This window comes from Pipistrellus hanaki (assembly GCF_964339955.1).
Source record: "Pipistrellus hanaki genome assembly, chromosome: 11".
Classification (NCBI taxonomy): Eukaryota; Metazoa; Chordata; class Mammalia; order Chiroptera; family Vespertilionidae; genus Pipistrellus; species Pipistrellus hanaki.
In genome coordinates, this window is record NC_140513.1 from 59,361,602 (window position 1) to 59,433,690 (window position 72,089).

Genomic DNA, 72,089 nt, shown 5'->3' on the forward strand with positions numbered 1-72,089 from the left:
CTTTAATAAATTAAATAATAAAATAAAATATCAAGTGACCTATTTTAACATTCTCTGAAGCTTTCTTCTGTGAGCTCAAATTTGTTGTTTAGGCCCTCTAAATAATTTCTAACATTACTATTATGCTTTTAAACTCTGTAATTTCTAATTGCTTCTCTTTTTAAAAGGGTACAATTTTTAAAAACATATATTCTATTGATTGTTTATAGAGAGAAAGGGAGAGGGATAGAGAGTTAGAAATATCGATGAGAGAGAAACATTGATCAGCTGCTTCCTTCACATTCCCTATTGGGGATGTGCCTGCAACCAAGGTACATGCCCTTGATGGGAATCGAACCTGGGAATCTTCAGTCCTCAGGCAAACACTATATCCAGTGAGCCAAACTGGCTAGGGGCTAAAAGGATGTAATTTTTATTCTCTATTTGGTGAGACACCATTTTCATGTTTTGCTTTATTTTAAAAATATTTTATTTATTAATTTGAGAGAGAGAAACATCAATGTACTTATGCATTCATTGTTGCCTCTTATATGTGCCCTGATAAGGGATCAAGCCTGCAACCTCAGTGTACTGGGACAAAGCTCTAACCAACTGAGCAATCATCCAGTTTTTTCCCTTGAGAGATTATTTTCTTTAGTACTAGTACATATTTTGAATAGTTGACTCAAAGTCTTTGTTAGTAAACCTAACAAAGGCTTACTAACATCTGAGCTACCTCATGGACAGTTTTTATGGTCTGCTTTTCTTTCTGTACATGAGGCATACTTTCCTGTTTTTGTATATGTCTCATAATTTTGTTGAAAACGGGATATTTAAAATATGTATGTTTAAAGCTAAATTCTCTTAGTAGGGTGCCTGGTATTTCTTGCAAGGATCAATGTGTAAATGAATACTTCCTGAGTGATTTTTGAGATTTCTTCAGCTCCCTCTATGTCCTCTGCACTTCTTCTTATTCTATACTTCTGAACCTGACACCATAATTTCTTTTGAACCAGCCCAACGCTGAATTAAAGTGAGAGTTTTTCTAGAAAAGGAACATTGCTCAGCCAGAGGTCACACAGTCCAAGTTCTAGCCTGGCATCTGTCCTCCTCTGCCTCATGACACTGGAAAGTCACTTTCAGGTCTCTGAGTCTCTTTTTCTCATTTTTGTAAAATCAATTGGCAAATAATTCTTCGGTCCCATAATTGAAGTAAGGCTAAAAAAAAATATGGGTAAACACTTAGTCAAATAAAAAGTGAACACAATAATGGGTGCTACTGAGCTTTCTCAGATACTCCTACCATTCTCTCCATCGTTGAGCTAATATAAGGAAGACCCAAATTCACTGTGTATAATATCTATTACTCACAGGTACCCATTTATAAGAGGTTCCCAGTTGAGAGTGCAGAAATGAACAAGACATAGTCACTGTCCTCTCATTATGTTTTAGCTAATACTTGGGGGGGGGGGGGGGGGACCAAAGATGCTACTAATTTTCAGTTCCTGATAAAATTTTGATGATTCATCACAAGAAGTAACTGTTAAGATACCTACTGACTTCTGTGAACAGGTAACCAGGACATTTTCACATTGTACTACTGGCAAATTAAATTTGATACAGATAATGCTGATATTCATGAAGAATTTAGGCTTGCTAAAGTGTGCTGTTATATAAAATAAAATTGCATTAATAAAATTATTGCTGTGCTTTAATCTTCAAAAGAAGCTCCTACGGGAATTTCTTTGTTCTGTACAATTGAAAGAAAATTGACTGTGATAGCTCATCACAACCACAAAGAAAAGCTATATCCAGTAAAATAAAAAATGCTTGCAGTGTGCAAACTGGAAGTGTAACTTTTTTTCAAAAATATAAGTCACAGTAGCTGAAATTTATTTGAGTTATACTGGTCATACAAAGCATTTCAAACACGTGTCTATTTTCCTATGGATTTTAAAAATAAATTTGTTAATTGTGAGGTTAATCCCGATGGATTAATGAGACACTTTTATTAGGTTATATTTTTAAAATCATGATTCTTTTTGAGGTTTTATAGCCCTCAGTCCTTATATGAATTTTTCTTGTATTTTATTCTTTTAACCATGGAATTCTTATACACCGCTACTGTCATCTAAGCTACTATACGGGAGGCCACAATGCACTATGGATCCAGTATTCACAGATGTCCATTGCTAAGGGATTCACAGTTGAAAATGCAGAATTGAACAAGATATAGTCTCTGTCCTCTCAGCATGTTGCAGCTAAAACCTATGAAACATTATTATAAGGGTTGTGAGAGGTGCTGTCACACTATGATGGAGATTGGTTTAAAATACTGATGATCCACAGAAAATAGAGTGACTAACTTGTTCTGTGGTCCTTGGTGTCTTCAGAGGAGAAGAAAGATTGATTTTAAAGCTTGTATACAATTTCACCAAGAAAAAGAGATTCACCCTCCATGTGGAAAAACTAGTTGGTTCAAAGACACAGATGGGATAAACCAGAAAGTAAGGAAGTGTTCCAAAACAAGAGGATGAAGCCATATCAAAAGAACACTGTAAATATTATAAGAGAGAAAGAGAGAGAGAGAGAGCCAGAGAGAGAGAGAGAGACAGAGAGAGAGAGAGAGAGAGAGAGAGAGAGAGAGGGAGAGGAGATTAATTATCTAAACTATAATGGATATATAGTTAAAAGATTTTTAGATTGGATTTTAAAAATCCAACTATGTGTTTCTTACAAATGGTAAAATCCATGTTTGATGGTACCTGGAGGTTAAAAAGTTTTTGTCTTTCTTTAAGAAAATGAGTACCTATATATATATAAAAGCCTAAGTGACTTTCAAACCTTTGAATGGTCGCTATGATGTGAACTGACTACCAGAGTCAGACACTTAATGCACAGGCATGGAAACATGGAACAGACTGAAGAATCTCAGAGGGAAGGGAAGAGGGCGAAAGATATTGACCAAAGATTTTATATGCATACTAGAGGCCCAGTGCATGGATTTGTGCTTCAGTGGGGTCCCTCAACCTGGCCTGCAGGGATTGGGCTGAAACTGGTAGTCTGACATCCCCCGAGGGGTCCTGGATTGCAAGAGGGTGCAGGCCAGGCTGAGGTACACGACCAGTGCATAAATCAGTGCACCAGGTTTCTAGTATCATTATAAGCACAATGTCATACAGCTTTGGAAGGTTTCTGAAACTTGTATTTTATTAGTTTAATGTTATAGCTCCCTCCAGTCACAAGGACATAAAACAAAATAAGTAGGAAAGCCAAAAGTAGAGATTACCCAAGGCAAACCTAAACAAAAAGAATAAAACTAACAGACAAATAAAATTTAACATATAAATAATTAACAAATAATAGAGGGTTAACTTGTACTTACAAATTTGCTCCCAAAGCATAAAATCATGGGTAGCTTTGTACTGAATGAGACAACATATATTTGGAATGCAATTGGAATAAAAATTTTGGGAGAAAAAAATATATAAATAAAAACTTGAATGACAATTTCATTTACTTATACTATTTTAAAATGTTGAGTATAATATTAAGTACATATAAGTCCAACATATTATAGTAACAAAATTTAGAATTTTAAGAAACACTATATTTCTGTTTATAGAATATTTATTGTACATGACCCATTGCTAGGTTATGCTTTAGAGGAAATGCAAGTTGAAAACTCATTGAAAGACTTTCATAAGAACTTACTCATTCTATAAAATATGTAAAGAGCCCAGATTTTACTTAAGGTAGTGGTTACCTGGTTTATATTTGTCCTTTTATTTATTTTTCTGTTAAACTTTAGTTTCTTTGAAATTTACATATTTCTATGTTCTTTTGTCATGGATTAAAAATTATTTCTCCCCCTTTTCAATTTTAGACCACAACAAATTGCCCATTGCTGTACTTAAATGGTTATTTGGTAGAAATCTGCCAACATGTGGCCTTGGGTGAGACGTATTTGTAAATTGAATGCAATAGTACCCATTTACAACAACCTTAGAAGGTTAAATTATGAGAGTGCGAGAATTTTACCATTCCAAAAATAACTATTGCAGGAAATGGGCCCCTGTGATCCATCTGCAGTAGGGTTGGCTTTTGCTGGAAATGGTTGCTGAATGTCCCCAGGGAAAACAGAATGTAGGGAGGAGGGAAGAGGATATAGGAAAGGAGATCTGTGCATGGGGACCAGCATCATGGTGGAAACCCCTGAGGCTCCTGCTTCAGCTAGATTGGGGAAATGGAGGCAACTAGAAAAGGCCTCAGTGTAATTTTTTTTAAATGGTCCATTGGGAGAGAGCAAGATCTAGGCAATGTCTGAGGAAACAGGTGACCCCATAGCACTCAGCCAATGAGGAACGGAGGAGGGACTGAATAAATGGGTAGTGTTTGCTGCCCCAGGTGTATCTGTACAATGGGACAGATATCCACTCTCAAGAATCTGTTAAAAGTCATTTTTGCCATGCTTCTGTTAATTGAATTTGGACAGGTGAGCATTTCTCACACTATTTCAACATGAGCCTATGACTGAAATTGCTCCTATTTTCTTCATTGCTATTACATTCATCTGGAAGACATTGAAAGCAAGGAATCCTTTCTTTTCTGATTTATCCATAGGAGTGTGCATTTCTAACTGGTATATCTCATGTCACTGCTTGATGTATAAATGAGGTTTCATCTCATTTTGAAATTTAAATAGTTGCTTAAACACTCAAACTCAGTTGTTTAGACACTCAAAATCTCTCAGTCTCATCTATTCACCAAAAATTGACCTGGAATCTGAGAATTATGCATTATCAAAAGGCATACTAGTTTCCAAATACCTCGTTGTTGAAAAAATACTAAAATAACTCTAATGGTTTAAATGAGAAATCCACATTTTCTGCTATGGTTAACTTCAATCTCTGCCTCTAAAAAACAGACACAGTAAGAGGTATCCTTGACTGCTGAGATGATTCCAGTATGGTCTAGATTTCCACAAAGGCACTGGGGCAGTTATTTTAAGAGCTAATGATCCCATTCCTTTTGAGTTACACTTCTAGGCTTTGCAATTGTTCTTATCTTCTCATCCTCCAGAGACCAGCACAGAAAACTGTTTGATGTTGAGAAGGATGACCCTCTTCAATACACAGAAAAGGCAAAGATTGATATATTTAACAAAATTAGCATAAAAACCTTTATAATGAAGATATCAAAAATAAGGTAACTGACCAGTCTCAGCAGTAGAAAGAAGACATGTCATCTATTTGTCCTTAGATCTGAGAAGGCTTGTAAAGTTGTCAGGTATGAGAAGCCTGTAAAGCCATTTCATGTCCATCAGGGGTGTCAGCCTTGCACTAATGATGGAAACATGAGTTCTGATGGTGTTGCTGAGCTACTGATTTCAAAAATTTTGGAGACTCACCATCATGGATTCAGCTAAGTGACATCATAGCTTCTAATGGCTAACCAAGTACCACTGAGTTAGTGGTTTAACACAACGAAAGTTTATCTTCCTGTTCTGGAGGTTAGAAATATAAAATAGGTCTAAAGCAAGTATTGACAAGGCTATATTTATTCTGAAAATTCTAGGGCTAAGTCATTTTTTTTCAACCTCTCATTTCCAGAGACTGTCATACTCTTTGCTTGTATCCCCTTTTTACCTTTAAAGTCAACAATCATCTTTCCAACTCTGGCTTCCCAGCTCACTTCTCTTTCACTTATCTCCTATTTCTTTTATTCAACTTAAAAGACCCTGTAATAAAATTGGGCCCACTTGCATAGTCCAGAATAATTTCATGTCAAAGCCAGCCAATTGCCAACCTCAATTCCTTGTACAACCTTAATTCCCTTCAGCCATGTAAGTGGCTTATCTACAGATCCCTCCATAGAACAAAGACATCTGTGAGGAACCTTTAAATTGCCTACCTCAAGTTATAATATATTTCTCTATTGTTTAAGCTAGATAGTTAAGAATTTTTGTTTTGTGTATTTAAGACATCTTGACACATTACTCTTTAATTGCTTATAGCTGCTATACTAATTGATGTGACTTATTGAGTTTTTGTGGAAATAAGCAGTTGAACTCATGTAACCCATTCTATTCTTTTAACAACCTCATTGGTTAGACATTAACATCTTCCATTTACAGTTGGAAAAACTGAAGGATAGCCAAATGAGGCAACTTGTTGGAGAACCACAGAATTTGAAGGTTTAACCATTACGCTGTACTGCTTTCTAGTATGTTTGAAATTTACATAAAGAAACAGAAAAAGAAATGAAATAATAAGTAAAAATACATTTAAAAGTACAACCTCACTTATATGAATCAAATATCATTTAATAATGCGGCCTTAATTTATCATCATGGGAAGTCCATATATAGTGTTGGAGTTCCATAGTGAAAAATACCGGCCACGAGATTCTCTTTGTTTTATTTCTTCATTGTTAGAATAGACTCCACTTAATTGCCAGTGAACTTGAGAAGAGTTCTTGTTTGACAATCTCATCCCTTCACATTTCAGTGTGCTGCCCTGGTTCTGCCTGTCTGGCCTTCCTGATGGATGTGTTATATTCTGCATTTAGTCAACAATATTTTTATTTCCCGGGTGTTGACTTTAGTTCCTTAGACAAACCTTTTCTTCCCCTCCCCCCCCCCTCAACTGGCATGCTTTACAATCTCTTTTCTTATTCCTTTATTTTAGGGTTTTTTTTTTTAAATATAATTATTTAGGCATCAATTATTTAAATAATGACTAATAAGAGGTAAATTATAATTGGGTGTCTCCTGACTATTAACAGATGTCATGAAAAATTGTAAATTATGATTCAACATTGGAAAAGGTGACTAAATATACCAGGCTTTTAAATTTACACAACAACATGTCACTGGGATTCAATTTATATTAAACATTATATTAATGTGTTTTGCATCTTAGAAATAATAAACAAAATTACCCTACACTTATTTAAAACTTGTCTTTTAAGCAAATGGTATCCCTTTCATCTCTTTGAGTTGAGTGTAGAGAGATGAAAGGGCTACTAAGTACATGCAATGATTCAACTAAACAAATATTTACTATTTGCAGAGCACTATGATTTACTCTGGTTAATTGAAAATTTAACCCAAACCTGTTTCTAACTCTCAAGGGGCACAGTTTTATAGTGGAGTTAGACTTGACACATAAAAAGTGTATTTTAAAGTAGAATATTAAAAGTATTCTGGTTTGGCTGGTTTGGCTCAGTGGATAGGTTTGATTCTGGCCAAGAGCACATGCCTGGGTTGTGGGATAGATTCCCCCCCCTCCCAGTAGGGGGCATGCAGGAGGCAGCCAGTCAATGATTCTCATTATTGATGTTTCTATTTCCCTACCTCTCACTCTTCTTTTCTGAAATCAATTTAAAAAAAATATATTGTCTTTAAAAAAAAAAAAAAAAAAAAAAGTATACTGAAAATGACAAAAAATTATTAAAGAGAATGTTTAAATGTTTCTCACTGACATTTACAGATTTCACTCAATTTACTTTTTCCTTAAAGTGGTCACAAAACTCATCTGGAGGGCTTGTTAAAAATACACAATCCATGTCTTTTCTTGGATGTTCTGATTTGATGCTTTCAGAAGGACTTAAGAATTTCTTTTTTAACAAGAAACCCAGTCAAGTAAGGACATTACTCTATAGAAAATAACTTTGCACTAACCTTGAAAGATGAGCAGTTATTCAAAGAAGTTGTTGAGGGGAAAAGCATTTCAAGCACAAAACCTCTTGAACAAATGAGGCCAAACTAGCATGATGGCTTCAAGTAATATTCATTCATCTATCAATATCTACCCATTCATTCATCAAGCAATGCAGTATAGAAAGAATACAAATATCTCTAAGAATCCTTTGTAAAGACTGAGGGATTGATATATCAATAAATAGTTATGCAAATATTCTTTCTATGAAAGAGCTAAATGATCCCTTAGTTCTAGAGAATGAGGAACTAAGTGATTGATAAAGTTTTCTTCATGAACTTCAAAGCAATACCTATCTTGCAGAGTGTCAGCAATGCATATCTTGCAAAGAAGAGCTGCGAGTGTCAGTGAAATGGTAGCTCAAAAGAACCAACTGTTAAATTTTCTGTCTGTGATGACAATTTAAAAATACACATCTCACTACCCTTGCTGTACCATCCGGCAGAAATATTGGAATATAAACATAGCTGTAGGCCAGAGAAGAAGGAAAAGAGAAATGTAAAAGCTCATGCAATCTTTTCTCTCATTCTCTATGGCTGCATTGGGGCAAGGAGCTTTAATTGCTGGGTAAATAGAATCATGGCAACTGGTATTAGTAGAGGAAATACATTTACATTTTTTAGAAACTTGCTTTGAAAAACCCTTTGGATATGAACAGCAAATTAGGCCTGTTCTGGAATGAGATGTTTAAGACAAAGAAAAAGTTACACAAATGATGTACACAGATGGAGGTGATGTGACTGAGGTCTTGGTATCTGAAAGTTGGTTTTCAGACAAGGCCTTATTGTTGGGAATTCACAGTATGTGGGCCCTTTAACAAACCTGAGCCCTCTATAATTCAGTTTCCTCATCTAGCAGAAATGAAGAATATTACCAGTTGCAGTATCAGTGTATAGAGTTAATGAGAGAATTAAATGAAATATACTCTATTTAAAAAGTTGACTAAAGTCCACATGAAAAACCTACGTAAGCTATGTAGAGCCACAGATAGCTTTATTTTCTTTATTCAAAATTAACAGATTAAAACATTAACATGGAAATTAATAAATGATTCTGCAAGATAAAATAAGGAAGTGACCACAGTAATGCAAGAGCCGATGAAGAATATATCTGAATAAAAACCTGGCTGTGGAAAACGGAAGTAAATGTTAGGCATTGTGCTTAGCACTTAAAGAAATTTAGGGGGGTGGGGTGAAAATTAAAAAATAAAATAAAATAAAATAAAAACAAAACCAAGATAGCATGTGATAATGAGTAAGACAGAATGGTAAGGCAACTGGCTCACCAAAGGAAGTAAGCAATTGAAAGGAGGAATGTGAGAGAACAAGGGGCAAACAGTAATAAAATCCCTTTAGGAACAAACACAACAAAAATGGTGGTGAAGGGCGTGGCCTTGAAAGCTTAAGGGAAAACCATAAGAATTAGACAACAATGAAGTTCAATGCTACTGTCCTGCCCTGCTGATGGATTTTCTTATTACAAAAATGGTGATAGGTTTAGCAGGATAACTGCAAGGTTGTGTGTTATAAAACAAAGAAAATTAAAAGGCAAATAAACTGGGAACATGATCTCAGCCAGCACAAGGACGAGATTTCTTGGCAGGCTCCCAAAGGTTCTAGACTAGGGGTGTCGAACTCAATCAGAGAAGGGGCCAAAATCTAAAATCCAGCCTAAATCGCGGGCCGAATGGTTTACTGAACAGTCATAAACTGACAATGTCATAAACTGACAGCGGAGTGCAGTGATGACAGCGCGGTGCGGGCCACATTGCAAGGCCTGGCGGGCTGGATTTGGCCCGCAGGCCTTGTGTTTGACACATGTGTTCTAGACGAATTCAGTCATGACAAAGAAGTTACAACGGTATTGGTTTCTGCAGATTCATTTCATTGTGTAGTGGGTCACATGAAAATATAAGTTGTTTATCAGGTACGTATATTAGTTTCTTGGATTGCCATAATAAGTTAGCACATATTTGGTAGCTTATCAAAAATAGAGTTTTATTCTCAAATGGTTTTGGAGACCAGAAGTCTAAAATCAAGGTGTCATGGAGACCACACTCCCTCTGAAGTGGGGAGAATTCTTTTGTGACTTTTCTAGTTCCTGGTGACTCCGGGCATTCATTGGCCTGTGACAATATACCTCCAACCCATTCCTCCTCTTTCTTCCCAGGGCCTTCTCCTCTTTCCCCTGTGATTTTTTTTCTCTGTGTGTCTCTTAGGAGAACATTTGCCATTAGATTTAGTGCTTATCCAAGCAATGCAGAATCCTCTCAGCTACAAATCTTTAAGTCAATAGCATCTGAAAATATGTTTTTGAAGATGAGGTGACATTCATAGGTTCTGGGGCTATGGACATACTAGTACCTTTTAACAGTTACCATGCAAACCACTATACCAGAATGATGATTTATTCAACTAGAGGTAGTTTTTCCATTACGGTAGATTATACTAGTCCAGGGAACGTGTGTTTTTGGATCCTAAGCTTTGAGTATTCTACTTCTTTTCTCTCTTCTCTATGTAACTAAATTCTTTCCAGAGTGTGTATTTATGAGTGTGTGTGTGTGTGTGTGTGTGTGTGTGTGTGTGTGAAAGAGGGGGTAGGTACTACCAGTTTTAACTACTGTATTTTAAAATTCAACATTAGTTTCAAGGTAGAAGAGTTGCTTACTTTTGGGCTCTGATATTTATATAACTCTACTAGTTTCCTTGTGCACTGACATTTTTAATAAGGCACTGCTGCATTACTGTGTTTACAGCAGAACATTTAACATCATAATGTATTGGTCAGAATTTGTTTTATAAAGTTTCACTCCCAAATACTTCCTTGGTCTGAGGATCACACTGTCTCTCTCCTATACCTCATATCTGTATCTGGCAGTCAGGCCCTGATGCCACCAACAACAGAGTCTGACCTCAACTGTGCTGGAAAAACATACATGTTCAGTAAGTAGTTACTGAGTGAGTGACAAATGAGTGTCTGAATGCTTTATTATAGGTTTGTGTAAATATTGGAACAAGTCCTAGTAAGGAGAGCTTCTAAAAATCCCCAAATAACCCACACCCAGAGGAGATCTGAAGCAGTGTCTTGTGTCGACCTTCAAGAGCCTATAAACCCTGATGGGGCCGAGATTGTAAGGAAGAAAAGTGCAAGGTGGTGGGTCAGAGCTGCACTGTGGCAAGAGTCCTGTGGTGAGCTATAAAGTCATTGCAGAAGCTGGCAGTTGCCATGCACATTCACGTAACCCTTGGGTACTACAAACATCTCTCCCCATTTCCCCTCTCCAATTCTATCCTTTCTACCCTTAACAGCCTTGTGACAAACACAAAGCATTTATTATATCACATATCTCCCCGGAAGAAGTCCATTTTATCTAGAAGAGGGGAAAAAACACAAATTAAGTCATTTCATCAAGATCCCACAGCATGCCTGCCACTGAATTAGGCCCCAAAACTTTTAAGTTTTCTGATAAGCTTAATGGAAAGTCATAGTGAAATGAACTATACGTGCAATGTGAAGGTGAAATATATAACTCCTGCTTTTTTGAATATTCCCTTTCTCTGGCGGTGTGCAGCATTGGTGAATATACAGTTGAGACCACAGAATATATTGCAGCCAGCCATTCATGAAACGTAGCAGATTCAAGTAAAGACCGAGTTTAAGTCTACAAGAGGCTGAGGTTCTGGAAAATGCATGCATCTGAATTCGGATGGTGCTCAAATGTTTCAGGGCCTTATTAATCTGTTCAGCCGACTCTGTCTTTGAGACTGTGGCACAGGAGAAATATGATTGATGGTGCTGCAGGATATGTGCTTTTTGCATTTCCGTTAACTATAAAACAAGCACCATTTTAATTAAACTGCTTCCAAGCAATTCAGGTGCTCTATAAAAATATAATGAAGCAATTAAGATGTGTTACAAGTGACTGAGATATCCTTTTCATTTGAAAATGGGAAAGTGGAAGTCAAGTAGATTTTCATTTTTTCCAAATCTTCCCTGACCCTCAAAGCAGGGAGGCCATTTGTTCTCAAGAAAATGCACAGTCTATGAAACCAGTTTGGCTCAGTGGATAGAACATTGGCCTGCGGACTGAAAGGTCCCAGGTTCGATTCTGGTCAAGGATATCCCCAGTTGGGCGTGTGCAAGAGTCGGCTGATTGATGATTCTCTCTCATCGATGTTTCTAACTATCCTTCTTTCTTCCTCTCTGTAAAAAAATCAATAAAAGAAAAAAAAAGAAAAAGAAAGAAAATGTACAGTGGATTTAAGTGAACTATAGGTTGATTTAATATGCATGGTGTCCCCCCCAAAAAAAAAAAATTCATACAAACAGCTGATAGCTCAATTTTGAAGATGAAATGTGTTTTAATAAGCACTGCCTTTATAATTATTCAAAATTGTGTATATACAGTTTTGGGACATTCTATCTAATAAAGAGGTAATATGCTAATTGACCCTCACAACATCACAAAAATGGCAGTTCCCACAGTCAATAGGAAGGGAATATACTAATTGACTGACCCTCCCTCAAAGTTGGAGGCGTCCACAGCCACAAGATGGCAGCACCAAGTCCCCTCCGCCCCCCAGGCCTCCAGGGCTAGCCCTAGGTGCAGGCAAGCCTCAGATGTCGACTGCCCATTCACCCAGGGCCACCCCAGGCTCAGGTAATCAGGGCCAGCCAAGACTTGCACTGCCGGCAGGGGCAGCAGTAAATGTGTGATAGGGTGTTGCTTTTCCCTGAGGGCTCTTGGACTGTGAGAGGGCCAGGCCGGGATGAGGAAACACTCCCCACCCCTCCTCCAGTACATGAATTTTCATGCACCGGGCTTCTAGACCAATATATAACTAACTTTTCCTGAACTGAGTAGACAACCAAATACACATAAGTTATTTTTACTGTCATTGAGGTTTGAAGACATGTATAGATATTGCAAGTTATATTCAGTTTATAAAATTTGCTTTATATTATTCACAAAGAAATGTTAATTATGTAACCTAAATAGAGCTCCATGAATTTTTCTAAATCTAATGTAAGAGTTAAATTGAGACAATGATCTAGAAATTATATTTACTTGAATACTTAAAAGTTTAAGTGACACAGAAGAGTAGGGACCTTTCTTATCTGGCACATTCATCTTATTTTGGGGGCATCAGAACAACCTATATGCAGAATAATGTATTGTTTACTTTCATGAAAACCAAAAAACTTTCTGTTTCCATCATGGTATTACCATTTATGAGATTCTGTCCTTCATTCATTCAGTTAACCAGCAGTTATTGTACCAGGCAAGATGTTATTTTCCAGGGATATAAAGGCATTCATTACACTCTTAAATCGCCATGCAGATCTTCATAGTCTAGTACAAACCTCAACACCAGCTCTAGGATGTCTCTCTGAGAAGGGTAGGCATCTCTGAGAGGCTGAAATAATATAGTCCTGAAGGCAATATCTTTGTTGAAAGGTTTGAAGAAATGGCAGGAAAAATTGATATTTAGAATGACAGGCTATAAAGGAACCAATAAAAATGCATACCACATAAAAAGAGAATAATCCTTACTTCACTTTGAAAGTTTCACTATTATATTATATACTTGTTTCCCTAGCCTAAATGTCTTCTGCTATAGATTTAGGCTATTTCCATCTCAATGGAAAGAGATAATGTGCATGAATTCCAATGTACTGGTATGCCATTTTTATTAAAGTCAGATGAAATGGAAACAAATACTGAGAACAATAGAAAGTGGGAAATTAGCAACATTACCTGAGGCATTCAGACAGACATCATCTTTGCAGAAAGGGATATAAATTGGAGAGTTTAAATCAGAGGTTCCCAAACTTGTTTGTGCCGTAGACCCCTTGCCATGTTTTTCGGTTTGGGGTAGACCCCCTACTTACCTGATATTGATTTTTTTTGTAAATTTCTAACTGTAGTGAAGTTTAGTGTTAAAATTTAATAAAAAATAATGTACCTACTTTTCTCCGGCATTCTCAAACAAAATAACACTGATTCATTATAATTTGTATGATAAACTACCAGTTTATATTTTTTAAAATATTTTCTCAGCACTTTCCTATTCAAGATTCAGGAAACGAATGAACGTATTTTTCTCACATTCATATTTATATAGTGACAAATTGAACAAGTCGGTGCAAGTTCGTGAAGCTTTGAGACAAAAATTGGCAAGAATGTTTACTGCGCGTATGCTTGTAACAAGATGATACTGGTATATCATTATGTGCAGGTTTTTATCCTACAACTTACACAATTTTATAAACATATATAATAAATTATTTACTTCATAGGTACTTTTATAAATAATTTATATGTTTTTATATTATAAGATAATATGATGTAAGTAAATAGGTACTATCAGTGTATGTTGAGATCCACTATCGTGGACCCCCATTTTCATTTCATGGACCCCCAAATTTTTTTTTCGCTGACATAGACCCCTTGCAGGTTGTCATAGACCCCTGGGGGTCGATATAGACCACTTTGGGAATCACTGGTTTAAATTAACTGGATTTTAAGGTAGATAGGTGCAGAATCAGGATTAAGAAACAAAACAAAATGAAACACAAAATATTCCTGAAGTATTCTTAACTACAGATTTTGGGGAGGTAAGTAAATAGGCAGGAAGATAGAGGATAGGTAGATAATAAATAGATAGGATAGATAGATATGATAGGGTAGATAATAGATAGATGATAGATAGATGGGTGGATAGATAGATTAGATAGATAGATAGATAGATAGATAGATAGATAGATAGATAGATAGATAGATAGATAGAGTGGTCATATTATCTTCTCCCTTTCTGATTTTTTTTCTTTATTCATAGCCCAGCATGAATGATAGTGAAGCAGAATTTTTGGACTAGAACAAATGGTGTTCCCCCTGGGCAGGATGTCCCAGATTCTTTGTCCCCCAGAGTCCAAGAATGAATCCACAGACAGAAGGTGGTATAATAAAGGTGGGAATTTATTAAATAACAACTACAGACTCCCACATGGTTTTGGAAAGGGAAATATTCTCACAGCACAGGTTCCCAAGTGGGCACTGAGGGGAAAGAGTCCCACAGAACAGACTCCCCTGTGGGAGGGGGAGAGGGTCCCACTGAGTTCCTTTTTCCCATGGCTTATCAAGGCTGCAGATCTTGGTGCCTTGATATCCCCTCTGATTGGTCACTATATATTCCCTTGGACTGGGACCTGTGAGGTTCTTCTCCCCACTCCTTCCTTATCATTTTCCTATTCCCTTTTGGGTTTTCATCTCCTTCTGGATGAAGGGCTTAGTTCTCTTTATTTTGTAAATTTAGACCTTTTGCTCTTCCCAGCTCTCTCATTCTATGGAAATGTACCTCTTACAACTTTTCAGCTCCCCTATTCTATGGAGATACACCTTCTGCTGCTCTGCAGCCCTGTGCTTCTTCCATGGTCCCCTTAATTTCTAAAATTTCCTAAACCTGTATTTTCACCCCTAAAAAATGCAATAGTACTAAAAATATAGTTTGAGCTGTTAATTGCTGTTGTTCTGTTGTGCTTTATTTATAGTTAATGTGCTAATTCTTCAGTTTATTCCCTGGGGCATTTTCATCATCGGATGCAATTTTAAAGCAACTAAAGAAGTAAGTAAATGTTACAGCCACATTGTAGCTAGCCAGCTGATGCTAATGGAATTGAATATCATATTCCTGAGGAACTTCTACCTGCTGAATGGCAAGAACCTATGTAAACCCAAATGGAGTTTTAGCAATTCCATTTTAAGAATTATCTAAAGGACCATTAGCTGCAAAGATATTCAGGTCTGGGGGACTGCCAGTGGAAAGCAGCAAGGTGGGTAATCTCCTGGAGAGGTAAAATGCTGGGACTCATAAGACCTGAGCTTCTGAACCTGGGTTAATGAAAGCTCTGAAGAATGGACTGTTGACATGGACACTGGGAATTGTGGAGGAGTAAGCTCATGCTCTACTTTTCAAACTCTACTGCCACAGGTTTTCTCCTTGTACTTCGATCATTGTTAGCTATTGGCTGAGAAGAGGCTGAGGAGAGAAAAATAGTTGAAAAGAATGGTGTGAGTGTGTGTGTGTGTGTGTGTGTGTGTGTGTGTGTGTGTTGAGAAGAGGCTTCGTGAATAATAATGGGACACAGATTAATTTATGGTGCTCCACTTTATTAGTACTAACCTGAAAAACTGAGATTTTCCCATTTGGGTTGTGCTTTCCCACCTTTTTATACTCTACCCTGTCTTGCTGGCCTATTGCATACCATTGAGTGTTGATTGTACACATGGAACTATGATACTAAGTGTGAATCCGTATATATAATTCAGGTACTAAACCTAAAAAGTGTCAATGTTTTTAAACTTTAAGAAATGTTGATAACTGATTGTTAAATTGCTGATAGCTTGAACATGGCCAGGGAGAATTATTTAGATTACTAAAATAGATAAACACAGCAAATCACTGCTTTTCTTTCTTTTTTTTTTTTCCTTTTTTGGTGGGGGAGGGGCAGTTTACTAGAACACCACTGGTGTGCACATTTATGTGAGGGTGAGTGTGTGGTAAGTAGGGAAGAGCACACTTATTCCCCTTGCCCTTGGAGATTTAGGGTTCAGGAGGTGAACAAAGTGGACAAGAGGGAAAATGTCAATATAGGACATTGTGAGGTCACTTCCATTAGAGGCAAAGTGGTTATAAGTGTGCAGTATATGGAGAATGCAGTCAGCTGGTAATGAGATATCAAGGAATAGTTTGTACTTAAGCTTAGTTATTAAGGCTAGTAGGACTTCAGGGTGTGGAGGAAGGTGGGGTGGGGCAGAGGAAGGTGGGGTGGGGCAGAGGAAAGGCAAGTAAACAGAGTCTCTGGGGCAGAGACATTCTCACATACTCTCATTGGCTGCAGCATGCCTGGTCCCTGGGTGATTTCTAAGAGGATAGAGAAGTAGGTGGAGGACTTACTCATACTAACCAGGTACCAAGGTGATAATTTTATTAGCTAAATCATTGTTTCTTAAAAATATCATTTATCCTACAAAAAGTGAAGTGGAGATCCATGACACTAGATGGCTAACTGACCCTGCTCACATTTGTTCAACTTTCTGAAAGCAGTTTCTTCAATGGCAAACTATCAATTACAGTACATGCCTTGTAGTGTTTCTAAAGTAGTGCTACAAATAAACATCATATTTTTAGTATGAAAACCCAACAACTTGCAAGCTTTAAGTGCCATGATATATAAATGGCTATGGCATTTATTTAAGGTGATCAGATTTTAATATTGTTAAAGTGGGATACCATTGTGGGGAGAGGAAGTTTTCTTGATTAAAAATTTGGTCTATATGGAGCAACAAAAATTTTCATAGAACGCAAAAATAGTATTGTAATATATTTTTTTAAATTTCAACATAAGTACAATTTACAAATATAATAAATTAAAAATTATGTATAGTATTAGTTTATTCTTTAGCATATTTCTCATTTGAGTGAATTTTTTTTTAGTAAATTGCTGTCGTTGTTTAAAAGGTCATGAAAATTTTCACAAGAATTTGTTAAATTATATTTCACACATAAATGGCTTTCAAAGTCTCAACACTTAATTGTAACGTAAGTCGTAAGTGTCACTTTCAAGGCCAGTGCTAGACTTTTTGCCGCCACTATAAAATATAAATAATACGAATACTGTCTGCTAAATTCAAGAAAATTTATGTATTAATGAAATAAATAAATAAATTACTTACCGAAATTATCTGAATAGCTGATTTGTAATGTCATCACTTGTTTAACTAACTTACTACCCTGTTTCCCCGAAAATAAGACAGTGTCTTATACTAATTTTTGCTCCCAAAGATGCACTAGGTCTTATTTTCAGGGGATGTCTTATTTTTCCATGAAGAAGAATACAGTACACATTTATTGTTAAATGAAAATAAAAGAAATTTATTACCTGTATATGGTATGGTAGTATGGTAGTTGTCAACACAAACCAGACAAACTGTGAATCCTACAGTATCAAAAATTTACTAATTTATTCAATGACAATCATGTCATCATCTTCTGGAACATCATCATAGCAATCCAAGTCCTGAATTTCCTGGTGAATTTCTTGTGACTCCATTTCTTTCAGAATCAGTGGACCAAATCTCTCATATTTAGCCTAGGGGGGCCTTATTTTCGGGGGATGCATTATACTTCACTCAGAAGGAAACCTGTAAGTAGGTCTTATTTTCGGAGGATGTCTTATTTTTCTGGGAAACACGGTAGCACGCAGTAAGATGCATATCTTCTGAGAGAAGGTTACAAAATGTTTTCGTCATTGCGAACTTTGATAAACAGTTCTCAATAATCAGTTCTCAACAATTAGTTGTTATTATTAAAGTTTAACATTATAAAATTAACAAAAAATAATATAAAACTCATATCTGTAAGGTTTGAGGCGCAGGAAACTGACCACCAAGGAGTTTTAAAGTAAAGTTTATTCCCCAGTAATGAGCGGGACTCATTATGAAGGTAGAGAAATCAGAATTGAAGGAGTTGGGAGTGGGGATGGACCCAGCCAGACTGCCACCTGGACATAGAGGATCAGTAGCACTTGGCTGGTCTGCGGGTCTTTTTAAGGGGAGGAACAAGAGAGGGTTGGACCCAGATGGAACAGGAAGGGGTGGGCTCCAGGACACTTTGGCAGGAGCTGATTGATGGCTCAATGTCTTGGAGATGTCTCTGTGACAGATGCCAGTAATGTCATAACTCCGCCCACCAGTTGGGAGGAGGGAGAACCTTATAATATCCTGGTTAAATAACCACATGGCCGCTGAAAACCATATATTTCCTTCCCGTTCTCCAGCCGTTCCCTAGCTTGTCATGCATTCTTTCCAAAATTTGGGACTTTTTTAAAATGCAGCGGGACACGCACAGATTGTTAAAAATCAGGACTGTCCCTCCAAAAGCAGGAAGTCTGGTCACCTTACATTTATTGATCACTGCCTGGGTTCCTCTAACTCTCAATAAAGAACCATGTGCAAATGTCAACACTATAAAGAATACCTGTTTTCTAACCTCAGGAGAGTATAGGGATGTTGAGTTTAGATCCCTATCCCATCCAAAATAAAACAACATGCGTGTGAGAGAGTGTGTGTATATAGTTTCTTTTAGAGTATAGGTTATCTGTATGGTGTTATTGAAAAACTTAGCAGGAAAGAAATACATTCCTTCAGTAGGATCTCCATGATTTTGTGTAAGTGTGGTGTTTTTGTCCTGATGTAAGATTTCGTGGATTTATAGACACATAGCCCAATTAGATCAAGAGATACATGGACTGGTCAATGTTGTTAAATGAGAGAAGGTTCAGTGGATTTTAGCTATAAGTAATGAAACAGGAATTTGGGGGGGGGGGGGCACAGGCAGGCTTAGGGACTTTTTAGAATTGGGGTCCATGGAGAAGCATGGGGCTGCAGACTGAGAGAAATTACATTTCCATAACACAAGGAAGCCAACTGTAGTTACATCTCCATAAGACAAGGAGGCAGCCACAGGTATATTTCCATAAGACAAGGGAACTGGAAGTAGCTAAGAAAGGTCACATTTACAAAATAAAGAGAAGGAAGCCCTTCTTTCAGAAAGAAGGCCAGGACTTATGAGGTCTTTTGAGCCCATGAGTTACTATAGTAACCAACTCCAAGGAGAATAGTGACCAATCAGAGGGGATATCAAACACCAGTATCTGCAGCCTTTATAAGCCAAGGGGAAGAAAAACCCAGTGGGACCCTCTCCCTCTCCCCAAGTGAGAGTCTGTACTTGTTCTTCAATAAATTACCATCTTTGCTATACTTTCTGTCCCTGGACTCATTCTTTGATTCCGATGGACAAAGAATCAGTTCTATTATAGTTCAAAAATTCGATATTACTAATGGAGCTTGGAAGACAGAATGTGAGAAGAATTAACTGTTGATAAAACCAGAAATGTGGGGATGATATTACCTCAAGTGAAGTTGTTAGCTCTCAAATTGGTTTTATAAAGGAGTTGAAATTTCTTTATACATATATTCATATATATATTCATATATATATTCATATATATATATATATTCATATATATATATATATATATATATATATATATATATATATATATCTGTATGGTAACAGCAGAGTGTATTCAAAATGCCCCCATAATGTTAAAAGATCACAAATTAAGCTTAATGTCCGATGTCTTTATGGTGGATAAATTCACATGAGCTTCCTGAGTACAGAACAACGGGACAATGATCAAAGAACAGATTTGGAGATAGTCTCCCTGCCTCCAAGACATGGTTGGCCACTATTAGTTCCAGGACCTTGAAAAAAATGACTAAACAAATTTGTTATTCATTCTCCTCGTCTGGAATAAGGAGAAATAAGTGTATCTACCTGCTAGGGACTTTTTAAGGGTCAAGTGAGAATACATACGTGAAGCACAGAGTAGGCCCTATTTTACAATGTGTCAGTTCCTAATATGTCTTATGCATATTTTAGGCACTTGGGATACATATATGATTAAAAAAGACCTCTGACATAGTAGGTATTAGGGCTTAGGGCAGGCCACCCTAAATTATCTCATGATGACATATTGATTACTGTATTGAATTAAGGTCGCTTAAGAAACTTTTCATGCAAGAAGAAAACCCTGACCTCTCTGTCCCCCAAAAGGCAGGAGATGTATAACTCATGTGATAGGTGCCCTGTCTGCACCTAAGGGCTGAGAGACAACTATAAGAGTTAAAAGAACTTAGAGTGCTTCTTCTGTTAATGTAGGCTTTGATCAATTTTATTATTTTTGAAAGATGAAATAGAGGGGGCCGGAGAGCAGGTTGCCAGGACACAGACGTTATTGAAGATAAGAGTACCACTGCCAGGTGCTTTCAGAGAAAGAGAGGAAGAGGGCAAGGGCCAGGCTACAAGCACCTTTTAAGGGAAGGAAAGAGAGGGGACGGGGTTTAGGGCACTCAGCACACGCTGATTGGTGGTTTCATGTAAGGCAGATGATTAGGAACTTAGGGACATAGGAATGGGGCCTTAGGGTATTTGGCAGGTGCTGATTGGTGGTTCAGTGCTCAGAAATGTCTGGCTGCAGGTGGAGTTTACATATGTCCATCAGTTGGAGGAATGGAGGATCTATCAATTTTATTATTAGGCTAGCAGTAAGACCTAAAGAAGGATGGGGCAACTTTCTCCTCCCTGGCATAGGCCTTGTATGTTATCTCATGTTAGCTAACATTATAATTATTTCCATTGCTATTTTTGTTTTTAGTAAACCACAGTGGCTGACTAGTTAGTGCTCAAAAAATGTTGCTAACTATTGCTAAACTGAAGATGTGTTTAGGGCAAATAAACAGTGCATGTAGCTGAAAAGAATAAAGAAAAGTATTTAGAAAAATTAGGAAACTCTAGGAAAGACACTGAATGCAGAGCAGAACTGAATTCTTGATTGTGAAATATACCAGAAAAACTTGGAAACCTGTTGTTAGAATGAAAATTACAGTTGTCTAAATCAGGAAATCCAACTTTGAACTTTTCTTTTTCTAAGGGCAAAATACATGTGTGCATGCGTGTGTGTGTGTGTGTGTGTGTGTGTAAGGACAATTTTACATTATCTATGAATATTATAGAAATGTGTTGTTTTAGCTTTATTGATTTTTGAAATCTATCCAGACTATTAGAGAGTTAGAGATAATAATTCAAGTGTCTGTTGGAGTGACAAATGAGACAGTGGTTTACTTTGAACTCAGTCACAACTCCTAGAAATAGCTAAATAGATAAAACCCTTAAATTTAAAATATATTGGTGTTAGTCATCTCAAAGGAGATATTTCAGGATGTATTAAAGAATTATAGCTCATAGAATTAAGTATGTCTAATACTATTAGGTGCAAGAGAGAAGCACTGCTTAATGGATCAATTCCATTAGGGAGAGGGGGGAAAAAAGCAAAAATTGTAAGTGGCTTCACTTTAGAAAGATGGCTATAAAAACCAGTTCCCTGCCTGCTGAAACTCTTCTCCTCAAGTGCTCTTTCTGTTCTGTCAGCATTGCTGGTATATGTGGCTACTGTGCTGTGGAGAATAATTATATTATATGGCAGATAAAACAAGGGGGTATGCATCAGATTATAAATAACTTAATTTTGCAAAGGAATTTTACATCTCAATCTGCTGGACTATCACTTTCACTTAGGCTCTGAAACCAAATTATGTTATTGTGTTCTGTGATATAATTTAATAACTCACCCATAAGGAAATGTCAGGTCGCATTTGCAACAATCCAGGGGCCATTAAGCCAGATGGAAGGTCATTCTGTTTGAGGATTGTAAATGAACCTGTCCAACAAAGTTTTGGTTAGGGACAGCCAAGGACTCATTATGTAGTCAATTTACCCAACTGCTTGCAAGAACCATGCCAATGCCAAGGCTGTGCTGTCCTTTGAAGTTCGAAATAGATTTGTAGATTTGAACATACAAGGATTTTTACTTTCATCAGGCCAAAAAGAAAATTGCCTTTGCAAAAAGCAGTCATTTCCGTATATTGCTGAGAACATTAGAATAAAAATAAAATGTACTATTGAAATGTATTGAGGAGTTTTTGCTTTTTTCTTATTCATTTCCCTCCTTCTCTTCTAAATTCTACCTTTCTTAGTGGAACACATACACACACACACTCACACACACAAACACAATCCACCCAGACAACATATTGTGAATGTACAAAGAAATCTATGCTCCTGAAAGTAAAAATATTCCATTAAAATAATTACAATATATTTCTTCATTTACTTTTTAAAAATTCTGTAAGCATATTCTTTTATTTGGAGGTAACTGCAGAATCTTGCTTAGAATTATACATTTAGGTTGTTTAAATACCCACACAAATTCTCATTTATGCCAACTAGCTGGTTTACATTTCTTTCTGCTCTCAAGAAGGGAAAATAAGCATTTTGGAATTCATAGAAAAAGAAACAAAGAAAAATGTTTGAAGAAGTCTAAGAAAATACTGACTTTTCAAAGATCAAGAATTTCTAGACTCTTCCAGTTAACATTGGTTCATTCTTATTGAGATATAAATTTGTTATTAAGCAGGTAGTTCTTTTTATTTAAAAGGCAACTAATTATTTTGGAGTCTTCATTTCCTTTTGATTTCCATTTGTGTAACATGAAGTTAACATATTTTGATTCTCCACAGTATGCTATTTAATGTGCATTCTCCAAAAATGGATAGCTCAGTAACAGATTTTTATTAGATTTTTTTTTTCCAGAAAATATGTCTTTGTTGATTTTAGAGAGGGAAGAGTGGACAGAAGGAGAGAGAAATATCAATGGGCTACAAGAACCTGACCTCCTGGTGCATGGGAAGATGCTCAACCAACCAAGTCACACTGGCCAGGACTATTTAAATTTTTAAAAGGACATTTTAAAAAATCTGGATGCCTCTGATGACATTTAAGTTATTTTAGAGCAAAAAATACATAATGTATTATACTAAAAAAATGTATATGTATTTCCATTTTATAAAATGAAGGGCAAATAGCTAACATATCCTATATAATAAAGAGCTAATATGCTAATTACACCAGACTGCAGGATGACCTTTTGAAATGATCTTCCAGAATGACCAGTGGATGAGGGGTCAGGGCTGTGAGGCAGCCAGACCTGCAAAAGCCTATTCTTGTAGGAATCCCATGCATTGGGATTCTAGTTTATCTATAATCCTATATCTATGAAAAATGTCAAAAGATTCATGTGTGTTAGATAATACAGAGCATATTTTCCTGACTTAGTCATGTAAGCATGGATTTACTGGTATGTTTACTGATCACATATAGACTTAATCCTCATTATTTGTGGATTCTGTATTTGTGAGTTTACCTACTTGCTAAAGTCTAGTATTGGTAGTGTTTCTGAAATCATTTGTGACCATGTGCAGAGTGGTGAAACATTTGAATTAGCCATCATGACTATAAGTATCCTATATAATAAAAGGCTACAAATCATCCCTTGACTGGGAGTTGGACTAGGGGACAGGGCTAGCCCACCAACCACCTGGGGCCCTTCCCCCTGGTCAGCTCCACCCCTAGTGGACCCCTCCCATCCATATTAGGAGCAGGGCCAGCAGGCCAACCTCCCGTATCCCCTTTCTCATTACTGCCTGGCCCCATTAGGGTGGGCCAGCCATATCCCACCCATGCATGAGTGCACCAGGCCTCTAGTGTAAATGTAATATGTTTACTATTTTAAAAATATTTTCTGAGTTAATATTTAAAAATGGTATCTCATGGTTATATTCTCACTCCTTTGGTTATTAGTGAGGTTGATATTCTGTTGTTATTTTTGTTTTATGTCCTTGTATGTTCAAATCTACAAATCTATTTATTTTTGTATCCTTTGCTTATGGTTCTTATTTTTAATCTATTTGTGTGAAACAATACAGTGGGAGTATTAACTTCTTGTCAAATGTTTTATATACAGATTTTTGCTTTTGTTTCATGATATTTGTTGATTTATAGAGTTTTAAGTTTCTATAAATTCAAATCCAAAATTTTATTTTTTCTTTTGATGAGATCACAGGGCTTTTATTATGAAATTTAAGTAACTATCCACAATAGGTGAAAAGTAAGAAACAGAAAAAACCAGAAATGAATGACTCAGAAACAACTATTATTAATAATTTGACATATATTCTTGAATACACTTTCAAGTGACATATTTAAAATAATTTATTTATAATTTTGTATCGTATTTTATTCACAAAATATCATCATCATCCTCTAGGTCTTTAAGAACTTATTGACTTCTTTGTTTCTATCATGAGAAGATAGTATAAATTATAAATAAACTAGAGGCCCATTGCAAGAAGATTCCTTCCCCTGGCTGCTAGTACCAGTTTTCCTCTGGCACCCAGAATCCAAGTCTTCAGTCCAGCCACAGTGGAGAAGTCAAGCCTCTTCAGTCTTCAGTCTTAAGTCATGTTCAGACTTCAGTCCTTAGTCTTTGCTTGGTCCAGAGCCCTCAGTCTTCACTTTGTGCCTGTATATGCAAATTAACCTGTCCTCTTTGTTGAGTTAATTTGCATACTCACTCCTGATTGGTTGGTGGACATAATGGAGGCACAATCAATTTGCATATTTCTCGTTAATTCGTGTAGATCATCTTTCAAAGTTATCAATTTAAAAATAGATCTACTTCTAAAGCAGGTTTGGATATATCTTTGAAACATATCAGGTTATTTTTTTAAAAGATGTCACAAATTAAATATTTTTATCTTAATATAAAAAAATGTAATGCTAAAAATGGTGAAACTGAATTTTTCTACTGTCATCTTACTGATTTTTAAGAACTAAAAATAATCAAAAATTCAAATTCCTGGACTTGATTGATTTTTTTTGTTTGTTTTAAAATATTTGTTTAAATATATCATCCTACTCATACCACTTCATTATGATTCCTTTAAGAGCAAGAATTTTGTTATATTATTTCTTTATATTATTACCTTATTATGATATATTGAAACTGGAAAATTTTAATTCAATTCATTTCTAATTTTACTTATGATACCATTGAGTTCCAAATTCAGTGACATAAATTATTTTCTATACTTTAGTCTGATTGTCTTTTTATCTGTCATCTGATAAAATGTAAAGCAAATAATCTACTAATTACTACATCCATCTTTCCAACCACACACCTCATATCCAAAATCTGCCTCTAGAATACTAATATTTTGAATAATTATTGTTCCCAACATGTTAAAATTATTGCTTAGGATTGTAGTTTTCTACAATTGTTCAGAAAATTTTCTATCTTTTGTAGAATTCTATACCATTTAAGCTTATATTACATTAGATTCTAGATCTGTGCTTTCCAATATGGTAGACACTAGCTACATGTGGCTATTAAGCACTAAAAATGTGGTTAGTTCTCACTGAGATGTGCTGAAAGTTTAAAATACACAACTGTTTGCGTCTGTTTATTTTTTTTGAAATGTGATTACTAGAAATTTAAAATTGTATGTGTAGTTCATAACTTATTTCCATTTGACAGCACCTCTCTAGATGAACAAATGTTTTTGACTGAGTACATCTTGTTCCTTACTAACATTTTCATCTTAATTTTTAGACTGCGCAAGTTTCTCTACATTAAATTAAATCATGGCGATACACATAGCCTAAATGCATTTGCTATAAGCCTCTCTTCCCAGTTGACTTTTGAATTACAAAAATAAGTTGGTAACAGCCATGAAAAAATAAAAGCAAAGTGTATTAGTGTTGGGCAGGCTGATTAACAAATTAAGTCCCTTTGTCCATGCACATGGACTGAGCAGTAAATCAGAAACCGTCTGATGGTTCCTGGTATCTAGCAGAAAGTCAGGGCAAGGCCAATCCCAGAAGCACTGGAGGCAGCTACTGATGCTAGCAGAATCCACTTATTTCTCAAAGCAGCAATAAAATGCTGGCTGACAATTTTCCCAGGAAGTTTCTGACAAATAACTCACACTGTTGTTTACATTTTTGTGATTTAACGTCTCACTTAAATTACACAGGTGCACATAAATGTGTTTATTTGATCACGGTAATTCTGCTGCCACTAACATTAGTAAGTAACTCAATACAAGAAACAAGCTTGCACTAAATATATTCCTTTCCTCTATGGCTAATGCATTTGAATAAGGCTGCAATGATTGGTAGTTACAGTTAATACCACATTGCAGCCTTGAAAGGAACAACAGCAGTGCAATGCTTCTTTAGTGGTTTTCTTTTATTTTTTTGTTTTATTAATTTTATTCATTCATTTTTCTTTCAACATCTTTATCACTTTTAGTATACTAAGGGCAATTATAAGTGGTCACACTTTGCAATTAGGCAACTTTTTTTCTTTTTCCTTTTCACAACATACAACAGACGTCATGAAATTTGAGTCTTAAATGCATGGGTAGTGATATCCTTTCATACAAATATCAAATATCCTTTCATGAAAAAGCTTTATGACCCTGAATTTTGAATACTGCTCTAGTGAAAGTACATAAAAACTTAATCAAGTATCCTATATCGTGATTTTTCTTATGTCTATATGTTCATATATAAAAATACTAGCGCCTTACTATGGCACTGCAGAATTTAAAACACCATAAACAGGTGTTTCTAAGCTTTAAGTGAATGAAGTATCAGTTTCTGTAGTACCAAAATGAAATTATATTGGCAATTTTCCAAGAGAGAACTAGCAGCACCTCAAGGGAAGGTGGAATATTATAAATGAAAGAAAGAAGGAAGGAAGGCAGGAAGAGAAGATCATTAGATTGTTGTAGAATGTTGTTAGCACTTTGTGTATTTATTGGAATCAACGCTATTTTATTTAACATTCACAATATCTCATTATTCTCTCTTCCATATAAGAATAGTAAAAGCTGCCAGAGGTGAGTGAGGTAACTGGCCTGTGTTTCCATGGTAAGCAGTGTAAACATTTGGCTAACAGGTTTTCAAGTACTGCTCCACTGCATTCTGTTGCCAAGGTCACAATTTGGAAAGTGGACCTAAAACAAACAAGTATAGGTAGAAATGGTTTGGAGAACTAAAATGACCACAAATGTCACAATACTGTCATTGGTTAGAATCACTGTTGAGAAGAACAAAGGAAAACTACACCATTCAGTACTCTTAATAACAGGTTAGGTGATCAGTTGAATACATCTGAACATCATTTATTTTGTACTCACAAAAATTCTGTGACATTGAGATTGGTATTACCAAATGATTCATAAAACAGATGTTTCTCAAATTTCAAGAGTTTGCTCAAAATGCGAACAAGTGGTAAATGTCAGAGTCAAGACTATCTGACTTCAAATTGATTCTATAAACCACTATGCTCTGCCATTTTCAAGATAGCTGGTTACCATAAAAAATGGCAAAAACAAGCTCCCAACATCATCAGATATAAATAATTGCCTCACTGCCTTAGTAAAGAAAATATATAGTGTGTGAGAGTGATATCTCCTATAAAAATTACCTTACTTCCACAAAAGCAAAAACTGAAGCAGAAATTAATTGACAATACCTTTTTGGGAGGAGGTTCAACCCCTAGCCATCAAGAAGGAAGGAAAGTGCCCTAACCTGTTTGGCACAGTGGATAGAGCATCGATCTTTGGACTGAAAGGTCCCAGGTTCAATTCCAGTCAAGGGCATGTACCTTGGCAGCTGATTGATGTTTGTCTCTCATCGCTGTTTCTAACTCTATCCTTCTCCCTTTCTCTCTGTAAAAAAATCAATAAAATACATTTTTAAAAATAGAAGGGAGGAAAGTAATGTGAGACACAGAAGGGTAGTAAACAAAGCAGAAAGACACACAACAATGCCAACCATTATTTTATAATGAGCCACGAAGATACATGGTAAGAATAATTTTTCCTTGAGCAGTCTACCAGGAGGAGTAAGAAAATGTATTTGCCTGGCTCTCTCCCATTCTGTCCCTGACCCTAAGTTCTTTCTCAAAGTTTGTCTTGCATGGAGGAGATTCCTCTACCCCTCAGGGTTTGCCTCATCTAAAGAAGCATTTCACTCAGTCAAGAAGAGGCAGGAAAAAGGAGCAGGGACTCTGAGCATGTGATTGGTTGAGCTCAGGACAGGAATGTATTTGACTCTGGCTTCATAAGAGAGAGTGTGGGTTAAAGATGTGGGTAACTGTTAAGCCTGAGAAAACCTGTGGAGTAAAACAAGATATGATGTGTCTAAGAAGAAGAGGCAGATGAAAGGGGGAAATTGAAGAAATTCCAAAAAAAGAATCAAGAAAATCCTATATAATAAAATCCTGATATGCAAATTGCCTGAACGGTGGAATGACTGGTCACTGTGAACTGACCACCATTGGACAGGTGCTCAATGTAGGAGTTACCTCTCTGGTGGTCAGTGCACTTCCACAGGGGGTTTGGGGGGGGGTGCCTCTCAACCAGAAACTGGGCTTATGGCTGACGAGTGCAGTGGCAGTGGCGAAAGCCTTCATGGCACCACTAAGGAGCAGTGAGCCAAGTGGTAGGGAGCAGCAAGTAGGTGGACGGTAAGGATGAGGGGTCCCGGACTGGGAGAAGACACAGGCTAGGCTGAGGGACTCCCTTCTCTCACCCCCAGTGCACAAATTGCATGCACCATGCCTCTAGTAGAAATAATAAAGACAGGGCTAATATAATTCAGATATTCTATTTTTTTAAATTAAATTTTGTTTTAAGATAATTGTAAATTCACATGTACTTGTGAGGAGTAGTACAGAGATCCCTTTACTCAATTTCCTCCACTGATAACATCTTGCAAACTTGTTGTATGATATCACAATGAGGACATTGACATTGATATCGGCAAGATACAAAATATTTCAATTGCATGAGGATCCCTCACATTGCCCTTTGGTAGCCACATTTACTTCCTCCTTGCCTCATTCTCTCCTTGCTGCCTGGCAACTAGTCTTCTGTTCTTCATTCTTCTAGTTTTATCAATTCAAGCAAGAATGATTTTAAAATGGAGTCATACAGAATGTAACCTTCAGGACTGGATTTTTCATTCAGCTCAATTCCCTTAAGATTCCTCCAACTCGGTGTGTGTATCAAGAGTCTGTTCTTTTTTATCGGCATTGCTTAACCACTCATCTGTAGAAGGACATTCAGGTTACTTCCAGTTTCTGTCGAGTATGAATAAACATGCTATAAACTTTTATGCACAGATTTTTGTGTGAACATAAGTTTCATTTCCCTGGAATAAATACCCAAGAGTGCAGTTTCTGATTCATAGAGTAGCTGCATGTTAAATTTTTAGAAAATAAATTGGCAAACAATTTTCTAGGGTGACTGTAGCATTTATATTCCCAACATCATGACCAGCATTTGTCCTCTCACAATTTCTTTAATTTAGCCATTATGATAGGTATATGATGACCTCACTGTGGTTTTCATTTTCCCAAATGCAAAAGATGTCTTCTCATGCGTTTATTTGCCACCTGTATACTTCCTCCAGTGAGATGATATTCAGGTCTTCAGCCTATTTTCTAATTAGAAGTTTGTTTGTTACTGTTGAGTTTTGAGAGTACTCAATGTATTGAGGATACCAGTCTCCTGTCGTATATTTGGTTTTCAAAATATTTCCTCTCAGTCTATAGCTTGTCTTTCATTCCCTTACCAGGGGATTTATAGATCAATGTTTTTAACTTTGGTAAAGTCTAATTATTAATATATCCCTTTTATGGATTGTGGTTTTGGTATAGAGTCTAAGAATTCTGCACTAAATATTATTTCCCTATGTAGTTTTCTAAATATTTTATAGTTTTATGTTTCAAACTTACATCCATGATCCATTTTAGGTTAATTTTTATTAAAGGTATGATATCTGAGTTTAGACTCAGTCTTTTTTTTTAAATCTTTTAAAAATAAACCTTTATTATTTAGATTATTACAGTTGTTCCTCTTTTTTCCTCCCATAGCTCCCCTCCACCCCACCCTCTACCCTTACCTCCTCTCTACTGTCCTCATCCAGAGGTGTACAATTTTTGTCCAGTCTCTTCCCGCACCCCCATACCTTTTTCCCCCTGAGAATTGTTAGTCCACTCCCTTTCTATGCATCTGATTCTATTATATTCACCAGCTTATTCTGCTTATCAGATTTTTTATTCACTTTTTAGATTCACTTGTTGATAGATATGTATTTGTTGTCACTTTGTTGTTCATTATTTTTATCTTTACCTTTTTCTTCCTCTTCTTAAAGAATACCCTTCAGCATTTCATATAATACTGGTTTGGTGGTGATGAACTCCTTTAGCTTTTTCTTGTCTCAGTGTCCTATGGTAATCGCTGCAAGCACCTCTAAGAGAAAGCCACCCTTGAGTTTCACCCAAAGTTAGTCCAGTTTCTCCCCATATGAGTCTGGGTCCCCAGAGTCTCACCCAGAACCAGAGTTCAGAGCAGTCAGGAGCTTGTGTCTCCCTCCCAATTGAAAAAGACAACCGCATACTCAGTTGCCTGCCCTTTCCTCGCACATACCTCTGTACCTCTGCACTTTACTTCCGCAGCTCCTCTGAGTCTCAGTGTGCTTTTCTCTTTTCTCCTAGTTATAGAATTTCCACTCAGCCAGCCTTCTTGTGGTTCTGGATGATGTCCATTTTGTCTTTTAGTTGTAGTTTTGAAGTGGTTTGTGCAAGGCAGCAATTTCAAGTGTTTACCTATTCCACCATCTTGGATTCTCTAGACTCAGTCTTTTGCTTAATTGTATCCAATTGCTCATGTACCACTTGTTCAAAAGGCTATTTTTATTTCATTAAACTCCTCTTATTCCTTGTGAGGCATTAGTTGAATAAGTTTGTCTAGGGCCACTATGGAGTCTCTATTTTATTCCATTTGTTCATGACTTCCCCAACACCACAGAATCTTGATTACTATTGCTATGCATGCCTTGAAATTAGATAAACACATTTTTTCCACTTTATTCATTTTCCCCATTATTGTTTTAACTATTCTATGTAATTGGAATTTATATGTAAATTTTAGAAAAATCTTGTGGAAATCTAAATTAAAAAAAATCTTTCTAATATTTGGGTAGGAATTGTGTTAAACTTGTATATCAATTTGGGAAGAATTGATCTTTTATAAGCTCAATAAACTCTTCCAATCCACAAACAATATGTCTCTCCATTATTTAGATATTCTTTGATTCCTTTTATCAGTACATTGTAGTTTTTAATCATATATGTCCTGTAGAAGCTTTGACAGATTTACACCTAAGTATTTCACGTCTAGTTTAGTGAATCTGGGATACACATGACAAGCATTTTGACCAGATATCGTTGGGTTCAAATCTTTACTTCTTCATGTAATATGGTATAGTCATTTAAAATCTAGATTTGTCACTGTACAATGACAGTGATGTCTATTTCAAGTTAAATATAAATATTAAATAAGCTGATTATAAAACTAATGGTTAACGCAAAGTAGTTTCTCGTGTTTCTCCAGTGACTTTATTCCAATTCTGAAGTTTTTAAGTTTTAAGTTTTAAACCAATAAAAACAACAATGAAAGTAGCAACATGCAGTGATAGTATAACAGTAATTGATCTCATTATTTCTTCAAAATTTATTAAAGTCCCTTCAGCTTTTAACCACTTTTTTTGATTTGGATCACATTCTTATATTTTTTCAGGTTTTTTTTTTTTTTTTTTTTTTTTTTGCGTGGGGGTTTGGGGGGGGAGACAAGTGTTGGGGTTGTTGCTCCATGTTTCCATGATGAGGCTTTTGAAAAGATGAAACCTGAGAAGGCCAAAAGGCAAGAGGGTGCAGACAGCTATTTATATGCCCCTCTGGCTCCTACTCACAAGGGTGATATCCTAACTCCTCTAAAGCTAATTGGCATTTGTAGTTTAAGCATCTCTGTTGACAGAGAGGACGGGCAGAAATGCTATTACAGAGTTGTTTGCTTTTGCTCTTGTATTGATTTCAGAAAGAAGCTTCTTCCTAGAGGTGAGTCTTCCTGAATGGATAATTGCCACCGGAGGTGCAAAAGAAGAGGGGTCAGACTACGGCTTTTATTGCCATTGTTCCTCTCCAAAATAAAATACAACTGGTTAGAGCGAGTTAGTAACCTATGCTTGTCTGCTAGCTAGCAAAAGGCAGGAGGGTCAAGAATAAAATAACAGGTAGCTCTGAACGTAAATAGAAATGCGTTTCCTGGAGCACTTGCCAGAGCTGTAGGACAAATGAGTTCAGCCACTCACATTGTGCTTTTATACTTTAAAGAATGTGTGTTCTGTGGTTTACATGCCTCTTTCAAAAAACAAATATAACATGAAAATGAGAATTTCAGCCAGATGTTCACTTTCATAAAGAATTTGAAATACGACCTGTACAAGGCCAAACATATTTTGCACACTCCCATTCCTTCTTCAAGGATCCCCCTGTCTCTCTTGATGATTGTCATAAAATCACTTTCAGGCAAGAAATCACAGATTAGATGGGACTCCTTATCATCCAAAGATTCAATTGTTCACCAAGTCCAGTTGGTTCCCTTTTAAACATCTCTCAGATCCTCTGCCACCCATCTGCAGAGCTGCCAGCTGAGATCAGGCATTCAGCACTTTTCTCCTGGACATTGCAATGGCCTCTGCAGCCGCTGAGTAGTTGCCCTGAAATCCTCTTTTTCTTTGTCTCCGCAATAGAAATGTTGAATTTTTGTGGGCTATATGACTTCCCAGAATAATAATTGTATTTCATCTCTACAGCTAGATGGGGCTATATGGAGGCTACATGTTAGCCAATGGGACATAATAAGAAATGCTTTGAGCAAATTTTGCAGAATGTCCTTAAGGGAAGTGACATGACAAGCTTTTCTCAATTTTTCATTCTTTCTGCCAGATAGGATGTAGTAGATGTGATAGATGGAAATGGAACAATCATCTAGGGCCATGACATAAATGCCCAGCACTGAGGATGGTAATGCAACAATATAGAAAAAGTCCAAATCCTTGTTAAGTGAGGAATCATTTTGATAACCTTAGACAGACAGCATTTAAACTTTCTTTAGTTGAAGTCACTGATATGTGAGATCTTCAGCAAAACCACGTCTTAGCATTCAGAACCTCTTAGCTATTTCCTATGTCTCACTCTTATCTCTCTCCGGGAGAGGAAATCACTGACTGCTTTCTGAAATACATTAGTGTGCTATTCCATGTTTGACCACTTTCATTTATAGGAAAGTCCAAGGTGATTACCAAAGAAACCAAAGTCCATCCTTACCTAGTTTCTACTTCCCTTGCTTGTTTAGCAGCCCCTGCTGCACACTCATAAAATATCTTTTAACCACTCTTGCTTCCTAAACATAACAATGTTCTTTCTTTGTCATCTTTCTTTTTTTTTTTTAATCCTCACCAGAGGATATTTTCCCATTGATATTTAGGGAGAAGAGAAAGGGGAAGACAGAGAGAAACATCAATGTGAGTGAAACACATCGATTGGCTGCCTTCCACAGGAGTCCAGACTAGATTCAGGGCTGGGGTGGAGTCTGCAACCAAGGTATATGCCCTTGACCAGAATCACCCTTCAGTCCTCAGGCCAACACTCTATCCACTGAGACAAACCATCCATTATTGGGCATATTTGCATCAAAATGACCTGATTGAAAACTAACTCAGGTATTGTCACTTTTTAGCTGAACATTTCCAGTGATTTCCCATTTCCTTCAGAATAAACATCAGAGAACATACAAAGGCCTTTTAGTCTCACCTGACTTAGGGGTCCAGTATAGCTTCTCCAACTCTCTTGCTTCTCTGCTCCAGATGTTTTCTGCCATCTTGCTATCCTCTGAATATGCACGATATGGTCCAATGGAGGGACCTTGGTACTGCTGGCTCTTCTAGCTAGCATGCTCTTTCTTAGATATATTTCTTCCCTCATCACCTTTTCCGTGAGGTTTTCCTTGACCACCCTATCTAAAATGAAAATCTCATTTTCCCACAACAATTCAAATGTTCCTCTCACTTCTATGCCTTTCCCCCCCTATGGCACTTATCACTTTAATGTATCAAGTAATTTAACTTATTTAGTATCTGGCCCTTTTAGCACCACTAAAAGTAAGCCACATCTAAAATAATATTTTTCTCTGTTCTTCAGAGCTACTTCTCCAGAGCCTAGAATAATGCCTGCCACATAGTAAATGCTCAATCACTATTTCTTACCTTTAACCAATTTACGGGGAATTCTTGCCTTGAAATGATAACTTTATGAAGACTTTCATGACTATGTCCTCCCAACAAAAATTCACAACTCCAGTGTTACCATTATAAATATATGTATATAGGTATATTTTAATTAAAAATAAAATTTAAATCAATTCAAGTTTATACAAGCATAGTAAATTTATAGAGGCCACAGTAGAGCTCCGTGAGGAATAATTTTGTCTTCCTGTTCAGTGATTTCCTATTCAGACTCTGAATGTGAGAAGGTCATGTTCATGGGCTCATGTTTTCATATTCTTTGCTGCTAGTGAATCTTGAAGTCACACAATGTGCATTTTACGTCTGAAATTGGGTAAGTCATTGTCTAAGTTCACTTCACCTGGTGGGCTCTCATACTCTGCTGTGGAGGCTGAGAGGAGAGTGCTTCTGTCTGAGCACAGCAAACATCTTTAGCAGCACTTTTACATTGCTTATAATTATGCATATGTTTTATGTGACTGTTTTATATATATATATATATATATCTGTAATATATATCTTATAATATCTATTTTATTTGAATATATATGTATATATTTGCTCCCTGATTGATACCAGAAATTTTATATCCTTATTTATTTAATTTTCTGAAAATCTCCAACACATAACAGAAAGGATGAGTATCATTTGGGGTCCTTTTGGCTATTAAGTGACAGAAAATATAGATGTGAACTGGCTTAACCAATACAATGTAAGGTGGACTCCAGGCTTTTAATGTTCTGTGGATAAAAATATCATTTAAGACCCAGGTTTTGCTGAAACCGGCTTGGCTCAGTGGCTAGAGCATCAGCCTGCGGACTAAAAGGTCCTAGGCTTGATTCCAGTCAAGGGCATGTACCTTGGTTGCAGGCATATCAAACAGCTGTCAGACATTTAGATTCATGTGACTCATCCTTTCCTTCAGGAAAAAAAAAGGTAGAAGTACACTTGTAAAAAGAGAAAAAGAAAATTGAAAGGGAAAATATTACCCTCCTCCCTTAATATGGAAAATACACCCATGCCTTCATAAACCTACTCCTGAACCAAAGGGGATTCCATCATCTGTTTGGTCTGCAGAATCCCTGATAAACACCTGAAAAAACTGGTGCCCTTGAGAGAAAAGAATGATGAATGTTGGAACAGTTGACATCAATTAAGCAATCAGTGCTCATTAAGCATATAGGGGTATTTAGTACTATTTGTTAAATGAATGCTCATTGAATACTGCTTGCTCTTAAGAAACTGTAAACATTCAATTTAAGGGACTTGCAGAAATTTATCAAACAAATAGAATTGATATTATATAATAGCATCTTTCAAAATAATCTCCATGGCTCTCCATACATGACATTTCCATGTATTATGCTATTCTGTTGAAACTCACATAGGTTCCTTAAATACAGTATTGTGTTATCTATATCTGATTTTTGCTTGGCACCCACTGTATCAACTCAATTCACTTAGAGAATCTCTGTGGTATTGTTATTTCCTGGAACTGAATTAAAAAGGGGCCAATTCAATATTTTTAGATTTGGATTGCCTATCAAGGACGATAAAATACACTTTTTGCATTTAGAAATAACCTCTGAATTACCTTCCAAAAATAATTCCATTTCTTTCTCATGAAAGGAAATGTTATATCTGAACAATCAATATTACTAAGCAAAGCATTCCTATAATTCAATATTAGGGCACAGGCTGATACAATAAAATAGATGTAGGTGTTTGAGACAAAAAGGCCTAGATTTTAATGCAGGAGATGACTCCTATCCTCTATGTGACTTTGTGAGTTATTTAAACTTTAGAAGTTCCCCTTTTCTAATATTAAAATAGTAATATAAGCATTTCATTGAAAGAGTGTGGTAAAGATTATAAGTAAGTCTTTTGGAGGATAAAGCAGTGCCTAGCACAGAATAAGGGGAATTTAAAAAAATCACAAAATTATTAATGAAGTTATTATAATCAAGATTATAGAGGCTCCTCTCAGAATTTATCCAAGATAATGCTATTATTAGATGGATATAGCAGAGGAGCTTCTTTAGCATAATGTTTTAAATCTCTATTTTAGAAATCTTCCTATCATGAACACTAAGGGTAAAATTAGAACACACATTATTTTATTTTATTAAAGTACCATGACTTTCACAATAGAAGCTGCTACTCAGTATTTAGATAGTTTTAGAAAATAAAGTTTGAAAAAAAAAATACAATACTTTTCTGAAGGTTTCAGAATGTAGGTCAGTCACACACACACACACACACACACACACACACACAAAAAAAAAAACATCTATTTGTGTGTGGAATATTTAAGAATAGGGATATAGCAAAGACAAGTCATCATTTTTTCTTTTTTTCTTTATTGATTAAGATATTACATATGTGTCCTTATCCTCCCTTAACCACCCAATCCCACCTCCCACTCCCCTGCTTATGCCCTCAGCCCCCTGGTATCTGTGTCCATTGGTGATGCTTATAGGCATACATACAAGTCCTTTGGTTGACCTTTCCCCTTACCCTCACCCTCCCCTACCTATCATTTTTCATTAACACAGCGATCAATCATCAAAAGAGAGCTCAGTGTTTCATCTTAATGCTGTGGATAAAATATCAAAATCTTATATTCAAAAACTCAAAATGACTCCATTCATTTACAAATAATAATGGTATCTTCTGTTTGCTGGGCTCTGTTCATAGCGCAGATACTGTACTGAGTCCTTTAAATCTATGGGATCAATGATTGCACGAGGTAGATGTTCTCATGAGATTACAGAAGAAACTGAGATTTGAGAAGTGTGATATATAGAGTTGCTGAGAGTTGGCTATAATAGAAATCAGGAATTTGTGGTAGCTCTTGATAATTGCACTCTACAGTCTCAAGTCAGATAGGTGAATCAGCCAATTCTCATGTGCAATAATCAGATGGGTTACAATATTTGGATAGACTATCAAGTCAGATCAAATTTCTTAATATTATTTATTTCATATAACCTGTGCATAGTTGTTTTTTTCTTTGAAGTTCCTTTCTGTTCTTCAAAGATGGGTGTTATAGTAGAAACTATAGTTGCTTTAACTTCGTCTAAACATTAAAAAAAGAAAAAAAAAAAGAAAACTAGTCCTGACCGGTTTGGCTCAGTGGATAGAGCATTGGCCTGCAGACTGAAGGGTCCCAGGTTCTATTCTGGTCAAGGGCATGTATGTACCTTGGTTGTGGACACATCTCCAGTGGGGGGTGTGCAGGAGGCAGTTGATCAATGCTTCTCTCTCATCAATGTTTCTATCTATCCCTCTCCCTTCCTCTCTGTTAAAAAATCATTAAAATATATTTAAAAAAGACTATTTGCCTGCCCCCCAACCAAATTTTTAAACTAAATTTAAGTCCAGTTTGTCCAAGAATTTGTGTGTGTGTATATGCAGTGTGTGTGTGTGTGTGTGTGTGTGTATGCAAGCATGTGCACATGATCATTGCTTTATAATAAATGTATCAGTGGAGTGGTAGGGTGGTAAGTCAGGAATCACTCGACAAGCATGCACTATTGCCAGAAGGTATGGGCTTGTTCAAAGCGGTATGGACAAATAATTGAGGATAAAAGGAAACTAGTTAAGAAAGCACACCATGGAACACACAAAGAAACACAGCTAGACAAAAACAAAGCAAAATAAGCACTACAGAGATAGAAGTGGGCAGAATTAGAAATTGCTTTGTTTTTCTCCTTCTTTTCTCTCACACTCTGTTAACTAGTGTGTTTCTGTTCAAATTCACCATTATTTCAAGAAGTACCTGCATTTTTCACATTTGACCTTATTATTCTTGTTGCATTAACACAGCACACCTTCCTTGAATATCTTTCATTATTGTTTTTTAACTTCCTGAAATCAAGACCAAGAGGTGACATTTACAGCTACAAGTGATCCAAGTGCTACATTAGCATCTCCTTATTAAAGATGAGCTTTCACACGCCGTACAACCAGGACATGTAGCCTAATTTACTACACGAACATTTCCAATTCAGTTCTGAGTAGGGAGTTGTGCCAACAACACTGTGTTCTATGGTGAAATAGTGCTTAATCGCTTAATCAGTATTTATGAAGCAAGTGTTAGAAGTCACCAAAGAGCACAGAAAGAGATTTTTACCTTCATAAAGCACAAATATTGCTGAGTTCTGGTAATCTGTACAGCACATTAGGATGGAAAAATAGCTTCCCCTTTTTTTTGATTGCGGTTAAAAATGTGTAATGTAATACTGTCAGTAATTTAAATGGAGTGTACCTCTTTCCCTCAGACATTAAGGCTATTTGTTAAACTTTGTAATTACTATGCAAATGAAGTGCTGTACTTAAAAAATGGCAGTGCCAAGAGTACAACAGAGAGAAACAGTTTGAAATTCAAACTAATACAAAATAACCTTCAAGTCTCACAGAACTCAAATATTGTAATTTTTATTCCTTTGAATGCAGCAATTGGGTGAAAGCAATGAGGACTTGTCTTTGTTCTTAATAAGCAGATAGCAAAAGGCTTAGAGCCAGGGATTTGAAAGCTTCTGAGACATATTAGCTTCCTGATCTTCACAACAGGTGGCTGGCATTTTTATCTGTCTTTCAGAGAGGAAGAAGCCCGGTCCCAGAGATGCTTCACTTTGCTCAGGGTCACTTGAACAAGCCAGAGTCAGCCAGGATCTGAGCACTCCCAAACTCCAAGCTGCCATGAGAATCCCCAGACAGCCATCACTTGAAAGGAGTGAAATTTATGGCTCAAATTATGATTGCAGAATATTAAACACAGACTGAACCAGTGCAATCTGGTTTCATTTCATGCCAGGTAGATATTTTAGAAGGAAATGAGCAAGTTTGGTTCCCAAGAATTAGCCCCTGACAAGGAAATATATCTATGAGCTGCAGAGCATGAAGAAAGCAAATGCTATGATAAAAGTGAGTAGAATTTACCCATTTTTGTATCCCCAGTCCCTCGTGCAGTGCTGGCAGCATACACATTCAAAAATATATGTTGTATCAAGGAATGAATCGTTTAAATGACTTAATTCACATTGACTCTTTTTCCCTTTCAGTCATTTTTCCTACCTGTACTCACCAGGTCTGCAAAATGAACAAGTGAACAACAAACAAAGCTTTGCCTTTTTGTTCATTTCTTTTCCTGTGCTCTTTTTCTGCCCTTGAACCTGAATCAATGCAATTTTTTTTAGAACTTTGATTTTTACTTGACATAATTGGATAAACTGGAAGAATCTAAGAGCCTGTCTGTTGATAACACTGTATTAGCTTATTTGGGTGATACTCTTTACAGTTCAAAAGGAAACTTTAAAAATTTCAGGCAAAAAAAATGAGAAAAAGAAACTCAGATGTATAGTTGACATTTTCCAGGGACAGAGCTGGTAATGGAATTTTGAGAATTGGTAAGAGGCAGTGACAGTCTATCTCTGATGACATCAATACAGGACTAGTTCTGTGACATGTTCGTGGCCATGGTCAATCTGCAGCCCTGCTAGTGATTCCTTTATTTAATATCCCTAAAAATAAATTTAATTGCTCAGAGTCAGATCCTGTTGTTCACAATTAAGTAACCACACACAGTATCAAGACTAGCAAGGGAAGTGAGGTCTGGCCAATATTGTGCTTGAGATGTGCTGGGGCAGTGGACAGCAAACTCATTAGTCAACAGAGCCAAATATCAACAGTACAAAGATTGAAATTTCTCTTGAGAGCCAAAATTTTTCAACTTAAACTTCTTCTAATGCCACTTCTTCAAAATAGACTCACCCATGCCCTAGTTGGCTTGGCTCAGTGGATAGAGCGTCAACCTGCAGGCTAACGGGTCCCAGGTTCGATTCCGGCCAAGGGCACATGTCTGGGATGTGGTCTTGATCCCCAGTGGGAGGCGTGTAGGAGGCAGCCAATCAATGATTCTCTCTCATCATTGATGTCTCTATCTCTCGTTCCTTCTTCCATCTTCTCTGAAATCAATAAAGAAATACATTAAAAAAAAAAAAAAAAAAAACGAAACTGAAAACAAAATAGACTTGCCCAGGCCGTGGTATTTTGTGGAAGAGCCACATGCAAGGGGCCAAAGAGCCCCAAGTGGTTGGGAGCCATGGTTTGCCGACCACTGTGCTGGGGAATGTGAGGATCCTGTAGCATTTGAAAACAATTCAACCTCTCTCAGAATCATGGCTTTGCCAATTTACCGATAGTGTGATCTTCTTAGGAAACTTACTCTGCCACCTCACCCGAGTGGGCTGGCCTAGACAGTAAGAGATTTTAAGGAGAAAAAAAAAAAAGTCCATAAATTGAAATGAAAATTAACTGCAATATTTTGCCCATTTCTATTGGCAAGTAGAAACTAAGAATACATAAGGGACATTGAGTTACAGGTTAAACTTATTATTATGAACATGTACTGCTCACACATGTTCTAAGACATAGTATCACAAAATAAAATACCCAGATTGAGGTGTTCCCTATGATTTGCTTTTCTGTGCCTCAGGAGTATTATTTCAGGTGCTTAAAGAAGAAATATTTTCTAGCTTGATTAGAAAGGCTTGTATTCTGAAAGGGTATCTAATGGACAAATGACAAGAGCTAATACAAAGTTTCTGCGCCAAGATTCATTTCATAATCACTCCAATGGCATGATCGTGCTCTCCTGATATGGAAGGAAAGATGTTTTATTTTGTTATTTTTGCTGTGTTTTCTGCATAACCCTGGATACACGGTCTTCTAAGATTGAATGGGATTGCAAAAGGCTCAGACACTCTCTAGTAAGACGGCGTTCCATTTGGGAAAGTCATTAACTTGTCCAGAGCTCCATTCGTCTCCCTCCTAAAATGGAGGTTATGCTTTCTCTTTCTCGGGTTGTTGTGAAAATTCAATGAGATCATACCTGCAAAGCTCTGAGCACAAAGCCTGGTCCGCTCTTTCTGAAATAGCTGCATTCGCCGAGGGAGATGCTCCCTCCACTTCAGTCCAATGAGGTAGGTATTCATAGAAAAGTGGGTCACATTATTTCTGAACGACGGGTTCCTGCAGGGATGTGGGTTTGCCAAATCCACCAGCTGTCTTTCCGTTCCCAGGAGATTTCTGCATTCCCCCTGTGCTTTTTCGGTTCCCCAGAGGCAGGCTCCCTTAGGAATGAATCCGGGTGTGGGCGAATGCTCCATTTATTTTCCAGTTGGCATTTTACAGCCAGTGGCGTGGATGAGCCAAGGGCAGCTACACAGAGTCTGAGCCCCTACAGAGCTCTTTCACTGCCAGAACCCTGAGAGTGATAAGCCTTTCAAAACCCCAGGTTACAGAGGAAGCTTCCAGTGAAGACGGCAGCGTTGGCTGACTCTAGAGAATAGAAAAGAGGAGGGAATGGGCAGCGAGAACAAAATATTTGGGCACTTCCCAATGTATTCCCATATAGCTCTTTATTTCTTCCCTTTGAAAACCATAATTTAAATATTTTAAAATGTAAAGACTATTTAATATTACAGGGTGTTTAACTTATGTGATAGATCACTCAAACACATTATTCATTTTTACTTTTGCCTGTATCTTCCAGTACTCATAGGGAAAATATAGTTTAGATATTAGTAAAAAGGGTTTATTTTCACTTCATGCAACAATCTTTCATTTTCAATGGTGTCATATAGATTTTATTACCATTACTTTTAATAAAAGTATTCCCAACTAAATGCATTTGTTATTTATATAGTCAAGTGTTAAAAGTTGGACAACTTGATTGTTTTCATGTAGTGTTTCTATTACAAATAATACGTAAAATAATATCTTTGTTCTCTGACCATGGCATGGTCTATTTTTTTTGGATAATTCTTTATAATAAATTCCTCAGTATGGTATTTCCACCTAAGGGCAAAAATATAGTTAACCTATATATAACATGAAGAGATTCTACTGATTTCCTACATGTTCAAGTTTCTTTTGCAATAACTTAAAAATAAAGAGAAATATTACAAGTCTCTAAAGTACTACTGGAAGGTACAGATGTAGCAGGTATATATCTGCCTTGTACAAATGGAGAGATTCAAGTATAAATAAGTGATTTGCTTGAAGTGACGTCTCCAAGCCATTCAGCATAATGCTCTAGGACCCAAGCCAAGCTTCCATTAGTGTCAGTCCACTTCATTCACCTTGATCCAAAAGACAGCTTTGCAAACAACTTAATTTCACTGCTCACAAGTCATCTCGAGGATCCTCGGTGCTATCCCACCATGCACTTCAAAATCCCAGACACAAAGTGTTGTTTACTCTCAAAATGCTCTTGATCTATCTTTGTGACAGGAAAACCCAACATTCTCTTCTTGGCTTCATAAAATATGGACTAACAAAGCTTAGGAAACTAGTCTGAAAATGACTGCCATTTAGCAGCCCAATCTGGTTAGCCAACTCAAGTTGTTTCTTCATAAAAGTAACATCTTTCTTCTTGTCAATCAATTAACTTAAAACTTACAGAATGAGAGAAGCCATTAAGGAATTAAGAAGAAAATGTGTTTTTATTTGGCACGGTGGTCCCAATTTGATCAATATCGCTGAGATCATTGGGCATTCAATTGTTTTAGTCAACGTCTCGTTTCCTATTCTCTGAAAGAGACACGAATTATTGCAGATTTTAGTCCTTCACAACCTCCAGAAACTTCCCATGTTACCTAGGATTCAGTTTTTTCCTAAAACTTGATGCAAAATTTTCAACCTAAGAGGAGCACTCATCATTAAAATGCAGAGCAGCCCTTTCTGGAGCTTTCTCCGTGTCGTACAAACACACTGCTGTCACGATGAGCGCCTGTGAAGCCTTGCCAAGGAGTTTAGGATGATTCCACACTTGGGGTGATTTGTTATTAGTTTGTCAGTAAAGACTTTATTCTGGAATATGGAACTTAGTGTTATCCAGAATAACACTGATCACCCATTCTGAGAGCATTTTTACGTTGGCATAACAGGACCATTAGTTAGCATGTAAGAAAGAAAAACCGTTGTTGACAGACATTAATCAGGTGTAACATTCCCCCTGGGCATTTTACGGTGTTGTTTTGTTTTGTTTTGTCTTGTCAAATCAAAGCCTGTACTGTTGTTCTCCTGGGTATTCTAGTAAACATATTGAAACATGTTTCCCCTATCTCTATCCTTTGTTTGACAAATATAGTGAAGTGACAGGCTCAGTGACATTTAGATTAAGGGACTGTCCTTTGTGGTAGCCCCTTCTGTAGCTCTTATTGGGCTAGGCTGAACATAACTATCAAAGCTAGCCAAGTCCTAGAACCCCTGAATATGTCACCCTACATAGCAAAGGGGACTTTGCAGAGGTGATTTAAATTAAGGATGTTGACATAGGAGGATTATTCTAGATTGTCTGGGTGGACCCAATGTAATCATAACAGTTCTTATAAGAGGGAAAAAGGGAGAAAGCAATATGAAAATGGAAGAAGAGATTGAAGAGCTGAAGCCATGAGCCAGAAGAGACTGCAGAAGCTGAAAGAGGCAAGAAAGAGAGTCACCTATCAGCCTGTTGATACCTTAATTGTAGCCTTGTGAGATTAATTTTGGAATTCTGACCTCCAGAATTGTAAGAGAATAAATGTACATGCTTTTTAACCACTAAGCTTGTGGTAATTTGTTACAGCATTAATTGGAAACTAATACAGTAGCTTTCTGAGGAGTCTGGTCAGTGACCATATGCATTACCCATTATGTACTGGAAAATCCACACCCTCAAGTGAACCTTACTCTACAAATTCCTTTAAAGAATCATTGTGAGCATTGCTTACTCTCAGCATTAGTAAAAATAACTTATTTTAAATTGTGTACCATTATACAAATATAAAGTTTTTACTGTTAATGAGGAAGTAATAAAAATATTAAGAATACAAACTAGGAAGTCAAATGGCTAAATTTCAAAACCCGAGAAAAACCAAGATGGCAGCATAGGTAAACACCTAACTGCAGCCTCACACAACAATTTTAATAAAATACAACTAAAATACAAAATGGACATTACCCAGAATGACTGACTGCAAATTCTACGATTAGAAGGAAAGAGAAAATCAGAAGGAAAACCAGAGGAGCTGTTAAAAGCCTAAGGTATGGAGACGTGTTGCACACGTGGAAAGGATGAAGCCAGAGATTGTTAGCTGATTTCTCAACAGAAACCATGCAGGCCAGACAGGAATGGCAAGAAATATTCAAGGTGATGAATAGCAAGAACCTACAGCCAAAAATACTCTACCCAGCAAAGCTATCACTCAGCATCAAAGACCAGATAAAGAACTTCACTAAAAAAAAAAAAAAAGCTAAAGGAGTTCATCAACACCAAACCAGAATTAAATGAATTGCTGAAGGGGGCTCTTTAGGAAGAAGAAGAAGATAAAGATAAAAATTATGAACAACAAATACAAAACTATCAACAAGTGAATCTAAAAACCAACGGGATTAAAAAATCTGATGAACAATATTAACTGTTGAATATAATAGAAACAGAGGTATGGAAGGGGAGTGAACTGACAATTCTCTGGGAAAAGGGGAGTGGGGGTTGCGGGAAGAGACTGAACATAAACTGTGTACCTATGAATGAGGACAATGGGGGGTGGAGAAAGGGCAGAGGGTGGGGTGGGAACCTGGTGGAGGGGAGCAATAGAGGGGGGGCAAGGGGAATGAGGAACATTTCTAATAATATGAACAAAAAAGATTTATTTAAAAAAAAAGAAAAAGAAAAAAATAAATTTCAAAACCCTGCTATCTATCTATCTATCTATCTATCTATCATCTATCTATATAAAAGCCTAAGCAACCATCCAACCTTCTGACTGTCCAACTGATAGCTATGATGTGCAGTAACCACCAGAGAGCAGACGCTCAATGCAGAAGCTGCCGAGCTGCGGTGACTTGGCAGCTGCAGTTCTCAGGTGATGCACCCGGAACCAGAGAGGAAGGAGCCTGATTCAGGGATGTGTCACTCAAGAACTTCCCTCTTGCAATCTGGGACCCCTCAGGGGACGTTGGAGAGCTGGTTTCAGCCCGATCCTTGCAGGCCAGGCCAAGGGACCCACTGGTGCATGAATCTGCACTGGGCCTCTAGTCCATATATAACTCTGTGACCTGGATGAATTACTTAACCTTTCAATAGCCCATTTTAACTCATATGCAAACTAGAAGTCATAATAATAACTTCCTATTAGGGTTGTTGTGAAGATACAATGAGTCAGTATCTGTAAATTAATTAAGTAAATTATTTGCATAAAATAATTTAACCTTGTATGTACTGTATTAGGTTTGCTAGATTTTACATTATCTTCTAGATAAGGGTTTACCAAATTTTTATAATGATATGTATTGTCTATTATTGCTTGTTAGAAATACAAATCCCTACATGATATTCCAGACTTACAAATTATAATCTTCAGGAAAAAGTTATGAAAAGCTGTATGTTTAATACATACCCAAGTAATTCTTATCATCAAAGAGGCTTAGAAAAACTGCTCTACAGTGTTGACTCTTATTCTTTGCTGAACATCAGTTACATGTTTAGCTTCAAAAAAGCTGCACAGATGAGAGGAGATAAGGACTCTTACATTAATGATTCAGCAGAGCACTTTGTTGACAGTGATTAAATTTCACATTTCATTCATTCATTCATTAATTCATCTCTACATATATGTACTCCTCCATTTGTGAAACATTTACTGACCATCAGCTATATATCAGGCTTTGCATTAAATGCCTGGTATGTTAAAGAAGAATGAGATAGTCCTTTGCTCAGAGAAGTTGCAAAGGGAAGTAGGCAAATCAATAGAGGATTACAATTCACTGCAGGATATAAAATACCAGAGGACACTAAAGGACCACAGGCAAGAGATAAAGAGGTGAACGGGTAGAAGGTGAAGACACAAAAACACTTTGCTAGGTCTAACTGCAGATGGTTCTCCCCTGGCTTGTGTGGCTCAGTTGTTTAGAGCATAGGCCATGCACCAAAAGGTCAAAAGGTCACTAGTTAGATTCAGTTAAATTCCCAGTCAGGACACATGCAGCTGGTGCTAAGTTATTTTCCAATTACTATATACTCTATTTCTATGCTCATAACACACATAAACATATCATTGCTTATTCTGTATGCTAAGACTGGGGTAGATAGCAACTTGCCAAAATTCACAAAGAGAATCAAGTGGAGGAGCTGGCATTGAAAACACATTCTAAGTTCAGATCTCATTCCATTACATCAAGTTGCTTGCCATAGAATTATTTCTTTAAGAAATGTGCTTAGCCTTTTTGGATTATGAGAAAACCCAGATATTCCACAGCTTCTAGAAGCATTGGTTTTTCCTATGGTTCAGACTTTATTTCTTTTGTACAAAGATGTCTCAAGGAATTATTATATGCTACTCCTGGTGGGTCTCTAACACAGAATGCAGTTTTGCATATAGTGAGTATAACATATGCCACAAGAATAAATGAGGTTGGCATTTATTCACTAAAAAATCTTTATTGTATATCTGTAATGCATGAGATGTTAGAAGATGAAAACATCATGTCTTCATGGATTTATAGATATGGAAGAGGAGGAAATTGGAGAAATAGTCATATATATTATTTCCTTATATACCAGGTTTTCTTTCTGAAGTTCTGAAGTTCTTTATTTCAAGCTATATTAAATAGAAACTGTCACCTCTCTGTAGGGTACTCTTGTTCTTATACCTGGGAAACATGAATAAAAAATTTCCATTTAAAGCATTGGGTTGCATAGCAGAAAGATTGTATGTACCCTAATATTTGTCTTGCTAACTCTATTATCATTGTTTTTGTAAGGTTTTATACACACTTGCCTTGTTTATATTTCACTCATTTACTTAGCAAACATTATGTAGCAACTACCATATGCCAAGGCTTGGGTGTTATTCTGCTCTATATCTCAAATGCCTATCACAACATTTACATACTATGCCATTAATGCTGTTCAGTAATATTTGGTCTCCTTTCAAGATAAAGTAGACATATGTCAAATGCCTATTCCTCTCAAAAAAGAAGAAGAAAAGGTAGCAAGCAAAGTGTCTTTAAACAGCTAAATAAGAAAAACACTGTTAAGAGAGCCTTAATATTGTATCAGAAGAGAGAAGTCAGTGGGGAATTTTTCAGATGTTAGGACAAGATCCAGTTGATTTTATTTATTTATTTATTTATTTTGAATAAATTTTTATTGTTCATATTATTACAAATGTTCCTTCCCCCCCCCCCACCATTGCTCTCCTCCACCAGGTTCCCACCCCGCCCTCTGCCCTTTCCCCACCCCCCATTGTCCTCATCCATAGGTGCACAGTTTATGTTCAGTCTCTTCCCACATCCTCCTCTCCCCTTTTCTCCAAGAATTGTCAGTTCACTCCCCTTCCATACCTCTGATTCTATTATAATATATTCAACAGTTAATATTGTTCATCAGATTTTTTTTTAATTTCCTTGGTTTTTAGATTCACTTGTTGATAGTTACGTATTTGTTGTTCATAATTTTTATCTTTATTTACTTTCTCTTCTGAAAGAACCCCCTTCAGCAATTCATATAATTCTGGTTTGGTGTTGATGAACTCCTTTAGCTTGTTTTTTATTAGTGAAGCTCTTTATCTGACCTTCGATTTTGAGTAATAGCTTTGCTGGGTAGATTATTTTTGGCTGTAGGTTCTTACTATTCATCGCCTTGAATATTTCTTGCCATCTCTGTCTGGCCTGCATGGTTTCTGTTAAGAAATCAGCTGACAATCATATAGGTGCTCCTTTATAGGTAACTACCTTTTTGCTCTTGCTGCTTTTAATATTCTCTCTTTGTCTTTTGCTCTTGGAATTTTAATTATGATTTGTCTTGGTGTGGTTCTCTTTGGATTTCTTTTGTTTGGAGTTCTGTGCGCTTCCTGGACTTGTAAGTCTAATTCTTTCACTAGGCGGGGGAAGTTTTCTGTCACTATGTTTTCAGTATGTTTTCCATATCTTGCTCTCTCTCATCTTCTGGGATCCTCATAATTCTGATGTTGGTTCACTTGAAGTTGTCCCAGAGGTTTCTTACATTATCTTCAATTTTCTGGATTCTCTTGCCTTCTAGCTTCTGTGGAGGAGTGTCTTCTGGTTCTTTATATTCCAAATCTTTGACTTGATTCTTGCGATCTTCCATTCTGTTTTTAGGACTCTGTATAATATTTTTTATTTCAGACAATGTATTCTTTATTTCTTGTTCATCCCTTATCATTTCTTGTTGATCCCTTATCATTTCTTGTCGATTCCTTATTAATTCTAGTTGATCTCTTTTCATATCCTCATAGGTCTTATCGAGCTTTTCTAGGAAATTCTTGAAAAACCTTATAAGAGTAGATTTGAACTCTATATCCAGTTGCTTTTTGTCCTCCATTTCTTTCGTTTGTGATCTATTTCATTGTCGCATTTCGCAGCTACAGATGGGACGGGATTTCAGGGTGGAGCCTACAGCTTTGGCTTCCGTCAGCCCCCCCCCCCCCCCCCCCATGCGGCTTCTGGGTCTCAGGGTCCTTCAGTACTTCACTGCAAGCGCCTCTGAGAGAAAGGTGGCCTCGATTTTCGCCTGCTACCAAACAGTCATTAGGCTTTCCCCCAATGAGCCTGGTATTGGGGTTCAGTTCAGTTGGAAGTGGAGTTGGAGGTGGCGTTCAGAGCAGTCTGGAGCCCCTGTCTCCTTCCCGCCAGGGCAATTCCGCGGCACAGCCAACCGTCCCTTCTCTGCGCGCAAAGTGCACTCCTCCAGGACCTCCTTTCGCCGCTCCCCCAGGGTTCCGCCTTACAGCCCAGCTCCCTATGGATGAGCCTGGGTCCCCGGGGTCTGGCCTAGAACTTGGATTTAGAGCAGTCGGAACTGGGGCCCAGCACAGTTGGAGCTTTTATCTCCTCCCCTCTAGGGAACGCCAGCCAGGCACTCAGCCTCCCTCCTCTCCGGCTCCATCCTCTCGGCACGCCACGTGTCTCCATACCTTAGGCTTTTACAGCTCCTCCGCGCTTCCTTCTGGTTTTCTCCTTGCTTCTCGTTGTAGAATTTCCAGTCAGTCGACTTTCCGGTAGTTCTGGGTAATGTCCATTTTATATTTTATTGAAATTGTTGTGTGCGGCTGAGGCTAGGTGTTTACCTGGGCAGCCATCTTGGATCCGATCTCCACTTTATATCCATAGCCGGTTGATTTTAAGTTATGTTTTTCAAAATAGAAATTAACGGAGATCAGAAAGAGTTTAAAAACATACAAGCTTTGGGTTTATGGACATATCAAAGTGCAGGTCATAAAGCCACTGTTGACAGTGAGATGTTAGTTTTGATCAGCAATATCTTTTATTTGATTAGCACTCATATCTCTCAAGGACACTTTATTTTTTTTCTGGAATAAGTAACAAAATGATTCTTGCTTGTTTTATGGCTTGTTTAGCTTAGGGATAGAAAAACACGCCTACACATGTGGCTAGAAGTTAGGTTTATTGCATGCTTTCTAATGCACTTTATTTTTTTTAAATATATTTTATTGATTTTTTTTTTTTTTTTACAGAGAGGGATGGCGAGGGATAGAGGGTTAGAAACATCTATGAGAGAGAAACATCTATCAGCTGCCTTCTGCACACCTCCTACTGGGGATGTGCCCACAACTAAGGTACATGTTCTTGACTGGAATCAAACCTGGGGCCTTTCAGTCTGCAGGCCAACGCTCTATCCATTGAGCCAAACTGGTTAGGGCATCCTTTATACTCACATCATGTGCCTTGCATTGACCAATACAATGTGTGTCACAGAGACATGTATTACTTCTGGGTGGAAGCTGTAAGGGACAGTGCATGCCTCAGCACACTGTCTTTCTGATCTACCAGTGTCTGGCATGGTGTAGCTAGTGACCAGTTCATCAGCCTGAGAGCCAGAGGTAAGGTGACATGATAATGAACAGAGGTCCTAGTCATCTTGTCAGGAACATGTAAGTTGTGTGCAAAATAAAGCTTCTTTTGTTTGACTTTAATAAGATAGAAGTTGTTTGTTCCTGCAGGCAGACTGGTTTATTTTGTACAAAAAAGATGCTAGGTATATATATTTGATAAATACACAATATACACACAAAGGATTAATTCATCAGTGCATTAAATTTGAACTGTTTCAATTTTTCCATTCAGATCTCATACCAATGTGCTCTACTTTAGTAAAAGGACATATGGAAATCTGAACTTACAATAAGAAATAAATAAGGCCATGTTTATTTATAACTCAAAACATCCAGCCCCACTTGAATTCATTTGAAACAATAAATTCTTGCCCTTCCATTTACTGTTATGACATAAAGCAAAGCATACACATCCCCAGACACATCTCTTCTCCTGTCTTCATCAGGAATATGCTCTCCATCTCTGTTTAATTTCCTTGTTTTTAAGAGGGTATTTTCAAACCAAATAATTTTATGTAACAACTTTTGCTGCTATGTAGGACACAGCATCTTCTAAATGAATTCCATAGATAGACTTTTGAGAGGGCAATTGTGATAATTCATTCACTGATGATTAGATTCAAGTAATGGAAACTTTTACCTTTCCTTTTCTGGAAAAGCAATCCTAACATTTATATGGCATTATAATATTACAGAAAATTACTACCATAATTATGTACCTTCCTAATGTCTGTATAATTCTAGAATTAATTAATAGTAATATTGCACAATGAAAATTGAGTGAAAATTTCTGAGCATTATACTTGTTTCTGCCAGCACGTTCTTTAGTTATTCATAACATAGCTAGTACAGTACAATAGTTTGTCATCTACAATATTTGCTGAATAGTTGGGTTCATCTATAATGGAAAGGAAAAGCTAAAGGAAAAGAAAAGGTGGAGAGAAAGGGAAGATTTTTATTGTCATCCTTTCTTGTGCTTGTTACACACCGTGTTTAGGAATCTTGCGTGTGAAAAATGAGATCACGTAGCTCACTTCTCTGTGATTCTGTAGTTCTGGCTTTCAAAAGTTATGCTTCCTGCATGAGATCAATTCTTGGTGAGAAATAGTTACCTAGTAAACCAATAGATATGTTTATTATACAACACAGTTCATTATGCCATGCTGCCTTAGCTCATCTCCATATTGAGCACTCACAAAGCGCACATTTTCCACAAAACACAACAGGATTTTAAGCTAAATTATGAAAGGAAGCTCACATTATCATTCAATTAACTGGTACTGAGGACCACACTCTCAGAAGTGATTCCTTTGGATGTTCCCTTCTCTCAGAAATTAATCTGATTCTAACCTGATAGAAATTTTGTCAATTTCTGATTCCCTTCCCTTTCTTTCTTCCAAATAACACATGATGAAATTTTCACATGGAGCTTTAATATGTTTGCTTCCATATTTAATGCAATTTTTTCCCTTTATAGGTGAGGCTATGAAAGCTAATATTAGCCATTTTCTATTGAGTGACTACTGAAAACTAGTCATGCTACAACATCACAGAAATAGCTGTTTCGTTTCATTTAGGAAGGGGTGTGGATTCCACACCCCTATTTCTTTAATAGGTAAGGTAATGAAATTCTAAGATTTTAGGAACTTTATACAAAATAATATGACTATTTAAATAGTGGAGCTGGATTTGAATCCAAATCTATTGAACCCCAAAGAAGTAGGCCCCAGTCGACGACAATGGATTGGGAGGGCAGGGCAGTGCAGCTGGAAAGAGGACATCAAAGTAGAGCCAGCAAAGTGCTCCCAGTGCCCCCAACAAAAGAGCTGTCACATCAAGATTATCAAGCCACTTCAGACAAGCCACTGGTCATTTTAGAGGCATTGTTCCATAAGCTCAGCATCTCATCTACCTCCTCAGCCCATTTCCAGCTTATCCGGCAATTGGGGAGCCCAGTTCAAGGAGAACAACCTGGAGACAAACCCAGCATAAAAGGTCTTAACAAGCTCAGATCAGTTCCTACCTCCATTCTCACAGTGTTTCCCAAACTTTTGACAAATGTGTACCCCTTCTATAATTTTCGTAACTCTGAGTACCCCTTGAACTCATGAGAATGTAGAATTAGGCATAGCTAAGCATGGTGCAGTGCATATCTTCACCAAACTCCAGTGCAACGTGCACCCCCACCAAATTCTTCCCGTACCTCTGGGGGTACGCGTACCACACTTTGGGAAACACTGCTCTATGACGTAAGTGCTTCTGAATTTAAAGCTAATTTTTTTAAACCTAACTTGCCGTTTTAAACAAATTTTATTTTCTAATACCGCAGTCTTCTAAGTCACCATAGTGAACAAGAGAAACAGCCACAAAAGAGAACAACTAGTTCTGACAGATCCACCCAGCACTATGGAAAGGACAGGCTGGAATTGAAAAGTGAATGGAGTTGAGTATTTTGTGTCCTCAGGTGGATTTAAAAATTCCAACCTCATATTTCATGTAAGATAAACAGTTCCTTATGCATTGGGGGAAAACTGTAAGTGGGTGCGCATGGAAGGACCAGTATGAAATTGAATGTATAAGAGCTTACTGTTCAATAGAAACTTTACATGCACTATAGCAGTTAGTGTCACAGTAACACTACAAAGCATTCAACATCAGCCCCAGTTTATAAAAAATGATACCTGTGTTCAGGGAAGTTAAATGCATGTTACAGGCCACAGAGATGGTAAGAAACACATCTCATTGCAAATTCTGTACTCTTTTTCTCACAGGTTTTAGCCAGTTGTGCTAATCATATCTGCAACATTAAGATCATATTTTACCACCAGTTTCTTTAAACATGCAGCCAGATAAATGTGTCTAAAATACATGGTAAAATTAAATGTCTATTTCCAAGGAGATTCTGCTCTATTTAGATCTACAAATCAGTATGTCATTTTAACCTAATTAAAATATGTTGTGCAAATAGAGTAACATTTTTAGTCATTTATTAATAATTAACATTTCAATATTTACTTTTTCTCTCTTGGGGATTCTGTTGCTTAGTGTGCAAGAGTTAATATTTCTGTCCTAACTGGTTTGGCTCAGTGGATAGAGTGTCAACCTGCAGACTCAAAGGTCCCAGGTTCGATTCCAGTACCTTGGATGCAGGCACATCCCCAGTGTGGAGTGTGTAGGAGGCATCTGATAGACATTTCTCTCTCATCGATGTTTCTAACTCTCTATCTCTCTCCCTTCCTCTCTGTAAAAACTCAATTATATATATATATATATATATATATATATATATATATATATATATATATATATATTTTAAGAGTTAACGTTTCTAAAATGTAAATGCCACAAAGTTAAACATATGCAAAATTGAAACTACCTAAATGTCTCTGAGCTCCTCTACCAGGGACAGATGTCATCCCAGGAGATCAACCCATTTTATACTGACCACTGGTCATGGACGAGGCATCTGTGTGTTCAGCATCATATCCACTCTCCCCACAATCAGGTGTACAGCATAGTGGCTAGACATTCTAATGTTATTTTATTGGGCAAATATCTTTCTCTATATATTAATTGATATCCTCAATGCTAGAGAGAGTGTCTGGTACATAAAATACAACAATAAACATTATATGAATCACTTAACAATTCATGTCAGTGAAAAGTCTGGCCACTTCGAGTATAATATAATAATAAAGTGATTATATTATTATACCCTTCCCTATCCTGAACTCATATAACATCTTTGTTTAAAACTTTATATTTTTCTGTGATTTTTTTCTGTAGTAAATGAATTGCTATAATCTATAGATAAATATTTATTCAGTTTTAGGGAATACAGATATACACTTGACAAGCATTTTAAAATTTTATCCAAATCAGGGGAAGATTGCTGACCACAATGTTCTATAGTTTTTCTTGACTGAGGGAAAACTTTCATTCAACATTCTAAGTTGGATTCGGCAGCTGGTTTTAATCATTTGCACATCTAACTACAACTTTCAGAATTCTACCCTCTAATTCAACTGGAACTAGTAATTTGTGCTCCTTGGAAGTGCAAGTTTAGTTCTTACTATTTTCTCTCACGTCTTGAACTTCTATTTTCACTTAGTGTTGGTTGTTCTGTCTTTTTCAATCTGAAGTCATTTTATTTCTTATTGGAGAGGAAATAAAAATATAGCATATTCAACATTCAGAAACTCTTTTTAAAAATATTTTTTTTATTGATTTCAGAGAGGATAGGAGAGTGAGGGAGAGATAGAAACATCAAGATGAGAGAGAATCATTGCTTGGCTGCATTCTGCATGCTCCCCGCTGGAAATTGAGCCCACAACCTGGGCATGTGCCCTGGCCAGGAATCGAACTGTGACCTCTTAGTCTATAGGTCGATGCTCAACTACTGAGCCAAGCCAATCGGGCTGAAACTCCTGATAATTGGTGGAAGAGAGGTGCGAATTTGGAGAGAATGAATGGTAGAGGCATAAAGCAAGAATAAGAAAGGAAGGAAAGGTAAAGAGTGAAGAAAACATGAAAGTGAGACCTTTGCTTATAATCTGGATGATATAGAGAAACTGGAATTTGTTTATAAGAAGATTTTGCTCATATTATTGACTCCATTCTTCTTCTATGTGACCTTGATTTTGCCAAAGTTTTAAAGGTTAAAATAATGGCAGCTTCCCTTATTTGACCAATTTGCTGTGAGGATCGAAGCAAGTAAAATCCAATTTTAAATTGTGAAATGGATTGCAAATGTAAGGCAAGCATAATAATGTTATTGTGTTAGATGGACTGGATTTGAATTGCAGTTTTGCCATTTTATACAGTTTTACCTACCGGGCCTGTTCCCTATATTCAAAGAGGACAGAGAAGGCTGTGAAGGTTAAGTAGTAAAAAGCATATGAAGGGTTCTTAAAGAGTCCTGCAAATGTTAAATGAAGCTGAAAGTACACTTAGGTGATCTAACTTGATTTATTCAACCAGTATGTGAGCGTGCTGACAGGCAGTGTTATTACTGTGGTATAGTAAGCAAGAGAGAAAAAATAAAGTAAAAAGAAACAAAAATATTTATTATATACAGGGTAAGAAATGGAATTTTATTATTCAAACCTTTTTAAAAATTAATTCTCACGGTGGTTATATTTATTGATCTGAGAGAGAAAACATCAATCTGTTGCCTCCCTACGTGCCCCTAATCAGGGATCAAACCTGAAATCTAGGTATGTGCCCTGACTGGGAATCGAACCCACAACCTTTTTGATGTAGGGGACAGTGCTCTAACCAACTGAGCCACCTGGCCAGGGCTGATTCTTCAACAATTTTACAGAATTTAGAAAATACCGACTGGAAAGTATACATATTTTACACTACCATTTAAACACTGTCCTACAAATGCGAGCTTGAAGAGATTTTTTATGTTAAATAGACTGCAGAAAGTAATATACTCACTCCAAAGTGAAATGTTACTTTCTACGGTTCCCTTATAGCAAGAAGAATTATTTCATTTTACAAAGATGTTACTAAAATGTTAGGGTATCATAGTGTATAAAGAAATTAAAACAAAATTGAATTAATTGAATATTCTACTGATTGGCTTTATATAAGAAGTTCATCTTTTTTTTCTCTTAATTTCACTATATCATTCCTTCAGCTTATATATTTGAAATGTACTAAGTATGGATGAATGTGGCAAGTTTCATTTCTACATAACACAGTTGAGGTCTCTGAATACTATTGATCCATACTGTACTAGTACTTTTCAGCCTCATAATTGTTCCTTGAGCAAATTTGTCTCGTCAAAACATGAACTGGGTATAGTTGTTATATGATTAGCACAAGGTCATTTTTTCATTCAAGGAAAATCAAACTATCCACATAAATAAGTGACAGAGTGAGTCAATAGCAGCATTACTGTGGCAAAGAAAGTCCATGGCTTCAGAGAATGTAAAAGCTTTTAAATTATATGAAGACAAATTCTAGGTCAAAAAGTAAATCACAGAATGTCATGATTATAAGAAATTGAGAGGTCAAATGTTATAGTCAACCCAATGATCCCTGAAGTCCTGCATTAAACACTAGCAAATTTGCTTTTAGTTTATGTAGCTTGTTTTTTTAAAACCTGCGTTCTAATTTTATTGCAGAAAGAGCCCTAAATATATTTCTAACAATCCTTAATATTCATAAAATATATGAAATATGGCAATATCCATCACACAAAAACTGTGATGATTGGGTACTTAAATTTATCTAAATTCAGTTTGCTTTTATTAATAATTTTCATTGTTAATGTTTTCAATATCTTGGTTGAAAACTCTCTGTGATTTAAATTGAGATGAGAACCTCCAATTGGTACTTCATTTTGATAAGTTCACTATGGTTCTGATATATTCCAGATATTGTGCCAGCTGGGGAATGGAACAGGGGTCTTCAAACTACGGCCCGCGGGCCACATGCGGCCCGCAGAGGAGTCTGATCCGGCCCGCAAGGTTTTTTGGGCAGTGAGCGCAGCCGAGGTGTTACAGTAGGAATTAGTAGCTCATAAAGTCCGGCCCTCCAGCTCTCTGAGGGACCGTGATCTGGCCCCCACTTTAAAAAGTTTGAAGACCCCTGAGAACATGAACCAGACCCTCAAAGTTCAAAGTGCATTGTATAATAGGGATATAAATGTTAATAAGCACAATAACTATACTATGTTACTTATGCTAACACATTTTCTAACAGCAAATAGAGGGAACATTCAAATATACTGAAAAGGCAGAGTACCCAAAGACACCTTTCATGTAATGTTGACTACTGTGCTTACCCACCAGCCGGATTTCCGGGATTTGGAAAAAACTAAAGAGATAAAAGAGGGAAAACACAACTGCAAAGGAAGTTGATCCTTCTGACTGCAATGAGAGGCAAAGTAAGATCAAAATATAAATGGTGAGTTTCCTGTTAACAATTCCATTTTTAAATTTATATCTTCACAAGAAATGGTTACATGGGCTATAACAAAAAAATGCACATAAATAACAGAGTGAGTCAACAGCAGCTGATGTGCTGTAACAAAAATGAAATCGTGTCTGTGTCCATGTGTCTGGTTTCATTTAATATTTTCCCATCCCTACAACTTTATTGTGACTGCTTCCCTAATGTTTTACTGAAAAGTTATTTTAGGTTTCAAGAAATTATCTTTGTGACACTTTCTCTTCAGCTATTATATTTTAATTTTTCAAAGTTAATAGACTATTAGCAACATTTTTTGATAAAACCCCAATACAACTATCAAAATTTTAAAAATCACATTTTTTAAATACTACTAGAGGTCCAGTGCACGAAATTTGTGCGCTCCTGGGGGTCCCTCAATCCAGCCTGCACCCTCTTGTAGTCTGTGAGCCCTCAGGGGATGTCCAACTGATGGGGAGCAGGCCTAAGCTATCAGTCGGACATCCTTAGTGCTGCCTTGGAGACAGGAGAGGCTCCCACCACTGCTGCTGCGCTTGTCAACCATGAGCCTGGCTTCTGGCTGAGCAGTGTTCCCCCTGTGGGAGTGCACTGGCCACCAGGGGGCAGCCCCTGTGTTGAGCATCTGCCCCCTGGTGGTCAGTGCACATTATAGTGATAGGTTATTCCACTGTCAGGCCAAAATTGGCTCTCCAACATCCCCTGAGGGATCCTGGATTGCGAGAGGGTGCAGGCCAGGCCGAGGTACCCCACAGGTGCATGATTGGGGCTGGGGTGGGACACAGGAGGTTGGCCAGTTGGGAAGGGACCAGGAGAGGGTTCCAGGGTGTGTCCGGCCTGTCTCGCTCAGTCCTGATTGGCTGGACCCCAGCAGCAAGCTAACCTACTGGTCAGAGCATCTGCCCTCTGTTAGTCAGCATATTACACTTTGATTGGTTGAACAGCCAATGTGACCACTGAACACTTAGCATATTAGGCTTTTATTATATAGGATTATTAATCTATGGGATATATTCAGATTTTGTGATTTATCACATGTGTGTTCATTACAGCAAAATAAAATCTTGTATTATGTGTTTTCTTTAGCTTTCAAGCTTTTGGTCATAACTTTACAAGTTATCTTTTGCTGTGTTTAGTTTTGTGATTACCTGAGCTCATTTTGTAATTCCCTTTTTAGGTCAACTTTTGCCATTATATAAATATTACACTATCTAGACAGTTATATTTCCTATTTTTGCTTATCACTCCTTTCAATCTTAGAGAGTTTCCTCGGAAGTCAACAGAGTGTTTTGGGTATATCCCATGATTTTGGAGGGGCAGGTCAGAATTTTTTTTTCCTATACTTTGTAGTAATCCATTCCAGAATCTGATGCCATTGAATCATGCTTCGGATTTATTTCAATATTTAAAAATTGTATCCTTAAAATCTAAGATGTGCCTCTGTATTCTGCAGCTTACTCTTCCAGTACCATATGAACTATAAAATGACATTATTTATATTTTGAAAAAGTCCCCATTGTTTTAAGTCAGCAACAACTTATTCCCTGCCCAAAATAATTCATTCCAGGCTAGCTGATTAGAATTTCCCTCCCCCTTTCACCTCTGGGAGGTTGAATTTCAAAAGTCAAGTTAAGAATGTGTATTTTTAAAAATATTTGAATGAGACTTCCAGTGAATGTCCAGATGGTTGAAGCCTCCAGGCACTGTTATAATTTGCATCTTACCCAATGTATGCTCTGCGTGCACAAAGTGGATTCTACTTCCTCCACATGGCCGATTATACCTTCATCTAATCTTTCCTACTGGCATTACTTCTGTTCCATATACAATGCTTGCTTGAATTTCCATGGATTTCTGAGGATGTACATATTGTTTTGAACTTTCAGAGTTTTTCTACCTTCCAATATAGCAGATGTTTCTTTTGAATAGGGCATGCTTTTCCTTTAGTGTATTCTTGTCCTATACTATCAAGTTGTGGAGAATACTAAAAGGGGTTATTCACCATTTTATTCTTAATCTTTGCTCTGCACTGCTTATTACTCATTCATTACATATTAGCAGGCTACAGAGATCCCCAGGGTCAGGGAGGTGCAGTAGTATGCTCTTTGCGTTATAAGTGGATATTTTATGAACAAGTGGTTCTAGGACCACATAATTTGGAAGCACATCTTAGGAACTCCCAGGCTGAATAATATGTGAATGGCCCTGAAAAAGAGCATAATTAAAAATGAAGAAAATATGAAAACCTTCTTTAATTTTGTATATCTGAAACATTAAACATGCAGCAGTCATGATCTAAAAATGCAAATATAAGGCTGTTTGTCCCTTTGAAATTTAAGCAATGATATTGACTTTACATGACTCCTAAGTTAAAACCTCAGAAAACTTGTGACTCTTCTCTATTCATTACTATTACATACTGATTAGATAGCTCTAGAGTTACTTTTAGTCAAAAACAGAGTTTCAATACATAATTAGGTTGTCTATTCCAAAATATGGTTCTAACCTGTGAGTTTAACATATATTTTCTTTGCAACTTCAGCCGTAGCCTGCTTTAGGTTGGAAGAAAAAAATGCAGTTATATCCTTCTACTTACCGTACTGGCTCTCCCCTGCCCCAGGTTCTGACCCCTCTAGGATTTAGAGCTGAATGAAAGACTCATAAGGGCATAATAAAGGACTTAAAACCCAGCTCATGTTCTTTGAGCTGGGAAATTTTACAGCTCTTGGCCTCATGGGTATTTCTTATTTGTTAGTGGAAATCTCTCTGACAGTTTATTAGGCCCTAATGAACTAAATATGACTTCTCTAGTTTTCAGATATCCCATAATTGTGTCTACCTTCTTACCACCAGGTCTGTCTCTTAGTAACCCAGGTTGCTCTACTTAACCAGAACTCAAAACCATTCCTCTGACTCTCCTACATGGTTATATCTACTTACAGGAAATGCTCATGCATCCGTAGCCCCAGTCAACTCTGAATCAGCAAGTCAACCCCACTATAGACTCCACTGCCTAATGCCACTGGCCACTTTCATTTCTTACACAGGAGCAGTCTTCATTGTCCCAGACATCAGGGAGCACACTTTAAGGTTTCTGAGAGTTCCATGAAGTCTTCTTCACCAGACTTGCAGTTGAGCAGGTAGCATACCCCATTGTACCCATTGGCTGACAGACGCCATATTGCATAAAAACAGGAATGAATGTGGTATGTCACCTAGGTGAATGACTGAGGCTTGGGAATGAGCATGTCATTCACAGAAATTATAGCACCCATGGAATTGTGCCGCATGGAAACTTTAACTGGAGGAGATTTGGAGCAGCAACAGCTATTTTCAAAGTTACGCAGTCACAAACCCTCCCTCTTTTTACTAGTTTATATTTGCTAATTGAGTAACAGAGTTCAAACATCATTGAACTTGTTCTTGGACAATTATGCATGTAGAAATTGATCTTTCTCTTCCATTGGAATCTGTTATCCATCATGTTTGCACCTTAGTAAATAAGCAGCTGGGGGGGGGGGGGGGGAAGCAATTTTAATATTCTGTTAATCAAACATTTTCCAAAATTATTTCATTACAGAAATTATTTTTCCCACAGAAAACTGATTAATATTTCATGGGTCAATGATGACCCATATAAAAGAGTTTGGGTAACACTAATATGTAGTAATCTGAGGTCAAATGTAATAGCTAAGCTAACTATGATTTTTATTTGCCATAATACCTTTCCATTCTCTTCTTTCAATTCCTTTGGGGAATTTCACCCCCTTTCCGTGTTTCAGTGGCCTATCTTTTATCAGAAAATAATACTGGGGGCAGTAAATAAAGCCAATATATTTTTACACAGGATCTTTAAAAAATGGATTTCTTAAGAGGAAAGACTATGAATCTAGGGATAAGAGCATGAAGAGAGCCTGTCCACAGGAGGTTAAATCAATGTTTAAAGAAAGTTGGAGCCAAAAAATTATTTTTAAAAAAATTCCTGGATATAGCTAAGCTACACAAGACAAATATGTCATCAAACTTGCTAGTTACATGAAAAAAATACATATTTTTCTCCTTTTTTGTTTTCTTTGAGCAAAATCTTGTGGGTTAGTTCTTTCTCACTTGCAACTTTTTTTTTACCTGAACTCTCTATACTAGAAGCTCCTTCTTTTGTTTTCCTTTGGGAAATAAGTACCTATCGTGTGTGTGTGTGTGTGTGTGTGTGTGTGTGTGTGTGTGTGTTTTCATAATAATGAATCCATGGCATATCATAGATCAATATTAGCTGGTTCACCATTTCAGTCTGTGTCATATTTCCTATGATCCTTAATGCAAAGCCAGGATCCTGCCAGGTAATTCTACTTTGCTAATCTAATGTCAAAAATGACCCTAATATATCATATTCTTTACAAGATGCAATAAAGAAATATTAAGATAATATTAAATGATTTGGCTCAACTCAAAATCATAATTCATAGTTTGCAGACTATATCAATTTATGACTTCAACTAAACAAATGCTAATCACTCTTGGACCTCAACTCCATATCTGAAAATTAGCAAGGACAATCAGTTGTAAAGGAATTATATACAGGTAAGAGTTCCCACCAAGTCTTTCTTTCTGATGCTTTAATAAAGTTGGCATTATTTGCTGTGATCCACTATTATTCCTAATAGATGATTTACATGCTTACTAAAATTAGAATATATATCTAAATATAGGAAAACATAGTCTACTTTAGACCAGCTGAATATTTAAGGCTTTCCTGTGTTGGGACAAAATATGAGTAACAAAGGGACAGCAAAGAATGAAAATAAGCACCCAATGAAGTGAATTTAGGAAGCCATATTTTATTAAATCCCATGAGTATGAAGAATATCATTGTTTCCTTTTCTCGGGTGACTTTACTCTTGAGAAACAGGATATATTATTATAGATTGGTGATGATGGTGGTGGTGGTGGTGTGTGTGTGTGTGCTGAAGTATATCAGAAAAGGTAAGCATATATGTTTATGTTTTCTTTACAAAACTTAGCCTCATCTCATCAAGTAATAGCTATCATCACCCTAAATTGACTCTTAGTCAACTTAGAGAAAACAGAAAAAAGACAAAAGGAAACAGAAAGAGTATACTATAGTGAGGCTAAGGTGTGGTTAGCACCCCTAGATTTGTGAAGAACAAGAACTTTTGCAGGCAGAGCTCACAGAAGAGCAATAGCTCTCTCCAAAGAAACAAATTCACAAATTTTCTCTTTACACATTTATAATTGCCATGTGAGCCAGTCTATTCAAAACCCAACCACTACATGAAGTTTTGAATGGTCACACGATTTGATATAGGGAAGTTGGGTGGTTATTGAGGTCAATACATGGACATGAAAGATACAAATAATTGAAACACATATTTTAATTTAAGAAATCCTTCTGAGGACTGAAATTAGTTCATTCTGAAGGGCTTAATATTATCTCTCTCTTTCTCGGCAGAACAACAAATGATAGATGGGGGGGGGGGGGGTGAGGTAGACAGGGTTTTCCTAAGAGAATTTAACCACACAGTTATTAGTGATAAGGAATTCATGTCTATCTCAAAGACTTGTGTAGCCATAGAACTTCGGAGCTCAAGAAAATATATTATCACAGAATACCACTCCCTTGGTTTACAAATGGGAAAATAAAGATCAGAAAGTTGAAGTGATTTTTCTCAATGTCAGTCAAGGGGATAGTAACTAGTCTCTACCTGAAATTTAGTTGCTAGGTTTTTCCTATAAAATTGTGCACCTGTGTGTCTCTCAGTTACATTAGAGACATCAAAAAATCCTACCCTCCTCTCTTCACTGAAGTGCTAAGTCAGAATCTGAAGGCTGGCGATGAGGCACATGAGGACATTCAGTACCATCTAATCAGTGTGTACCACGGGACAGATCCACCCTGACTTTCCCAACAAAATTCTCTCCTACTACTATCAGAATAAATCTATTTCCAAAAATGAATTTGCTTTGGAAAAGTTTGATATCATACATAAGTATTGCAAAGACACCTATATGAAGATTCGTTTTCTATCATGCAAAACTTTCATAATAAGAAAATGCATTAAGTATAGTTTTTAAAGTTAGAAGCAGCATCAAGCTGTGAAAACCTGTTACAGGGGAATTTGTACATATCTACACTTTGTTTGTTCTACTACACACAGTCATAAAATAGAATATCAACAGTTTACTATGTTGAACTGTACACATTGCTATTTTATGCTTTAAAAATTATCAAATATCAGCAACTTTATGAAATTGATACCACATGCTCCTGACTGATCATGAAATAGGAAGTGGTAATTTTGATCTTCTTGGCTCTTGTATGCTTTGAATATTTTGCTAGTTAAATATGACTTTAATATTTTATTTTATTTTAAAATATATATTTTATTGATTTTTTTACAGAGAGGATGGGCGAGAGATAGAGAGCTAGAAACATCGATGAGAGAGAAACATTGACCAGCTGCCTCTTGCACACCCCCTACCGGGGATGTGCCCACAACCAACATACATGCCCCTGACCGGAATCGAACCTGGGACCTTTCAGTCTGCAGATCGACGCTCTCCCACTGAGCCAAACTGGTTTTGGCGACTCTAATATTTTAAATTACTCCCCTTTTTTTCAATAGAAGTTCTAAACACAATCCAGTGGCTTTGTACTTACAAACATTCATGTGCCTGTGTTTTAGAGAATGCACAATTTAAAGACATTAAGATGATTTTTTGGCTATGCACATTTATCACCTATAAATTTATGAGTTTAAAATGTAAATCTGTATGGATATGAATTAATTTTTCTGTGGGTGTTTTAAAGTAAAAAATGTGTATTTTGATCATTAAACTTTTATATGGTTTATAATTATTTAACAATCAATATGCATTCATTTTCTGCAAGATATCAAAGACAATTACCTGAGAAATTATCTAGTTCACCTCCACTTTATATCAAGGATGCTGGCAGAAAAAAAGGCAGTTTATTGAAGATTACCTCTCCCCATCATGGTATCATTATAGAAGCCCTATCTCTTGAGTTTCAGCCTGCTGTGCTTCTACCAGTTGGCACTAGAGTATGCCTTCACCTCCAGTAAGTGGATTCTTTATTCATCGATGTTTGATGTTATCTCTTATGAAGGCTATCCTGCAGCCTGAGCTGTGCCTGTCAATAGCTATGCACAAAAGTTCTGACTCTTCTTACTCAAGTATGGGAGCAACAGATGCTGAGGTAAGAGCCTGGAGCAGTGAGCACAAAGGATGATAAGAAATCAAGGGGGATTATTTCCACAGCCATTTGCCCCTGAGTTTACAGGACTGTGGTACTGTGATGGCTTCTTGTTGTTGCTGTTGTTGTTGTAAGGTGTGATTTCACTAGAGAGAATAATCCAGGCAAAGAGTCCAACAACAGCAGCTGAGGTCGAGAAAGCTGAAACAAGACTTGAATGGATTTGGTGTCAGAAATGTTATGGGTGTCTTTCCAACTATTTAATAGAAGAAGCAAATAGCAAGCAGAGAACGCGGATTTTGAAATTCTAGTGGTTTCTCTTTCCACTCAGGATCCTGACTGTTCAAAATTAAATCACAACAAAGATAAATGCAATGTGTTAAGTTATCCCTGAGCTATTGGAAACAGATAAGAGGTGTGTAGCATTGTGGAGAGATCACATAAGATTGTGATAACTCAAATGCTCAATTTGTCAAATGGCTCCTTCGGTTGGCACGGAGCTGAGGCATTTCCATGAGCTTGAGATCAAGATCCCAAGCAACTGCTAGCAATAACTATTTTGCTTTGTAGACGAACAAGATAAATGTACACTGAATTATTAGGAGGAAAAACTAAGTGTGATTAAGCTTACACATTTCCCAAGTACTTTTATTCAGAAATAAAGCTAACATAAACATTTTATTTGTACCCGGCCTTCATCCTTCTGTACACTATTTCAGTCTCTGTAAAAGTAATAACAGCACTTTGCATTTATATAGCATCATTTATCCAAAAATTCAGTAATATTATGAATAGAAATAGTTTAATTTATCCTTGCAATGCATTTCTTATGTGAAGAAAGGTTGTTATTTTTGTCGTTTTATTTTTTTATTTTTCTTAGTTTGTTTTAAAGATAGAATAAGTCAAGATCAGTTTCACAAAGTCGTACAGACAGTGTAGTTGTAATAATTAAAAATGGCTGTTCCATTTCACCATTATATTTCCATCAAGGCCAAGGATTTGCAAATCTTTTGACTGAAAATATCATCATAGAAGTTTAAAAATATTCTCTTTACCTGCAGTTCAGCCATTACCAAACGCACAGCTTTTCTTACCATACCATTAAATCTCTCTTCTAACATTTTATTTGGTTGAAGAATTGCAAATCTCTGTCAGTAACTAATTATATTGAATTTTCAATGTGGTTTAAGGTAAAATTTTGGAACACATTCACCTTGATCCCCAAATTGGAAAAATGCACAGTGATTATTACATCACAAACAAAACATAACAGCCAATTTATATAAACACTGGGCTTTCAAATAACAGGTAAAGAAAAATAAAAATTATTATTTTTTCATAAATATACCAATAGAAACACTATGAACTAGAAGTAACTTGAGAATAAATATCAGTGCACAATGGCTCAGGACTCTCCCAAGAATAGCTGATGAGAATAAACTGGTTAAGGAATGCAGGAAATATATCAGGATTATTGGAATTATTTTCAAGGGCTTAGAATTAATTTGGCTGAGTGATAGTCATAATTTTGGAATCATAGTCAACAAATCCAGGAAATATTTTTCAAGCAGTGTTTTCTATTGAACCTTCAATAGCATCAGAAATTATAGCTTCCCTCCCTCGAACTAGAACACTTCTTCTATATTCTTTCCTTTATTGGGATAGTGATTTGATGTGGACCTCTTGTGTGCATATTTTGACCTCATGTAGGAAGTTTTAATTTTCTGACTCAGAAAAATCTGTGTCCATGCTTAATTTTCTTCTTTTTTATCTTCTATGGCATTTAATTTTGGTCCCCACATTTTCTAATACAAGGGAAACAGCCTCAATTGGAATTCTCAAACAGAGTTTTGCATGAAAGAAAAACATAGCTCAACCACAAGACCTTACATAACACTGACAACAGTCTTCATTAGAAAGTTGCACTTTAAATATTTCAAAAATCTGAAGCATGAAGAGAGGAGAGAATTTTTTTTTTTTTTTAAGCTACCACAGGTTGAGAACCGCTAGCAGGATCGCTTAAGACTATCGGAAAACACACATATTTACATTATGATTCATAACAGTAACAAAATTACAGTTATGAAGTAGCAATGAAAATAATTTTATGGCTGGGGATCACCACAACATGAGGAACTGTATTAAAGGGTCGCGGCATTAGAAAGGTTGAGAACCACTGCTCTAAAACATGTCCTTATACAGAGCCTCAAGGAGCACAAGCAGTTAGGCAATTAGGTAAAAGCGCTACTGCCTCCTCATGCTTCCAGGACAATGCCAGGAGACACAAAGCCAAAATCAAAGTGCAATATTGCATATATATTTTCATTAAAGTAGCATTCACTTTAATAGTAATTATTTATTCAAACATTCATTTATTCCAAAGCTAAAATGTGTGTTGAATTCTCACTACATAAAAAGTACTTTCATAGGTACTTGGGAATACAGCAATAAATAAGATGGTCAGAAGTCCCTGCCTTCGTGGAGCTTTTATAAAAAAGATGATGTAAAAGTTCATAAATCTATACAATAAGTTAGAAGGCAAAAGTGCTATCGAGAAAATAAAGCAAGCAAAAAAGACCAGAAGCCCAGATAAGATGGAGAGGGAGTAAAACTTAAATGTTCAGAGAACTCTCAGGAAGACGACATGTTAGCAAAAACTCAAAGGAGAGGAGATTGCTCACCATGTGGATAGATTCTTTAATCTGGGGTAACAGCTTCACAGAAAGGTGGTATACACAAGTGAAAAACTGCAGAGGTAAGAATCTGCCTAATATGTATGGCTAAAAAAGCTGGAAGGGCAGAAATTAATGGGAGAGGAAGCCAGAGAGCTATACAGGCCAGGGGACACATCTTGTAGGACTTTTAGTCTATTTTAAAGATGTTGCCTTCATGATAATGGAAACCAGAGGTTACCGCAGAGTTTCTGAGAAGATCTAAGTGACTTACGTCTCATACATTTGTAGATCTACTTTAGAATGCTTTATTGAGAATAGACTATAGAGGACGTAATAAAAGAGATGGAAGTAGAGAGACTGCGTAGGAAGCTATTGCAAACATCCAAGACAAGGTGAGTATAGATAGAGTCAAGGTGATTATATGAGAACTAATGAGAAATGCAAAGTGTCTACATAGATTTTAAAGATAGGGCCAACAGAATTTTCTGGTGTGTGATATGAGATAATTTTGTGTTGTTTAAAAAAAACAAAACAAATAAAACCCCTGCCTGACCCCAGATATTTTGAGCTGAACAGTTAGAAGTATAAAATGACTACTACCTAAATTGGGGAATGCTGCAGCTGGACCTGATTTGTGTAGAAGTGGAGAATCAGCAGCTCTAGCTTGCACCGCTCAATATGTTTAGACACCTTTCAGACACTGTAGCAAAGTTTTTGGAGACCAAGGTGAGATCTACATTAGAAATACAAAGCTTTAAGTTATCAATGTATAGGTGAAATTTAATGCACAAAACCAAATAAAACCCACAAGACAGTATAAAGAGAAAAGAGGGAAGGTAATAAGAACTGGGAAACTTTAATATTAAGAGGTCAGGAAGATGAGGCTGGATGGCCATTAAAGAGATTAAGAAAACTCAGAAAATAAAGTAAAAAAAAAAATAGGGGACATGAATATGATGTTAGAGAAGTCAAATGAAGGAAGCATCTTCAGGATAAGGTGTCATTAGTTGTGTTGTATGTGGATGTTAGATCAAGTGATCTGAAAAGTGAAACTTGACCATTGGATTTGCAATATGAAGGTATTGACATCCATGTCAATAGTAGTTTCCAGTAGGGGGGAAGGATTGCTGAGATCCCAAGAGGAGAAATAAGAGTCAGAAAATGTAAACAACTGTATTTGAAAATTTCCACAAGTCAGAACAGAAAAATGGGTTGATAACTGAGGATGGTAGAAGTATTAAAGTTATTTTTGTTTGTTTGTTTGTTGTTGTTGTTGCTGCTGTTGTTTTTAACATCAGAATGTTATTTGTAGGGATAGCAGCATGATGGAAGAGTAGAAAGGGAAAACTTGATGATGGGGGTCATAGAAGAGAGGAGACTGGCTAGAGAATGTTCTTGAATAAATAAGAAAGGATGACTGACTCTAGTATACAAATAAAGGGTAGGCCTTAGGCAGAGTTCACCTTGAGGACAAAAAGGGAGAGAGAACACATTCATACATATGCAGATGAAGGATTTGAGGGAGGAGTTTGTAGGATTTATCTTATTAATTTTCAATTTTCTCCCTGAATTAGGAAGTAATGTCATTGTTAAAAATAGGTGAAAATTTGAGACAGAAAATATATTTGATATTGCCTCATCCGACGGTAAACAAAGGGATTGCATGATGCTGGAAGTTAGTAGTTATTAATTTAAGACGAGAACAATCCCCATGATTTTAGATCTTTCTCCAACCATAGTCAAGTTTTTATGAATGCAAATATGCAGTAGACAGTTGAATTTTTCCAGGGTTGGTGTTTTGCCAAGTGTGTAAGTAAAGGGAGAAAAAGGAGAAGTGGCATGTGTGTATAATAAAATGGTTTTAGGTGTGGTCAATAAATTCAAGCTGAATGAGAAGGGCTGGGAGGACAAGAGGAAGAACAGACGCAGTATAAAGGTTTAAGAATCATTGGATTTTAGGATCCAGAGAATCAAAGTGTTCAGGGAAATCCTACAGGACTTGTCAGCGAGAGGGAAATTTATAGTTGTGGTTATAGAAACTTTCAGTTATTCATGTTGGCAGTCTAGGTGTTTACCGGAGATGACAGAAAAAGTTTCAGTGGAGGTCTGGGAACTGAGAGCCCAGGGAATGGAAAGGATCATCTTTGTGGATTACACAACCATCAATAAATAAGACAGGAGTAATTTTGGAGGTTGAGACAGCTAAAATCATCAGAGTGACATGAATCGCTCTGGAGTGAGGGAATGATGGCAACAGAGAGGGTTTCGTGCTTGGTATAATCTGACAAGGACATGATAGTCACATCTGGGCCATTTTAGAGAAGAGAGAGGGGAAATGGTTGGAAGCACAGGGACAAATTAGAACATCTAAACCTCGTGCTGGGCCACGTGGTAAAGAGAATGGCAGGGAAAAAAGCATCCAGACAAAATACAAGCTACACGGGAGACCAGTGTCCTGGGCGGAGCCAGATTGCTACCGGCAATAAGGAGAAGAGAACATTTTTTTCAGATATTAAGCTGGTACACAGGGTTTCACAGATGATGAAGAGGGAAGTATTTTGAAATTTTTCCAGATTTTATATTTTATTTTCAAACGAATGCTTTCTTTATTTGTTCATGTTTTTGCTTTGGTATTGAGTTAGTTTTTGCTTAGGTAAAATAAACTGTTTCTTTAGCAGTTTTCAATAGTTGTTGCCCAGAAAGATGTTTTCTCATGATCTGTTATCCAATAATTTTTCAAATTCTGTTATGTCTGGTTTTGATAGCAAGAACAAGATCCCTACTACACTGAAAAGGTTCTGAAGGCACTTTCTGGTGAAATCCTAAAGAGAAATATTACAGACTGTAGAGAAGAGAACCAAAAAAATGATGCTAGGATGTTTACTTCAGGTGAGGTGAGGCAAAAAACTGAGGATGTAGGTTCTTTATACTCTTTCCTCAGTTAACCCTCTCAATTCTTTTCCTTTAGTTCATCTCGATTTCTTTGCATTTTACCTCACTTTTTCATTTAATCTCTAATTGGTCTCCTCCACCTCTCAATGGTCTCTCCCCTTCCCCCGCCACCCCCAATCCTGTTTTTGAAGTGGAAAGTAGTTAAGCGGTATGTTATTTTCCGCTATCTTCTTTGTTTTTATCCTTTCCGCCAGCAGTGGAGGACATGCCATTTTATATATGATTCATTCGTACTTATGGGAAGGTATTTTTCACTAGCCCTAGCATTTGTTGGCAAAGGTCTCTCATTAATAATTCCGACTTCATTTGGTACCAACAGGTTGGTAAGCAGTGTGCACTGACATTTCAAACATATTTAGAATTTATAGAAATTGCAAACATAAAAAAAGTTCTCTGGTCAATCTATTTTTTTTTTCTCTTTAGATAAAAACCATACAGAAACAGAAACTATGAGTCATCTAAAAGTTTGTTTGTTTTATTCTTTTAGTGAGCAGAAATATTAAAACAACCCAAACAAACACACTTTAGGAACAGCAACATTTTAAATATTATAGTGTTTTAATTTTTCAATGTTAATTTTCTGAAAAGATAAAATCACCAAGAATATTAAATACAGTGTTTTATAGTAACTTCAAAATATATGCTGTATCCGGGACCGGTTTGGCTCAATGGATAGAGCGTCGGCTTGGGAACTGAAGGGTCCCGGGTTCGATTCTGGTCAAGGGCATGTACCTTGGTTGTGGGCATATCCCCAGTAGGGGGTGTGCAAGAGGCAGCTGATCGATGACTCTCTCTCATTGATGTTTCTAACTCTCTATCTCTCTCCCTTCCTCTCTGTATAAAATCAATAAAATATATTAAAAAAAATATATGCTGTAATAAGTCATACATCGGAGATGGTATGTGTGAGGGTTGGTGATTAATTGCCAGATGTCATGAAACAGACTCTTTCATTATGAACCTGACCATGCCCCCTGCCAACTACATAACTTTCAAAGGGGTACTGACTTATCTTTCTCTTATTTAAGAATATGGGCAATAATCCTCCTGTCATAGACTTGGTATGGTTAAATAACACACATAAAGCACTGAAAACTATATCTGGAAAACAAATAATATTGACTTAATAGAAGTTTATCATTACTCTTACATAATATTTTGATATCTTTAATGTTCATCGATGACCAAGGGAGAGATTTCATTGTCTCCCTTTGATATTTCCTCTCTCTCTGTCTTTAAATGAATAAGCATCAATAAAGGCAAACTAATGAATGATACAGTTAATTAAAAAGCCAATTTGTATGTCTTGTCAAGGCACAATTTTAAATTATGACATTAGGCAACACCTAAAATAATAAAAGCAAAGGATGAATAAAGTGAATGAAAAAAAGATGGAATTGTCTCTGCCTCCCAAAAAATGCATTTATTTGTATTTGTATTAACACTTAGAAATAGTTTCTCTTACTCACAAAAAAATAGGTAATATAAATGTTTTATGTTTTTATTATGAATAGACTGGTGGCCTTGTGCACAAAATTCATGAACATTAAAAGGGAATTAATTAGAGGAAATATTTTAATATTGCTATTTGCCCTTTTTCTATAATAGAAGTATCAGACATGAAAGAAAATTAGTAAAATGTATATGAAAATCTTCCTCCTGTCAGAGTCTGGGGCATGCTGTAGAACCCAGAGTCAAGTTCCTATCTACTTCTGGGTGCCTTGAAATCATGAGAGACCCAGACTCAGCTGGTGCCACCCCCATCAAGCCCCACAGGGCGGGGGTCGCAGCCTCGGGTCCCCAGTCAAGCCCCACTGGGCTGGGGATGCAGCCTCAAATCCCATGGCTTGGCACCATGTGGGGGTGTGGCCTCAGATCCCCTAGTCCAGTGCCGGGGCGGGGGACATAGCCTCGGGTCCCCCAGCCTCAGTGTTGGGCATGAT